Raw genomic sequence first — 72,089 nt, 5'->3', positions numbered from 1 at the left:
CGGCAGAGTGCCATACTGCAACGACCAGATCTCTGGGGCGCTGCACTTACATTAATGGTGTCCCTCAGGGTTCACATAAAATGATATTACACTATAAATAGTGAGTGTAAAAAACAACATACATTATCAAATCCCATCAGTGAAAATACCATCAAATGATTATTAGGAATACCAGTATGATAAGATGTATAGATATGCCATAATGTTTCACAAAAATAGCATGGGCCATATAGTGCAGACATACTGTAAGTGAAAATAATAAAGTCTGTCCTAGGAAAACAAGGCATAAATAATCAAAAAAATTGACAGCCCCGCGAGGAAGTCCTTGCGAAACACGCGTCGGGGCTGCTGCTTGTCTGCGCATTCACACAGATTACCATGGGTGAGGCATTTTTTGACTATTTATGCCATGTTAACTACATGTCTGTATACGATTTTCGTCCATTCCCTGCCCAGGAGCTGTGGTATGATCAGACCATGTTCCCGCACAGTCAGAAGCAGCCATTGCACAGTACACAGCAGGGGCACATTCATAAGATTATCTCACAGGAACATTCTATTTAAACACATCCAATTGTAGAAATTATCATCATTCCAAGACAGATTGATTAAAATTTACTTTTGTGCGTTTGCAAACCCCTTTAACTTAACCATTTGCGTCAGGAAAGGCTTTATAAATAGAATTTAAGTTAACTTTATAAAAAGCAAGAGTCCTGGTTTCTATCGGTCATTTCTCAAGTCTGGACACATCACTACAATGTACACTTTTTAGATGACATCATACATTTTTAGTTGGTAGAATAAAAGGTTTTTAATTATTCTTTAATTACAATCTGCAGAATGCTGCAAAGTGAAAAAATGTGAACGGTAATTTATATTTTACCAGAAAACGCTGGCAACTTAAAAGTTCGATGACAGCATTATTTTGTCAATTATATTTACCAAGTTCCTGACTTACAGGAAGAAAAACTTTCCAGATTTACTCTAACAAAACCTTTTACTTAGAGCCTTATTATAGCTTTGGGGGGAAATGAGCTGTGTGGGTGGATCGCATGTAAATTTGACAAGCAAAACATGCAAAACACCTTGTTAAAAGCACTTCAGTCTTACAACAGCCAAAAAGACTCTACCTTTGCTGACACCTATCAACAATGAATGCAATAAGCCAATACACAATGCTCCAATTACAAAATCAAGCTTGTCTAAGTTTAACACAAGATGTTGTTATAGGGACCTGAGTGGTATGGTGAGAATCTCAGCATAAGCAATCTTTTGACATTCTAATACTATAAAGGAAAATCGCAGTCCAGCTACATGCCAGGCTAATTTAATTCTGTTTTCACTGTATGTATTTACGAATAATATTGTACTTGTTGTCCCATGAACTAAATACATTTTATTCACTAGATTTTGGAATAAAAAAATAAGTTCCACAATTGGATGTGTAAAAAAATGTTCCTGTGCTGAGATAATCTTATAAATGTGCCCCTTCTATATACTGTGTAATGGTTGTGTCTGATGATGCAGGTGCATGGTCTGATCATACCACAACTCCTGGGCGCAAAAGAAAGAATACAAAAATTACAACATGGGATCACAGTTTATTCTTTTTGTGAGTTAAAATACTTCACCTCTTGTTTTTAAGCCATGCCAGAAAGAATCATCTGCGATCAGGTGGTGTAATATCTGTACACTCTTTTGCATCCTCCCCTGCCCAGGAGCTGTGGTATGTTCAGACCATGTTCTTGTAGGTAAAGTCTATAATGACTGCAATCATACCAGAGGATTTGCTTCGAGTGAATATTTTATTTAAAGGTGATGAGCGACAGGCAATATTGACGTTTCGGCCACAATGTGGCCTTGATCACAATGTCGCTGAAAAAAAATGAAAAAAAATAAATTATAATGTGCAATATATACAGTGAATCATATTTACATATTTACAAAGGAAATTTAAAACAAGCCAGCTAGAAAAATGAATAAGTACGGTTATTGACTAACTATAGTTGGATAGAGGACAACGTATCATTGGTGTAGGGACAACAATCAGAGGCTGAGTAACCATGAAGTTGTGGTAGTCTAATGTAGTGAGATGGAAAGATACAAACTATAAGAACTATAGAGATGAAAGAAGTCCACATACTGTTCTAGTGGTGCACCAATGAATCATATTTGTGCATCCCCTTTGGGATGAGATATAGTGGTAGGTATATAGAGTATCGTAAACCCCTGGCCTGTAGATGGTTTTATTTATAATAGATAATGAAAGGTATGGTGAAATAGGCAAATAGGCATAACATGCAAAACAGAAAAAGAATTGTGGCAAATTGACAGGGGTGGGATGTGAGGTAATGGCATATAGGGTAAAGCAATCTATATAGTCTGCACAGTGATGGGAAGGAAAGGGATTAATAACTTAGTTAAATCTAAGGCAAGGGGGGCAAAGTTTACCACAATGGATGTGCTGGAGTTGCACAATAGATATGCTCTGTGGTATTGTGACTAAGAGGGAAAAAAAGGGGAATATAACGATGCCTGCATAGATGTGCATAAAAAAGAAAATCCATATTTATCACGTTTAAATAAGGGTAATGTAGTAACCGCAGTGCTGTTACTGATATGTGCTATTCAAACTGTAGGGCAAAAGTAATGGTAAGTATTGTGGTGGTCTATAGGCTGGTGCTTATCTATATCAAAGAAAGGCTTACATCCAGATGTCCGGCGGTGTCAAAGAATCCGTGGCTGGAACAGCCAACGTTGGTGGTTGAGTGGGAGGGCTGGCACGTCTGCGCCCAAAGGAGGAGCAGGTACAATGGCCGGTGTACCCTTCTGTATGTAACGCTGGCCGGTCAGGTGAATGGAAGTGACGGACACTGCCAGCGTATGCGCAGAAGGGAAAGCACTTGCTGATGCTGCGTGTCCTAGTCAAGCGATGTTTACATGTTGCCATGGGGACGTGTACTGTATAATGTAGTGCATTGATACAACTTAGGAGGTGAGGCATAATGGGCACAAAAGTACAGGTACATTCCCATGTTTAAACTGCATGAGTGTTACGCCGCTATTTCATACTTACCTGTCCGGCCGGTGCGCTCCTGATGCTCCTTCCTGCTCTCCTTCTTCTGGCTTCTCCAGCGTTCATCCCTTCGGTGTTCTGCGCATGCACAGATGCGCTCCTCTTGTCACTGAGCCTTTTGGGAGGTCGTGACCAGGTGGCTCCGCCTCCAGTATGGCGGCGCCCATCGGATACTTCTTCCCAGCATCTGCCCTGCTTCGACGCCTTTGCATCTATTGCAATGGATGGCTTATTGCCAACATCTTCTTAGGTTCTTTGGCTCCGGTCTCTGCATCCTTTGCTGTGACTCTTACTTGTCACTGCTTGCCGTTCCTGCCAGTTCTATGTTCCTGCTGTACCTACCAGTCCTGTGATCTTGTCGTTCCTTTCAGTCCTGCGTTTCCTGCCGTGCCTACCAGTCCTGTGTTCCTGCCAGTCCTGTGTTTCCTGCCGTGCCTACCAGTCCTGTGTTCCTGCCATTCCTGCTGTTCCTGCCAGTCCTGAGTTTCCTGCCGTACCTACCAGTCCTGTGTTCCTGCTGTACCTACCAGTCCTGTGTTCCTGCTCTTCCTGCCAGTCCTGTGTTTCCGGTCATGCTTACCAGTCCTGTGCTCCTGCCAGTCCTGTATTTCCTGCCGTACCTACCAGTCCTGTGTTCCTGCAGTACCTACCAGTCCTGTGTTCCAGTCGTACCTCGTCTAACATGTGTTTTCATCTTACCGGTCAGTACTTTGTCTTTGCTGCCTCTGTCCATCTTGTGCCTCCTCCATTTTGGTCTCCTCTGTAGCTCCGACCTCCCTCCATCTTCTGTTCTCCCTTTGTCCTATCCTCAGTCGTCTCTTTGGCTCCTGCAGTTGTGGCTTCACCCTCCTTGGGCCTGTCCCTAACGCTCCCTGTACAGGGGGTGGCACCATCGGGTCCGCTCGCTCTTGGGGGCTCTGAAGCCGTGACCCAGAGGGTCCACTTCTCTAGTCCTCATAATGAGTTGCTCCAATGTAATCAAAGGTAACGATGTGATCCACCCAAGAACGGGTAAATCCTATCCTATTAAGGACTACTACACTTGTGAGTCCAATTTTGTCATTTACATCATTAAATGTCTCTGTGGCCTACTTTATGTGGGCAATACAACCCAGGCCATTAGGGACCGCATCTCCAGTCATAAATCAACCATCAGATGTGAGAAAATATGGTTACCCCTACCGGCTCATTTCAAGGAGGCCAAACACAATGTGGCCCAACTCAGGTTTCAGGTAATAGAAAAGGTCCCAAGACGAAGAAGGGGTGGTAACCATATCCAACTGTTGAAACAGCGGGAAACATACTGGATTTACACCCTTGACACACTTCACCCTAAAGGTCTCAATCGTGATATGGATTGGTTAACATAATAAACCTTTTTTCTCCTAGATCAATTGAGCTTATGCACACGTAGTCTCGACCCATATCGTGTCTGAGATGGTAAGATTCATTACAACCCCCTTCTCCATTTTTCTTTTCTTTTCCTTCTTTTTTGTCTCTTCTCCTCCTCTTTTATGTTTTTTTACACAGTTTGGACTCCTACGATGATTTTCATTTGATTTATTTATTGATTGATCTATTGATTTATTTATTGATCCATATTTATTATTTTTACTGGAACCATTTACATGGTATACATCTTCTCAACTTCATTTATTATTTATATGATTCTCGTTTATTTGTTCATTCATACCTTTTTTATTTATTCATTTCAGTTATATGTACGATCCCCATATTTTACATACTGTATCACTGGATCCATTTTATTTTCGTGTATTTACCCATCTTCATTTGTATGGTGTACATATATTTATTCATCCACACTATTTATTTATTTTTTAATCATTTGTTATATTATTTTCATGTTTCCTATATTGTTTTACCATATTTATGTAGCTATGTGTATTCATCCATATCCTCTTATGATTTAATGACCTATCCATATTATTTATTTATTTACTTTAAATCATCTACATACATGATTTCCATATATTTGTACTAGTTTTCCGGTTCACTTCCGATCTCCTTGTTATTCACTATACATTCTTAATATGCATAATACTTTCTTCCATCCTTTCTACCTTATTTATATGCATATGGATACAGGATTTAATAGCCCACAATGCGGCACTTTATTCCCTTTTTTCCATCATCTCACTCCTCAGTTGTATCAATGCACTACATTATGCACGAACCCATGGCAACATGTAAACATCACTTGGCTAGGACACGCAGCATCAGCAAGCGCTTTCCCTTCTGCGCATGCGCCGGCAGTGTCCATCACTTCCGGTCACCTGACCGGCCAGCGCTACATACAGCAGGGTACACCGGCCATTGTACCTTTGCCTCCTTTGATCGCAGACATGCCAGCCCTCCTACTCAACCACCAACATTGGCTGTTCCAGCCACGGATTCTCTGACACCGCCGCACGTCTGGATGTAAGCCTTTTTTCGATATAGATAAGCACCAGCCTATAGACCACCACAATACTTACCATTACTTTTGCCCTACAGTTTGAATAGCGTATATCATTAACAGGACTGCGGTTACTACATTACCCTTATTTAAACGTGGTAAATATGGATTTCCTTTTTATGCACATCTATGCAGACATCGTTATATTCCCCTTTTTTCCCTCTTAGTCACACTACCACAGAGCATATCTATTGTGCAACTCCAGCACATCCATTGTGGTAAACTTTGCCCCCCTTGCCTTAGATTTAACTAAATTATTAATCCCTTTTCTTCCTATCACTGTACAGACTACACAGATTGCTTTACCCTATATGCCATTACGTCACATCCCACCAATGTCAATTTGCCACAATTCTTTTCCAGTTTTGCATATTATGCCTATTTCACCATACCATTCAATATCCATTATAAATAAAACCATCTACAGGCCAGGGATTTACAATACTCTATTATTTCTAACAGGACATACCTACCACTATATCTCTTCCCAAATGGGATGCACGAATGCGATTCATTGGTGCACCACTAGAACGGTATGTCGACCTCTTTCATCTCTATAGTTCTTATAGTTTGTATCTTTCCATCTCACTATGTTAGACTACCACAACTTCATGGTTACTCAGCCTCTGAATGTTGTCCCTACACCAATGATACGTTTTCCTCTATCCAACTATAGTTAGTCAATAACCCTACTTATTCGTTTTTCTGACATGTTTTCAATTTCCTTTGTAGATAAGTAAATATGATGCAGTGTATATATTGTACATTATATTTTTTTTTTCATTTTTTTCAGCAATATTGTGATCAAGGCCACATTGTGGCCGAAACGTCAATATTGCCTGTCGCTCATCACCTTTAAATAAAATATTCACTTGAAGCAAATCCACTGGTATAAGTGCAGTGATTATAGACTTTACTTATAAGGAGGATATTTGATTCCATTCACTAGCACCATACATCCGAGTATTTGTCATGTGCTAGCCATTTGTTTCTTCTGCATGTTCTTGTAAGGTCATACAACCCATACAGGAGACCCCCGAGGTTGTCATTGCTGATATGCTATGAGCACCACCCATGGACGACATTCAAAGCAGGTGATCAATTCTGCTACACATAGCTGGACTGAAGCCTTGATTTGTGTATCACAAGCGATCAGAAGATCACAGCTTCAAGTCTCCTAAGGACACTATTGAAGCTAGTAAAGTGTAAAAAAATGTTTTTAAAATATTAAAAAATACAAAAGTTCAAATCACACCCCTTTTGCCCCATTCAAAATAAAGCAATAAAAATATAAAATACACATATTTGGTATCCCTGAGTTCAGAATCACCCAATCTATCAAAATATAAAAAGAATTAATCCTATCGGTAAACGGAGTAATGAGAAAAAAAAATTTAAACTTCAGAATTACATTTTGTAGGTCATCGCAACATTGCAATAAAATGCAAAGGCAGGCGATCAAAAGATCGCATCCACCCCAAAATGGTATTGATAAAAAAGTCAGCTTCGCATGCAAAAAATGAGCCCCAAATCCTGAAAAATGGAAATGCTAATGGTCTTGGAAAATAGCGCCATTTTTTTGTAGACACTTAAATAGAAAATAATATTTAGTATTGATTATTTGAGCTATGGATAAATGTACAGGAATGGTGGATTATAGGAAAGAAGAGGAGGAGGAAGGGTTAACAGCTCAGGTAATAGAACCAAGGTATAAGGCAGGATTGGGAATAAACCTATAGATCGCACTACATTAACCATTAAATTAACCGAGGATTATCATGTGTTGTTTGAGAAAGTCAGTGCCTACTTAAGGATTCTTGCAAAATCATCAATGTTGATTCCTTAGATAAACTGTAAGGTTGAAGAAATAGCAGGCGGGCAGCTACACTGCAAGTTAAATAGACTGTAGAAGGTTGGAGTCTGTCCCGGCCGGTGACAAGTGCTCATGCACAAAATCCAGTGGTTCCTGTGTGTAGGCTTCGGTACTTGCAGGACCTGTGTGATGTCTTCAGTCACGTGACACTTGCGGTGTGATAATTAATATAAACCCGCTAGATATAGAAGGCATTCAATAATAAATTATTGCATGGTGTTAATACTCAGCAGCTGCTGGGTGGGTATGCAGGCTGCCTATGTTACAGAAAGTAACTATAGTCAAATAGTTTGCTGCGACCTCAAAAAATAATAAAGCTTGGTATGTTCAAATATTGGCAAAAATTCTCTAGAGCCTCACTTAAGTTTTGCCTGTTGTGCAATTGACAATACACAGTGCCAAGTCTTGGATGTGCATTGTTGCTCTTTGATACTTGTGTTTGTGATATGCTAATCTTGAAACTTTGTTAGCTACAAATTCTTTTCTATAATAAAAAATGAACACTGAACAGTATGCATGCATCATTGGGCATGAATAATAAAATAACATAGTACTCAGGAAAAAACTGTTCAAAGTTCCACCTTAGCATTCACAAGAATCCATTTCCCTTCATTTACACTTCAAACAGAGGCTCATGGGACGTCATTAATTCTACATTTCAAATTCTGGATATTTTTGCCAGCAAAACCCATGCTGAACATAAGTGAATTTCTAAAAGGTTTCTATTAGCGCACAATTACAGGGTTAGATGTTTTAATAGGGGTTACATGAACAATAGCTGCTTTTGGGAAAAAAATCTATTAGAAAATTAGAATATTTAGATATTGGTGAATTAACCTTTCACTTTTTTACAGATGCATTATGAAGACCTAAACACAAGTTTAGCTAGGTGCTGTAATTTGGATAATTATAATATATCCAACACCCTACCTAATGACATATTTGATCCAAGAAATAACTTTTTGATACACATATAACAAAAGTGTAAGTTCTACATTATAGCAGATAATTTTTAATAGTATCAAGAATAAAATTGTCATAAACAGCCCACTTCAAGGCTGCAAGAATAAGCTCATAACTGCCATAAAATATCTATTTTTTCCAGAATTCAGTTAACAAAATATTGTCCAAGGCAATAAAAATTATTTAGTCGCATTCATATTATGTTAGTTGGCTACTTACTGTTAAATGAACATTGCTGTGAAACTAATTTGATTTTTTGATAGAATGGAGCATAAGGGAGAGAAGCAGCTTGAACCTCTGCCCCTCACCCCAAAATTATATGTTCAGTTTATAATACCGGTATCTTCTTGGATGGAAGAAGGTCTTTTGCAGTCCCTATGACACCACTACCAGGGTATAACTAATGCCAATGTAAAGAATTAACACCGTAACATCCAATGACGGATATATCCAACATTGGATGCCTTCCCTTGCTTAGAGCAGGCTCCAGCTTTGAGCCCACATCTTTTGTAACCCATGACAGCTGATCTGATTAGCTGACATGTGTGTTATGATCTGGTGGTTAGAACAAATAGTGGACCTGGTAGTTAGAGCACCAGAAAAGACCTGATAGCACATGAATACAGGACAAGCTCTGGGAAGTGGAACCTCTGCTGACCGCAATCCCTAATCCTATCACGTACACTAGAAATAGCCGTGGAGCGCTCCTAACATGACCTAGGCACCTCGTCACAGCCTCAGAACTAGCTAGCCCTAGAGAAAGGAAAAATAAGCCTATCTTGCCTCAGAGAAAATTCCCCAAAGGAAAAGGCAGCCCCCCACATATATTGACTGTGAGTAAGATGAAATCACAAACACAGAGATGAAATAGATTTAGCAAAGAGAGGCCCGACTTACTAAACAGACAGAAGATAGGAAAGGTCACTTTGCAGTCAGCAAAAAACCCTACAAAAAGCCACGCAGAGAGTGCAGGGAAAAATACCTTCCGCACCGACTAACGGAGCGGAGGCGCCCCTCTGCGTCCCAGAGCTTCCAGCAAGCAAGGCAAAATTCACATAAGCATGCTGGACAGAAAAAATAGCAAACAAGAAAAAAGCAAAGCAAAACTTAGCTTCTGCTGGAGGAAACAGGTAACCAGGAAGATCCAGGAGCGAACTAGACCAATGCTACAACATTGACAGCTGGCATCAGACAAGGATCCAAGTGGAGTTAAATAGAGCAGCCCACTAACGAATTAGCCTCGTCACCTGTAGAAGGAAACTCAGAAACACCCACAGGCATCAGAGAAAGTTCAAGGACAGAACCAGCCGAAGTACCATTCATGACCACAGGAGGGAGCCCGAAAACAGAATTCACAACAGTACCCCCCCTTGAGGAGGGGTCACCGAACCCTCACGAGAGCCCCCAGGCCGACCAGGATGAGCCAAATGAAAGGCACGAACCAGATCGGCCGCATGAACATCAGAGGCAAAAACCCAGGAATTATCCTCCTGAGCATAACCCTTCCACTTGAACAAGTACTGGAGTTTCCATCTCGAAATACGAGAATCCAAAATCTTCTCCACCACATCCTCCAACTCCCCCTCAACCAACACCGGAGCAGGAGGGTCAACGGATGGAACCACAGGCGCCACATATCTCAGCAACAACTACCTATAGAACACATTATGGATGGCAAAAGAATCTGGAAGGGCCAAACAAAATGACGCAGGATTGATAACCTCAGAAATTTTATACGGACCAATGAAACGAGGCTTAAACTTAGGAGAGGAAACCTTCATAGGAACATAACGAGACGACAACCAAACTAAATCCCCAACACGAAGTCGGGGACCCACACAGCGCTGGCGGTTAGCGAAATGTTGAGCCTTCTCCTGGGACAATGTCAAATTGTCCACCACATGAGTCCAAATCTGATGCAACCTATTCACCACAGTATCTACACCAGGACAGTCCGAAGACTCAACCTGCCCTGAAGAGAAACGAGGATGGAAACCAGAATTGCAGAAAAACGGCGAAACCAAAGTAGCCGAGCTGGCCCGATTATTAAGGGCAAACTCAGCCAACGGCAAAAAGGACACCCAATCATCCTGATCAGCAGAAACAAAGCATCTCAGATATGTTTCCAACGTCTGATTAGTTCGTTCGGTTTGGCCATTTGTCTGAGGATGGAAAGCCGAGGAAAAAGACAGATCAATGCCCATCCTAGCACAAAAGGATCGCCAAAACCTCGAAACAAACTGAGAACCTCTGTCCGAAACTATGTTCTCCGGAATGCCATGTAAACGAACCACATGCTGGAAAAACAATGGCACCAAATCAGAGGAGGAAGGCAATTTAGACATGGGTACCAAATGGACCATCTTAGAAAAGCGATCACAAACCACCCAAATGACCGACATCTTTTGAGAGACGGGGAGATCCGAGATAAAATCCATAGAAATATGCGTCCATTGCCTCTTCGGGACTGGCAAGGGCAAAAGCAACCCACTAGCACGAGAACAGCAGGACTTAGCCCGAGCACAAGTCCCACAGGACTGCACAAAAGAACGCACATCCCGTGACAAAGAAGGCCACCAAAAGGATGTAGCCACCAAATCTTTGGTACCAAAGATTCCAGGATGCCCAGCCAACACCGAACAATGAAGCTCAGAGATAACTCTGCTAGTCCATTTATCAGGGACAAACAGTTTCTCTGCTGGGCAACGGTCAGGTCTATCAGCCTGAAATTTTTGCAGCACCCGCCGCAAATCAGGGGAGATGGCAGACAAAATTATCCCCTCTTTGAGAATACCTGCCGGCTCAGAAACACCCGGAGAGTCAGGCACAAAACTCCTTGACAGGGCATCAGCCTTCACATTCTTAGAGCCCGGAAGGTACGAAACCACAAAATCAAAACGGGAGAAAAATAATGCCCATCGAGCCTGTCTCGGATTCAACCGTTTGGCAGACTCAAGATAAGTCAAATTTTTGTGATCTGTCAAGACCTCCACGCGATGCTTGGCTCCTTCCAGCCAATGACGCCACTCCTCGAATGCCCACTTCATGGCCAACAATTCTCGATTACCAACATCATAATTGCGCTCAGCAGGCGAAAACTTTCTAGAAAAGAAAGCACATGGCTTCATTCCCGAGCCATCAGAACTTCTTTGCGACAAAACAGCCCCTGCTCCAATCTCAGAGGCATCAACCTCAACCTGAAACGGGAGCGAAACATCTGGCTGGCACAACACAGGGGCAGAAGAAAAACGACGCTTCAATTCCTGAAAAGCATCCACGGCCGCAGAAGACCAATTGACCACATCAGCACCCTTCTTGGTCAAATCAGTCAATGGTTTAGCAACACTAGAAAAATTAGCGATGAAGCGACAATAAAAATTAGCAAAGCCCAGGAACTTTTGCAGGCTCTTCACAGATGTCGGCTGAGTCCAATCATGAATGGCCTGGGCTTTAACAGGGTCCATCTCGACAGTAGAAGGGGAAAAAATGAACCACAAAAATGAAACCTTCTGAACTCCAAAGAGACACTTTGACCCCTTCACAAACAAGGATTTAGCACGAAGGACCTGGAACACCATTCTGACCTGCTTCACATGAGACTCCCAATCATCCGAAAAGACCAAAATATCATCCAAATACACAATCAGGAATTTATCCAGGTACTCTCGGAAGATGTCATGCATAAAGGACTGAAATACCGATGGAGCATTGGAAAGCCCGAATGGCATCACCAGGTACTCAAAATGGCCCTCGGGCGTATTAAATGCTGTTTTCCATTCATCGCCCCGTTTAATACGCACAAGATTATACGCCCCTCGAAGGTCTATCTTGGTAAACCAACTAGCCCCTTTAATACGAGCAAACAAGTCAGACAGCAACGGCAAAGGATACTGAAATTTGACAGTAATTTTATTAAGAAGGCAGTAATCAATACAAGGTCTCAAAGAACCATCCTTCTTGGCCACAAAAAAGAACCCTGCTCCCAACGGTGATGACGATGGGCGAATATGGCCTTTCTCCAAGGATTCCTTTATATAACTCCGCATAGCGGCGTGCTCTGGCACAGATAAATTGAACAATCGGCCCTTAGGAAACTTACTACCAGGAATCAAATTAATTGCACAATCGCAATCCCTATGAGGAGGTAGGGCACTGGCTTTGGGCTCATCAAATACATCCTGATAATCCGACAAAAACTCTGGAAACCTCAGAAGGAGTAGAAGACGAAATTGACAAAAATGGAACATCACCATGTACCCCCTGGCAACCCCAGCTGGACACAGACATAGATTTCCAGTCCAATACTGGATTATGGACCTGTAGCCATGGTAACCCAAAAACGACCACATCATGCAGATTATGTAACACCAAAAAACGGATATCCTCCTGATGTGCAGGAGCCATGCACATGGTCAATTGGGTCCAGTACTGAGGCTTATTCTTGGCCAAAGGCGTAGCATCAATTCCTCTCAATGGAATAGGATGCTGCAAGGGCTCCAAGAAAAAACCACAGCGCCTAGCATACTCCAAGTCCATCAAATTCAGGGCAGCGCCTGAATCCACAAATGCCATAACAGAGTAGGAAGACAAAGAACAAATCAGAGTAACGGACAATAGAAATTTTGACTGTACCGTACCAATGGTGGCAGACCTAGCGAACCGCTTAGTGCGCTTAGGACAATCGGAGATAGCATGAGTGGAATCACCACAGTAAAAACACAGCCCATTCCAACGTCTCTGTTCCTGCCGTTCAGCTCTGGTCAAAGTCCTATCACACTGCATAGGCTCAGGCCCATGCTCAGATAGTACCGCCAAATGGTGCACAGTTTTACGCTCACGCAAGCGCCGATCGATCTGAATAGCCAAAGACATAGACTCATTCAGACCAGCAGGCATAGGAAATCCCACCATGACATCTTTAAGGGCTTCAGAGAGACCCTTTCTGAAGATTGCTGCCAGGGCACATTCATTCCACTGAGTGAGCACAGACCACTTTCTAAACTTCTGACAATACATCTCTGCTTCATCCTGACTCTGACACAGAGCCAGCAAGATTTTCTCTGCCTGATCCACTGAATTAGGTTCGTCATAAAGCAATCCGAGCGCCAGGAAAAACGCATCAACATCACGCAATGCCGGATCTCCTGGCGCAAGGGAAAATGCCCAGTCTTGAGGGTCACCACGTAACAAAGAAATAATGATCCTTACTTGTTGAGCAGGATCACCTGAGGAGCGAGGTTTCAAAGCTAGAAACAATTTACAATTATTTTTGAAATTCAAAAACTTAGATCTATCACCAAAAAATAAATCAGGAATTGGAATCTTAGGCTCTGACATTGGATTCTGAACCACAAAATCTTGGATGTTTTGAACCCTTGTATTGAGATTATCCATCCAAGAGGACAGACCTTGAATGTCCATGTCCACACCTGTGTTCTGAACCACCCAGAGGTAAAGGGGAAAAATGAGACAGAACACGCTGCAAAGAAAAAAAAATGGTCTCAGAGCTTCACTTATCCCTCTATTGAGATGCATCAATACTTTTGGCCAGCTGTACTGTTATGATCTGGTGGTTAGAACAAATAGTGGACCTGGTAGTTAGAGCACCAGAAAAGACCTGATAGCACATGAAGCTCTGGGAAGTGGAACCTCTGCTGACCGCAATCCCTAATCCTATCACGTACACTAGAAATAGCCGTGAAGCGCTCCTAACATGACCTAGGCGCCTCGTCACAGCCTCAGAACTAGCTAGCCCTAGAGAAAGGAAAAATAAGCCTATCTTGCCTCAGAGAAAATTCCCCAAAGGAAAAGGCAGCCCCCCACATATATTGACTGTGAGTAAGATGAAATCACAAACACAGAGATGAAATAGATTTAGCAAAGAGAGGCCCGACTTACTAAACAGACAGAAGATAGGAAAGGTCACTTTGCAGTCAGCAAAAAACCCTACAAAAAGCCACACAGAGAGTGCAGGGAAAAATACCTTCCGCACCGACTAATGGAGCGGAGGCGCCCTTCTGCGTCCCAGAGCTTCCAGCAAGCAAGGCAAAATTCACATAAGCATGCTGGACAGAAAAAATAGCAAACAAGAAAAAAGCAAAGCAAAACTTAGCTTCTGCTGGAGGAAACAGGTAACCAGGAAGATCCAGGAGCGAACTAGACCATTGCTACAACATTGACAGCTGGCATCAGACAAGGATCCAAGTGGAGTTAAATAGAGCAGCCCACTAACGAATTAGCCTCGTCACCTGTAGAAGGAAACTCAGAAACACCCACAGGCATCAGAGAAAGTCCATGGACAGAACCAGCCGAAGTACCATTCATGACCACAGGAGGGAGCCCGAAAACAGAATTCACAACACATGTGCCCTTAACAGTCACGGGTGGAATAACGATCCACCCATGGCTGTTAATATGTTAGATGCTGCTGACAAACTCTGACAGCGGCTTTTTACATGCACGCACAGGAAGCGCATCATTAACCCTGCCCATCAGCACCTGTGCCACATGACCATGGGCCACCAATGTGTTGGCATGGCAACCAGGGGTCTGCAGGAGTTTATAAAAATATTGAAAAAATTAAAAAATATAAACGTTCACATTATCCCATCCGCCCCATTCAAAATAAAACAATTAAAAAAATTTAAAATACACATATTTGGTATCACCGCATTCAAAATCGCCCGATCTATCAATATATAAAAATAATTAATCCAATTGGTAAACGGCTTTGTGAGAAAAAAAAATCAAAACACCAGAATAACATTTTTTTAGTTGCTGTAACATTGCAATAAAATACAATAACAGACGATCAAAAGATCTTATCTACACCAAAATGGTATAACTAAAAACCTCAGATTGGCATGCAAAAAATAAGCCCTCGCTACGGGTTTTGAAAAATGTTGCCTTTTTTTTTACAAATTTGGGAGGTTTTTTTTCACCACTTAAATGAAAAAGAACCTTCACATATTTGGTATGGACAAACTCATAATGACCTGGATAATCATAATAGCAGGTCAGTTTTGGCATTTACTGGACATGGCTAAAAAAAATCCCCAAAACAATTGTGGAATTGCACTTTTTTTGCAATTTCACTGAACTTTCAATTTGTTTCCCGTTTTCCAGTACAAGATATGGTAAAATCAATGGTGCTGTTCAAAAGTACAACTCATCCCACAACAAACAAACCTTCACATGGCCATATTGATGAAAAATAACAAACTTATGGCTCTGGGAAGAGGGGCAGCAAAAGATGGAAACGCAAAAATGGAAATACCCCTGGTCCTTAAGGGGTTAATCCTACAGAGGGGATGTTGCATGGCATAACAATACAAGGGGAAAAATGCCAGAAATACAGTAGCTGTGGACTAGGTACTGTATAACAGCAGGAAGTCTTACTGATAATGTTTTAGTTTTATACTAATTTCTGATGATGCAAAAGCATAACAGATTTTCTACATTGCATTCCTTTGTGGAAAATAGAATCTACGAACATGCTGTTAAATATATCTGCAGTGTAAATTGATAGGTGCTGCTAATTTGAGATCTGCAGTAAGTACACTTTTGCCTTGGATGTAGCTGCACACTTCACCTTTTGCGATGCAAGGAATGAAAATACAGTGGCATGTGAATATTTGGGCACCTAAGATCAAAATTACTATTATTATGAACCGTTAAGCAAGTCAAAGATGAAATGATCTCTAAAAGGGCTAAAGTTAAAGATTACACATTTCTTTTGTATTTTAGGAAAGATATATATTTTTTCATCTTTTACATTTTAAAAATGTAAAAAAGAAACTAAACAGATGCAAAGTTTCAGCTCCCTGCATGGTTAGTACCTAGTAGCACCCCTTTTTGAAAGTATCATAGCTTGTAAACACTTTTTGCAGAAAGCCAAGAGCCTTTCGATTCTTGTTTGAAGGATTTTCATCCATTTTTCCTTGGAAAGTTCTTCCAGTTTTGTGAGATTCCTTGGTCTTCACTGCTTTTTGGGGTGTACCCATAGATTTTCAATGATGTTCAGATCAGGGGACTGTGAGAGCCATTATAAAACCTTCAGTTTGTGCCTTTTGAGGTAGTCTATTGTGGTTTTTTGACGTGAAATTAGGATCGTTATCCATTTGTAGAAGTCATCCTCTTTTCAACTTCACCTATTTTGCAGATAGAGTTAGCATTATGTTTGCATTAAGAAATTGTTGAAATGTTCCTCATGTCATTGGCTGAAACACAACTCCAAACCATGATTCATCCAGCCCCATGCTTAATGGTTGAAAAGATGTTCTTTTCATGAAATTCTGTGTCCTTTTATCTCCACACATACCTTTGATAATTGTGACCAGAGAGTTCTATTTTAACTTTATCCGTTAACAGGACTTGTTTCCAAAATGCATCAGGCTTGTTTAGATGTTTTTTACAAACTTCTGATGCTGACTTTTTGGGTAAGGATGCAAGAGACGTTTTCCACTGATAACTCTTCAACAAAAGCCATATTTGTGCAGGTGTCTCTGAACACTAGAATAATGTAACAGAACTCAAGAGTGTGTTAAATCTTTCTGGAGTTATTTTGCAGCCAAGTGGGGGTTCTAATTTGCCTCTCTAGAAATCCTACTAGCAACTTTCACTGAAATTTGCTTGGTCTTCCAGACCTTATTTTAACCTCAAACTTGAAAACGCTTTGCTACTTTCTTATAGCCTTCTCTTGATTTATGTGCCTCCACCATTTTCATTTTTAGAGTGCCAAGCAGCTGCTTACAAGAATCAATGGCTGCTGCTTTTTGGTACAAGGTTAGAGGAGGCTAGATTTTTATAAAGTTAGGAAATTTAAATCCCCTGGTCTTTTCTTTCAATGATATTGAACTAGCCATAACCCTAACAGATTACTTAAGCTCTGAAAGCTTTGTCAACGTTATTTCATAGAATCATAAGATCATAGAATGTTAGAATTGGAAAGGACCTCAAGGGTCATCGTGTCCAACCCCCTACTCAAAGCAGGACTCACTAAACCATCTCATTCAGATGTCTGTCAAGCCTGTGTTTGAAGACTTCCATTGAAGGTGAACCCACCACCTCTCGAGGCAGCCTGTTCCACTCATTGATCGCCCTCATTGTCAAAAAGTTTTTTCTAATATCTAATCTTTATCTTTCAGTTTCAATCCATTGCTTCTAGTGTTTCCATGTGTAAATGAGAATAATGATGATCCCTCTACACTGTGACAGCCCTTCAGCTATTAAGTCTCCTCTTAACCTTCTTTTTTGCAAGCTAAACATTCCCAGATCCTTTAACAGTTTATCGTAGGACATACTTTGCCATCCTGGCAGCTCTTCTCTAAACTAGCTCCAGTTTTTCAATGTCTTTTTTAAAATGTGGTGCCCAAAAGTGGACACATTATTCCAGATGAGGCCTTACCAAGGAGTAGTAGAGTAGAATTATTACTTCACGTGATCTAGACTCTATGCGCCTCTTAATGCATCCTAGAACTGTGTTTGCCTTTTTTGCTGCTGCATCACACAGTTGACTCATGTGCAGTCTGTGATCTTTTAGTATACCCAAGTCTTTTTCACACATGCTGTTGCTTAGTACTATTTCTCCCATTCTATAGTGGTCATTTTTGTTTTTCTTGCTCAGATGTAAAATCTTGCATTTCTCCCTGTTAAATACCATTCTATTAGTAGCTGCCCATTGTTCAAGCTTATCTATATCCTTCTGAATCCTTCTCTGTCTTCTTTAGTGTTAGCTATCCCTCCTAGCTTGCATAGTCTGAAAATTTGGTTAGTTTACCTTCAGTTCCTTATCTAGATAATTTATAAAAATGTTGAACAACACTGGGGCCAGAACAGAGCATTGTGGTACCCTGCTTGAAACACTTTTCCTATTGGATGTACAACCATTTATTACCAACCTTTGAGTACCACATTTCCCTGATCCACCCACTCAGTGATTCCATCACAGAAGGAAATTAGATTACTCTGGCATGACTTCTTTATTACAAACCCATGCTGACTCTGGTTAATTACTGTATTCTTATGCAGCCCGGGGGGGGGGGGCTTTGCTCTCCCCCGTGGCTACGATCGCTCTTGTGACCTCTTTCTCACCACCCCCCAGATCTGATTGGAGCTAGCATCCATGTGACGCTTTCCTTAAAAGTAGATGTTGAGGGGCGGAGTGAAATATGGCTACCCTCAGTCTGCAGCCTGATCTTTTCCATGGGAGCTGCAGAGCGATGTCCTTTCTGCTGCCACCGCCTGATTGCCACCTGATTGCCGCCTGACCGCTAGGGTTGAGCGAAACGGGTCGGCCATTTTCAGAAGTCGCCGACTTTTGGCAAAGTTGGGCTTCATGAAACCCGACCCGACCCCTGTGTGGGGTCGGCCATGAGGTCGGCGATCTTCTGAATCTGGTATCGGAATTCCGATACCGAGTTCTGATATGTTTGCAATATCGGAAATCGGTATCGGAATCCATATTTAAGTGTAAAATAAAGAATTAAAATAAAAAATATTGCTATACTCACCCTCTGACGCGCCCTGGTACTAACCGGCAGCCTTCCTTCCTTAGAATCAGCGCGTGAAGGGCCTTAGATGACGTCGCGGCTTGTGATTGGTCGCGTGACCGCCCATGTGACCGCTCGCTCGACCAATCACAAGCCGCGACGTCACCGAAGGTCCTTCAAGCGCTGATTCTTAGGAAGGAAGGCTGCCGGAAAGAAGCAGGGTGCGTCCAAGGGTGAGTATATACCTAATAGGAATATACTCACCCTCGGACGCGCCCTGCTTCTTTCCGGCAGCCTTCCTTCCTAAGAATCAGCGCTTGAAGGACCTTCGGTGACGTCGCGGCTTGTGATTGGTCGCGCGAGCGGTCACATGGGCGGTTGCGCGACCAATCACAAGTAGTGTTGAGCGATACCTTCCGATATCGTAAAGTATCGGTATCGGATAGGATCGGCCGATATTCAAAAAATATCGGATATCGCCGATACCGATACCCGATCCCAATGCAAGTCAATGGGACCAAAATATCGGAATTAAAATAAACCCTTTCTTTCCTTGTAGGTTCATTCTACATGAAGGAAAACAACTAAGAATAATGCAGGATGTATTTGGGGAGGTGGCGGAGACATTAAAGTCATAGAGGTTTAGCCCAATCAAATAGAATAGCATGTTTTTTTTTTTTTTTTAAAGACGTTCGGAGTGACAAAGATATTGACTATGTAAATTTTTTTTTTATTTTGTCAGATATTGATGTTTCACTATTCCACGCCCTTCCCCTTCTTTTTTTTTACTTTTCCCACACTTTCATCTTCATCATCATCAGCATCTTTGACATCAACTTCTTCTTCACCTTATTTATCTTCTTCTTCATCCTTTACCTTTTTTTTTTTTAATACATTCTTCATATTCATTTTATTTAACTATTATTATTCTTCCTATTCTACATATTCATTTTATTCAACTGTTATTATTCTTCCTATTCTACTTCTTCATCATATTCTCATTTGTGACAGGCATTCCCGTAGTTGTTATCTATAAAAGTTGGAAGATTACACCTTCCGTTCTGCCAGGCACAAAAGTTACATTTGTCCGCGTTCAGTTTGGCCTGCAGCATCAGGCTTTATCCAGGGGCACCACGAGGAGGAACGGACTCACCCCCATACACTGCTTAGTCTTCTTCTGCATATAATTTAGATAATATCTTTTGCTCTGATATTAAGTGTTATGCTTAATGTTCTTCTGCTCTTTGTTCTGCAGCCTCTTGTTCTTCTGCTTCTCGGTCTTCCATGTCGTCGTCTCCAGTGTCGTCGTCTCCGCCGTCGTCGTCTCCGCCGTCGTCGTCTCGGCCGTCGTCGTCTCCGCCGCCGTCGTCGTCGTCATCGGGGTGGTCTTCCGGGTCGTCGACGTTAGGGTCTTCAACTTGGAAATGTAGCAGAAGGTACAAGAAGGCTGAGAAAATGCCAAGAACCAGCTGATGGAACTGGAACTCGGATGGCTACCCGAAGGTTCAAGAGCCTATGGAACTACCGAGGACCAGCTGACGTTACTGGAACCCGGTTACTAAGCAGGAGGTACCCGTGCTAAAAAGCACTACCAAGGACCGCCTGACGTTGGCGGAACTCGGATACCCAGAAGGAGGCACCTAAGCCAAAGGCTCTGTCCGGAACCAGCTGACGGTACTGGAACCAGGATGGGGAGCAGAAGGTACAAGAGCATAAGACACTGCCGAGAACCAGCTGACGGTACTGGAACCCGGATGGGTAGCCGAAGGTCCAAGAGCCAATGGAACTACCGAGGACCAGCTGACGTTACTGGAACCCGGTTACTAAGCAGGAGGTACCCGTGCCTGAAAGCACTACCAAGGACCACCTGACGTTGGTGGAACTTGGATACCCAGAAGGAGGCACCTAAGCCAAAGGCTCTGCCCGGAACCAGCTGACGGTACTGGAACCAGGATGGGGAGCAGAAGGTACAAGAGCAAAAGACACTGCCGAGAACCAGCTGACGGTGCTGGAACCAGGTGGTGGACCCGAAGGCCTACAGGAGAGGAGAGAACAGCTAGGCCGCGAGGCAGCCGCAGTTACAGAACCCCAACAGTCCTACAGGGGGAGCTGGGCCTACTGGCACTACAGAACCAGCCTTGACTACCAATTCATGCAGCCCACATAGGAAGCTCCTAAACTGGAGGCACCCTGGAGTTGGCTAACCCGACCGCAACACGACGGGGCAAGCATAGGCGTCTCAGTGAGTTTGACAGTACCCGGAAACAGCTGACGGTGCTGGAACCAGGCTGGGCACGAGGGAGTACCCGTGACAAAAACACTGCCGAGAACCAGCTGGCGGTGCTGGAACCCAGATGCGTTGCCCCAGTGTGCAAGAGCCAATGGCACGACCGAGGACCAGCTGACGGTGCTGGAACCCGGTTACTAAGCTGTAGGTGCCTGCGCTTAAAAGCACTACCAAGGACCGCCTGATGTTGGCGGAACTCGGATACCCAGGAGGAGGCACCTAAGCCAAAGGCTCGGCCCGGAACCAGCTGACGGTGCTGGAACCAGGTGGTGGACCCGAAGGGCCACAGGAGAGGAGAGAACAGCTAGGCCGCGAGGCAGCCGCAGTTACCGAACCCCAACAGTCCTACAGGGGGAGCTGGACCTACTGGCACTACAGAACCAGCCTTTACTACCAATTCATGCAGCCCACATAGGAAGCTCCTAAACTGGAGGCACCCTGGAGTTGGCTAACTCGACCGCAACACGACGGGGCAAGCATAGGCGTCTCAGCGAGCTTGACACAACCCGGAAACAGCTGACGGTGCTGAAACCAGGTTTGGCACGAGGGAGTACCTGTGACAAAAACACTGCCGAGAACCAGCTGGTGGTGCTGGAACCCAGATGCGTTGCCTATTAAAGATTGTCTTCCTAGAGCCCAACTAGCGGTGCTGGAGCAAAGGGTAAGCAGGGGGAGCAGAGTGTAGGCCGAAGCCTGCACTGGAGGCAGCTTTGTGTCTGCGTTGCGTTTGCATGACACTTTGCCGGCTACACAGTGGGGGAACAGCTGGCGTTGCTGAACCCCACTAACACAATGGCGGGTGTTTTTCTCTGTGCAGCTAGCACTTGCGGGCAAAAACTAGCGATGTTAGAGCCCATGGTGAAGCAGGAGGAGGAGGAGAGGAGCAGAGTGTAGGCCGAAGCCTAGTTGAACCAATTTCAAAGGAAACCTTTAACACCCCCTCAGGTGTTACAAAGTACAAGAGACACACCTTGTGCAGTATTAATGCTGCACAAGTGAAAGGTTGCTCTATTAATTTGTCTACTTGCACACGCTGAATGAAAGACGTACACAATTTATACCATTCTACAGTCAAACTGTAGTGGATGCGTGACTTGGCTTTTTAAGGAGACGCAGCACAGGTGTCCCAAATAACGCCTTGGTGCTTGGCGCAGCTTCCTGAGCGTTGTTATTTGCTGTACAGGAGTCTGCGCTCTTGTGTTATCCCTTGGCAATGCCCTGTTAGCGCTGCCCGTCTTATGACCTCATTTCATGTTGGCCGGTGCGGTTAACGATGGCCATAAATCCCAGACCCACAGTGCCTTTTCATAAAGTCACACTGCGGTGCTGGGATTCGTGGCCTTGAGCAGTAAATATTTTGGCCGATCACACACGTCCTTACACCTGCTTCAGACTGGGCTGCCTCTGCTGATCCCTTCTCGCATGCCGCGGCCATGAGGCTGCACAGTCTGAAGAAGGCGGAAGGAGATGAGTGACGACAGGCGAACATATGCACTGCTCGTGCCAATAAACCACACCCTCGCTGACAAAATAAATAAGAAACCGAGGGGCGTTGTTTGGAGCAGGGCGGAAGCAAAGGCGCAGCCAGCTAACCAATGATGTCAGAAGACGGGAAGCGCTACCAAGGGTGGTGCTGCGTATCATTAGAAAGGAAAGTCACACCTCAGGGACAGTGGAATGGTCTCAATGAGACACATTTTGTACGTGTTGAGTTCCACGTGGGCAAGTAGAAAAAGTCAGCCACCTTGTACAAATGCAGCAGTACTGCTGTACTAGGTGGCTGTTATACATAGAAACACCTGGGGGTGGGGGGCAGGCTTCCTTCAATTTCAGTTCATGTGCCTGCGTGGCTTTTGCAGGTCACGTTGCCGGCTACACAGCAGGGGAACAGCTGGCGTTGCTGAACCCCACTAAAACATTGGCTGGTGTTTTTCTCTGTGCAGCTAGCACTTCCGGGCCCAAACTAGCGGTGTTTGAGCCCAGGGGCAGCAGCAGGAGGAGAGGAGCAGAGTGTAGGCCGAAGCCTGCACTGGTGGCAGCTTTTGGTCGGTTGTGCCAGCGTGGCTTGTGCTGGACACGATGCCGGCTACACAGCAGGGGAACAGCTGGCGGTGCTGAACCCCACTAACACATTGGCTGGTGTTGTTCTCTGTGCAGCTAGCACTTCAGGGCAAAAACTAGCGGTGTTAGAGCCCAGGGTCAGCAGGAGGAGGAGAGGAGCAGAGTGTAGGCCGAAGCCTAGTTGAACCAATTTCAAAGGTAACCTTTAACCCCCCCTCAGGTGTTGCAAGGTACAAGAGCCACACCTTGAACAGCATTAATGCTGCACAAGTCAAAGGTTGCTCTCTTAATTTTGCGTGACTTTTCTTTTGAAGAAGACGCAGCACAGGTGTCAAAATTTACACCTAGGTGCTGGGTGCAGATTCCTTACTGTTGTTATTTGCAGTACAGGAGACTGCGCTCTTGTGTTATCCCTTGGCAATACCCTGTTAGTGCAGGCTGTCTTATGACCTCATTTCATGTTGGCCAGTGCGGTTAACGATGGCCATAAATCCCAGAACCACAGTGCCTTTTCATAAAGTCACACTGCGATGCTGGGATTCGTGGCCTTGTGCAGTAAATATGTTCGCCGCTCACACATGTCCTTACACCTGCTTCAGACTGGGCGGCCTCAGCTGATCCCTTATCGCCTGCCACGGCCATGAGGCCGCACAGTCTGAAGAAGGCGGAAGGAGGGGAGTGAAGACAGGCGAAGATATGCACTGCTCGTGCCCATCAATCACACCCTCGCTGTCATAATATATGAGACAACGAGGGGCATTGTGTCGGGCAGGGCGGACGCACAGGCACAGCCAGCCAACCAATGATGTCAGAAGACGGGCAGCGCTAACAATGGGGGTGATGCGTGTCATTAAAAAGGAAAGTCACACCTCAGGGACAGTTGAATGGTCTCAATGAGACACATTTAGTACGTGTTTAATTAAACGTGGGCAAGGAGAAAAAGTCAGCCACCTTGTACAAATGCAGCAGTACTGCTGTACAAGGTGGCTATTATACATAGAAACACCTGGGGGTGGGGGGCAGGCTCCCTTCAATTTCAGTTCATGTGCCTGCGTGGCGTATGCAGGTCACGTTGCCGGCTACACAGCAGGGGAACAGCTGGCGTTGCTGAACCCCACTAACACATTGGCTGGTGTTGTTCTCTGTGCAGCTAGCACTTCCGGGCAAAAACTGGCGGTGTTTGAGCCCAGGGTCAGCAGGAGGAGAAGAGGAGCAGAGTGTAGGCCGAAGCCTGCACTGGTGGCAGCTTTTGGTCAGTTGTGCCAGCGTGGCTTGTGCTGGACACGATGCCGGCTACACAGCAGGGGAACAGCTGGCGTTGCTGAACCCCACTAACACATTGGCTGGTGTTGTTCTCTGTGCAGCTAGCACTTCCGGGCAAAAAACTAGCGGTGTTTGAGCCCAGGGGCAGCAGGAGGAGGAGAGGAGCAGAGTGTAGGCCGAAGCCTAGTTGAAGCAATTTCAAAAGTTACCTTTAACCCCCCCTCAGGTGTTGCAAGGTACAAGAGCCACACCTTGTGCAGCAGTAATGCTGCACAAGTAAAAGGTTGTTCTATTAATTTTGCTCCTTACACACGCTGAATAAAACACGTACACTATTTAGCCCATTATACTGTCAAACAGTAGTGGAGGCGTGACTTGTCTTTTTAAGGAGACGCAGCACAGGTGTCAAAATTTACACCTAGGTGCTGGGTGCAGATTACTGAGCGTTGTTATTTGCTGTACAGGAAGGAGATGAGTTAAGACAGGCGAAGATATGCATTGCTCGTACCCATCAATCACACCTATGCAGTCAAAATAAGTAAGACAACGAGGAGCATTGTTTCAGGCAGGGCGGACGCACAGGCGCAGCCAGCCAACCAATGATGTCAGAAGACGGGAAGCGCTTCCAAGGGTGGTGCTGCGTATCATTAGAAAGGAAAGTCACACCTCAGGGACAGTGGAATGGTCTCAATGAGACACATTTTGTGCGTGTTGAGTTCCACGTGGGCAAGTAGAAAAAGTCAGCCACCTTGTACAAATGCAGCATTACTGCTGTACAAGGTGGCTGTTATACATAGAAACACCTGGGGGTGGGGGGCAGGCTCCCTTCAATTTCAGTTCATGTGCCTGCGTGGCGTTTGCAGGTCACGTTGCCGGCTACACAGCAGGGGAACAGCTGGCGGTGCTGAACCCCACTAACACATTGGCTGGTGTTCTTCTCTGTGCAGCTAGCATGTCTGGGCAAAAACTGGCGGTGTTTGAGCCCAGGGTCAGCAGGAGGAGGAGAGTAGCAGAGTGTAGGCCGAAGCCTGCACTGGTGGCAGGTTTTGGTCAGTTTTGCCAGCGTGGCTTGTGCTGGACACGATGCAGGCTACACAGCAGGGGAACAGCTGGCGGTGCTGAACCCCACTAACACAATGGCGGGTGTTTTTATCTGTGCAGCTAGCACTTCCGGGCAAAAACTAGCGGTGTTAGAGCCCAGGGTCAGCAGGAGGAGGAGAGGAGCAGAGTGTAGGCCGAAGCCTAGTTGAACCAATTTTAAAGGTAACCTTTAACCCCCCCTCAGGTGTAGCAAGGTACAAGAGCCACACCTTGTGCAGCATTAATGCTGCACAAGTAAAAGGTTGCTCTATTAATTTTGCTCCTTGCACACGCTGATTAAAACACGTACACTATTTAGCCCATTATACTGTCAAACAGTAGTGGAGGCGTGACTTGTCTTTTTAAGGAGACGCAGCACAGGTGTCCAAAATAACACCTTGGTGCATGGGCGCAGCTTCCTGAGCGTTATTTGCTGTACATGAGACTGCGCTATTGTTATCCCTTGGCCATGCGCTGTGAGCGCTTCCTGTCTTCTGACCTCATTTCATGTCGGCCGTTGCGGTTAGCGATGGACATGAATCCCAGACCCACAGTGTGTTTTCAAAAAAACACACTGCGTGGCTGGGATTCGTGGCCTTGTGCAGTAAATATGTTTGCCGCTCACACATGTCCTTACACCTGCTTCAGACTGGGCGGCCTCATCTGATCCCTTATCGCATGCCGCGGCCATGAGGCCACCCAGGCTGAAGAAGGCGGAAGGAGATGAGTGAACACAGGCAAACATATGCACTGCACATGCCCATCAATCACACCCTCGCTGTCCAACAAAATAAGACACCGAGGGGCGTTGTTTCGAGCAGGGCAGACGCACAGGCGCAGCCAGCTAACCAATGATGTCAAAAGACGGGAAGCGCTACCAAGGGTGGTGCTGCGTATCATTAGAAAGGAAAGTCACACCTCAGGGACAGTGGAATGGTCTCAATGAGACACATTTAGTACGTGTTTAATTAAACGTGGGCAAGGAGAAAAAGTCAGCCACCTTGTACAAATGCAGCAGTACTGCTGTACAAGGTGGCTGTTATACATAGAAACACCTGGGGGGGTGGGGGCTGGTTCCCTTTAATTTCAGTTCAGGTGCCTGCATGGCGTTTGCAGGACACGTTGCCAGCTACACAGCAGGGGAACAGCTGGCGGTGCTGAACCCCACTGACACATTGACTGGTGTTTTTCTCTGTGCAGCTAGCACGTCCGGGCAAAAACTGGCGGTGTTAGAGCCCAGGGTCAGCAGGAGGAGGCGAGGAGCAAAGCGTAGGCCGAAGCCTGCACTGGTGGCAGCTTTTGGTCTGTTGTGCCAGCGTGGCTTGTGATGGACACATTGCCGGCTACACAGCAGGGGAACAGCTGGCGGTGCTGAACCCCACTAACACATTGGCTGGTGTTGTTCTCTGTGCAGCTAGCACTTCCGGGCAAAAACTATCGGTGTTTGAGCCCAGGGGCAGCAGGAGGAGGAGAGGAGCAGAGTGTAGGCCGAAGCCTGCTCTGGTGGCAGCTTTTGGTCTGTTGTGCCAGCGTGGCTTGTGCTGGACACGATGCCGGCTACACAGCAGGGGAACAGCTGGCGGTGCTGAACCCCACAAACACATTGGCTGGTGTTTTTCTCTGTGCATCTAGCACTTTCAAGCTGCAACTGGCGGTGTTATAGCCCAGGGTCAGCAGGAGGAGGAGAGGAGCCGAGTGTAGGCCGAAGCCTAGTTGAACCAATTTCAAAAGTTACCTCAGGTGTTGCAAGGTACAAGAGCCAAGTCAAAGGTTGCTCTATTAATTTTGCTCCTTGCACACGCTGAATAAAACACGTACACTATTTAGCCCATTATACTGTCAAACAGTAGTGGAGGAGTGACTTGTCTTTTTAAGGAGACGCAGCACAGGTGTCAAAATTTACACCTAGGTGCTGGGCGCTGATTCCTGAGCGTTGTTATTTGCTGTACAGGAAACTGCACTATTTTGATCCCTTGGCCATGCGCTGTGAGCGCTGCCTGTCTTCTGACCTCATTTCATGTTGGCCGGTGCGGTTAGCAATGGCCATGAATCCCAGGCCCGCAGTGGGTTTTCAACAAATCACACTGCGTGGCTGGTATTCGTGGCCTTGTGCAGTAAATATGTTTGCCGCTCACACATGTCCTTACACCTGCTTCAGACTGGGCGGCCTCAGCTGATCCCTTATCGCCTACCACGGCCATGAGGCCGCCCAGTATGAAGAAGGCGGAAGGAGATGAGTTAAGACAGGCGAACATATGCACTGCACATGCCCATCAATCACACCCTTGCTGTCCAAAAAAATAAGACGAGGGGCGTTGTTTCGAGCAGGGCAGACGCACAGGCGCAGCCAGCTAACCAATGATGTCAAAAGACGGGAAGCGCTACCAAGGGTGGTGCTGCGTATCATTAGAAAGGAAAGTCACACCTCAGGGACAGTGGAATGGTCTCAATGAGACACATTTAGTACGTATTTAATTAAACGTGGGCAAGGAGAAAAAATCAGCCACCTTGTACAAATGCAGCAGTACTGCTGTACTAGGTGGCTGTTATACATAGAAAGACCTGGGGGGGTGGGGCAAGGTTCCCTTTAATTTCAGTTCAGGTGCCTGCATGGCGTTTGCAGGTCACGTTGCCAGCTACACAGCAGGGGAACAGCTGGCGTTGCTGAACCCCACTAACACATTGGTGGGTGGTTTTCTCTGTGCAGCTAGCACTTCCAGGCTACAACTGGTGGTGTTATAGCCCAGGGTCAGCAGGAGGAGGAGAGGAGCAAAGTGTAGGCCGAAGCCTGCACTGGTGGCAGCTTTTGGTCTGTTGTGCCAGCGTGGCTTGTGCTGGACACGATGCCGGCTACACAGAAGGGGAACAGCTGGCGGTGCTGAACCCCACTAACACATTGGTGGGTGGTTTTCTCTGTGCAGCTAGCACTTCCAGGCTACAACTGGTGGTGTTATAGCCCAGGGTCAGCAGGAGGAGGAGAGGAGCAAAGTGTAGGCCGAAGCCTGCACTGGTGGCAGCTTTTGGTCTGTTGTGCCAGCGTGGCTTGTGCTGGACACGATGCCGGCTACACAGCAGGGGAACAGCTGGCGTTGCTGAACCCCAGTAACACATTGGCTGGTGTTGTTCTCTGTGCAGCTAGCACTTCTGGGCAAAAACTATTGGTGTTTGAGCCCAGGGGCAGCAGGAGGAGGAGAGGAGCAGAGTGTAGGCCGAAGCCTGCACTGATGGCAGCTTTTGGTCTGTAGTGCCAGCGTGGCTTGTGCTGGACACGATGCCGGCTACACAGAAGGGGAACAGCTGGCGGTGCTGAACACCACTGACACAATGGTGGGTGTTTTTCTCTGTGCAGCCAGCACTTCCGGGCCCCAACTGGCGTAGTTAGAGCCCAGGGTCTGCAGGAGGAGCAGAGTGTAGGCGGAAGCCTACTTGAACCAATTTCAAAGGTAACCTTTAACCCACCCTCAGGTGTTACAATGTTGAAGAGCCACACCTTGTGCAGCAGTAAAGCTCCACAAGTTAAAGGTTGCTCTTTAAGTTTTGCTCATTGCACACGCAGAATGAAAGACGTACACAATTTAGCCCATTGAACAGTAGTTCAGTTCTGTATTGGAGGCGTGACTTGTCTTTTTAAGGAGACGCAGCACAGGTGCACATAAATAACGCCTTGGTGCTGGGCGCAGCCTCCTGAGCATTGTTATTTGCTGTACAGGAGTCTGCGCTATTGTGATCCCTTGGCCATGCGCTGTGAGCGCTACCTGTCTTCTCACCTCATTTCATGTTGGCCAGTGCGGTTAGCAATGGCCATGAATCCCAGACCCGCAGTGTGTTTTCAACAAATCACACTGCGTGGCTGGGATTCGTGGCCTTGTGCAGTAAATATGTTTGCCGCTCACACATGTCCTTACACCTGCTTCAGACTGGGCGGCCTCATCTGATCCCTTATCGCATGCCGCGGCCATGAGGCCACCCAGGCTGAAGAAGGCGGAAGGAGATGAGTTAAGACAGGCGAACATATGCACTGCACATGCCCATCAATCACACCCTCGCAGCCAAAATATATGAGACAACGAGGGGGGTTGTGTCGGGCAGGGAGGACGCCCAGGCACAGGAAGCCAACCAATGATGTCAGAAGATGGGCAGCGCTCCCAAGGGGGGTGGTGCGTGTCATTAGAAAGGAAAGTCACACTTCAGGGACAGTGGAATGGTCTCAATGAGACACATTTTGTACGTGTTGAGTTCCACATTGGCAAGGAGAAAAAGTCAGCCACCTTGTACAAATGCAGCATTACTGCTGTACAAAGTAGCTGTTATACATAGAAACACCTTGGGGTGGGTGACAGGGTCCCTTTAATTTCAGTTCATGTGCCTGCGTGGCGTTTGCGGGTCACATTGCCAGCTACACAGCAGGGGAACAGCTGGCGTTGCTGAACCCCACTAACACATTGGCTGGTGTTTTTCTCTGTGCAGCTAGCACTTCCGGGCCAAAACTAGCGGTGTTTGAGCCCAGGGGCAGCAGCAGGAGGAGAGGAGCAGAGTGTAGGCCGAAGCCTGCACTGGTGGCAGCTTTTGTTCTGATGTGCCAGCGTGGCTTGTGCTGGACACGTTGCCGACTACACAGCAGGGGAACAGCTGGCAGTGCTGAACCCCACTGACACATCAGCTAGTGTTTTTTCTGTGTAGACAACACTTCCAGGTGGCAACTGACAGTGTTGAAACCCAGGGAATCAAAGAGGAGCAGAGTGTAGGCCGAAGCCTGCAGTGGAGCAAGTTGAAAGGGAACCTTTAACCCCCCCCCCCAGGCATTTGTTGCTGAAAGAGCCATCTTGTACAGCAGTAATACTGCACATGGAAAATGGTGGCTCCGAAAATTATGCTCCTTGCAAACGCTGAAGTACACACTCATATAATGTGTCCCCTCACACCGTCAAACCGTCCCGGAAGTGGGACTTTCCTTTGTAATGTGACACAGCACAGCCGTCATTCCAACCCCCTTGGTGCCGTGCGCCACCTCCTCAACGTTGTTTGGTTCTGTCACGGAGCCCGCGCTGTAATGTTATCCCTTGGCCATGCACAGTTAGCGGTGCCCGTCTTCTGACATCATTTAGGTGTCAGGCTGGCAGTGCCTGTGCGTCCAAGCTGCCCGAGATCCAACCTCGCAGTGTCATCTAATGTAATCCCACTGTGGGCCAGGGATCCATGGGCATGCGCAGTGCATATCATCGCCTCTCACTCACCTCCTTCCTGCTTCTTCAGACTGTGCGGCGTCATGGCCGTGGCATGCTATTAGGGATCAGCTGACGCCGCCTAGTCTGAAGAAGCGTGAAGAAGGGGAGTGAGAGGCTAGTATATGCACTGCGCAAGGCCATGGATACCAGGCCCACTGTGGGATCACATTAGACGACACTGCGAGGTGGGATTTCGGGCAACGTGGACGCACAGGCGCAGCCAGGACGACAACAAATGATGTCAGAGGACGGGCAGCGCAAACTGTGCATGGCCAAGGGATAACATAACAGCGCAGGGTCCATGACGGAATCAAACAACGCTGAGGAGGCAGCGCATGGTGTCAAGGGGGTAGCAATGACGGCTGTGCTGCGTCACATTACAAAGAAAAGTCCCACCTCCGGGACGGTTGGACGGTGTGAGGGGACACATTACATGAGTGTGTAGTTCAGCGTTTGCAAGGAGCATAATTTCAAGAGCGACCTTTTCCTTGTGCAGTATTAGTGCTGCACAAGGTGGCTCTTTCAGTAACAAACGCCTAGGGGGGGGGGGACAGGTCCCCTTACATTTTAGTTGTGCCAGCGTGGTGGTCGCATGACACATTGCCGGATACACAGCTGGGGATCAGCTGACGTTACTGAACCCCAATAACAGAGGAGCGACTGTTGACTGTGCAGACAGCACTTCCAGGCACCAACTGGCGGTGTTAGAGCCCAGGGACAGCAGGAGGAGCAGATTGGAGGTATTGCCGCACACACAGCTGGGGATCAGCTGACGTTACTGAACCCCAATAACAGAGGAACGACTGTTGACTGTGCAGACAGCACTTCCAGGCACCAACTGGCGGTGTTAGAGCCCAGGGACAGCAGGAGGAGCAGATTGGAGGTATTGCCGCACACACAGCTGGGGATCAGCTGACGTTACTGAACCCCAATAACAGAGGAGCGACTGTTGACTGTGCAGACAGCACTTCCAGGCACCAACTGGCGGTGTTAGAGCCCAGGGACAGCAGGAGGAGCAGAGGAACAGAGTGTAGGCCGAAGCCTGATTGGAGCAAGTTGAAAGGGAACCTTTAACCCCCCCCCCAAGACGTTTGTAGCTGAAAGAGCCATCTTGTGCAGCACTAAGGATGCAAAAGGAAAAGGTTGCTCTTTTAATTATGCTCCTTGCAAACACAGAAGTAAACACTAAAAATGTGTCCCCTTATACCGTTAAACCGTCCCGGAGGTGTGAATTTCCTTCGTAATGGGACACAGCACAGCTGTCATTCCTATCCCCTTGGTGCCGTGCGCTGCCTCCTCAGCGTTGTTTTAAGCTGTCACGGAGCCTGCGCTGTTCTGTTATCCCTTGGCCATGCCCAATTAGCGCTGCCTGTCTTCTGACATAATTTGGTGTCAGGCTGTCAGTGCCTGTGCGTCCACGCTGCTCCAGATCCCACCTCGCAGTGTCGTCTAACGTAATCCCACTGCGGGCCTTGGATCCATGGGCATGCACAGTGCATATCCTCGACTCTCACTCCCCTCCTTCCCTCTTGTTCAGACTGTGCGGTGTCACGGCCGTGGCATGCTATTAGGGATCAGCTGACGGCGCACAGTCTAAAGAAGGCGGAAGGAGATGAGCGAGAGCCCGAGGGGAAGATATGCACTGCGCATGCCCATGGATCCCAGGCCCGCAGTGTGATTCAATCAGAAGACACTGCGAGGCGGGATCTCGGGCAGCGCGGCCGCACAGGCGCAGCCAGCCTGACACCAAATTATGTCAGAAGACAGGCAGCGCAAATAGGGCATGGCCAAGGGATAACAGAACAGCGCAGGCTCCGTGACAGCTTTAAACAACGCTGAGGAGGCAGCACATGGCACCAAGGGGGTAGGAAAGACGGCTGTGCTGCGTCACATTACGAAGGAAAGTCCCAGCTCCGGGACGGTATAACGGTATCAGTGAACACATTTTATAAGTGTTAAGTTCTGCGTGTGCAAGGAGCTAAACTAAAAGAGCTACCTTTTCCTTGTGCAGCATTACTGCTGCACAAGATGGCTCTTTCAGTAACAAACGACGGGGGGGGGGGGACAGGTTCCCTTACATTTAGGTTGTTGCACCAGCGTGGCGGTCGCAGGACACATTGCCGGCTACACAGCTGGGGAATAGCTGACATTACTGAAACCCAATAACACTGGGTCGTATGTTTTTACTGTGCAGCCTGCACTTCTGAGCCGCAACTGGCGGTGTTGGAGCCCAGGAATAGCAGTTCAGGTGGTAGAAAGATGAACACAGCAGGAGACCTGGATGACACCCAATTACTTAATCAGGCAGAGGAGTGGCAAATTCCTGCGAGATCCAGGCCTGGTTCATTTTCAGGAAAGTAAGCCGGTCAACGTTATCGGAGGATAGTCGCATGCGACGGTCTGTTAGTACACCACCTGCGGCACTAAAGACACGTTCCGATAAGACACTAGCCGCAGGGCAAGCCAGCACCTCCAATGCATACTGGCTTAGCTCTGGCCATGTATCCAGCTTAGAGACCCAAAACTTGAACGGGGAAGAGCCGTCTGGGAGTACAGTAAGAGGGCAAGCCATGTAGTTTGTCACCATCTGATGGAACCGTTGCCTCCTGCTGACTGGAGCCGCCGGTGATGGTGTAGACATTTGGGGCGGGCACACAAAAGTGTGCCGGAGTTGTGCCATACTGGGCTTGCCTTGGGCAGTGGCACTGCTTCTGCTCCCTCTTTGGGCAGAGCCTCCCCCACTGCCTCGACGCACTGAGCTGCTTTGTAAAGCACTAGCAGCACTCCTCTCAGTTGGACTGGAGAAGATGATGGAATTCACCAGTGTGTCGTGGTACTCCCGCAATTTACGCTCCCGGGTCAACGCTGGGATGAGGTTTTGGACGTTGTCCCGGTAGCGAAGATCGAGGAGGGTGAACACCCAATAATCAGGAATGTTGAGAATGTGATCGATGCGGCGGTCGTTTCTCAGGCACTGCAGCATGAAATCCACCATGTGCTGCAGACTGCCAACTGGCCCAGAAACGCTGTCCCCTGCTTGAGACATGATCTCTGCCCGCTCGTCATCACCCTACCCTCGCTGTACACACTGACCACTGGACAATTGTGTCGCTCCCTCCTCTGGACGGAGCTCTTCCTCCTCCATTGACTCCTCCTCATCCTCCTCACAAAGTGGCCCCTGTGTACCCCTTTGTGAGGAACCACGTGGCGCTGACTCTCCAGAAGCTGATGGAAAAGGTGACTCCTGATCCTCCACCTCTTCCACAACATCATCCCTTAACCCTTGCAAAGTTTGCTGAAGCAGGCAGATAAGGGGGACAGTCATGCTGACTAGTGCATCATCTGCACTTGCCATCCGCGTGGAATAATCAAAAGGACGCAAAACCTGGCAGACGTCCTTCATAGTGGCCCACTCTGTGGTTGTGAAGTCTGATCGGCGCTGACTGCGACTTTTTTGCGCCTGATGCAGCTGGTACTCCATAACTGCTTGCTGCTGCTCACACAACCGCTCCAACATATGTAACGTGGAATTCCACCGGGTAGGTAGGTCACATATGATGCGGTGTTCCGGAAGGCGGAATCGGCGCTGCAGAGCAGCAATGCGGGATCTTGCCAAGCTGGAACGCCGCAAGTGAGCACACTCTAGGCGGACCTTGTGCAGCAGGGCATCAAGATCTGGATAGTCCCTCAGAAAACTCTGCACAACCAAATTGAGCACATGTGCCAGACATGGGATGTGAGTGAGGTTGCCAAGGGCCAAAGCTGCCACCAGATTTCGGCCATTGTCACACACTACCATGCCTGGCTGGAGATTCGCTGGCAGTAACCACACATCGCTATCCTGCTTGATGGCATTCCAGAGCTCCTGCGCTGTGTGGCTTCTATTCCCCAATGAAACTAGTTTCAAGACGGCCTGCTGACGTTTGGCCACGGCTGTGCTCATGTCGGTCATAGGTAAACGTTCACGGGTCCATGTGGAGGTGGACTGTGACGGCTCCTGCAGAGATAATTCTGAGGAACTTGTGTAAGAGGAGGAGTCAATGCGTACAGACTGGATTCCTGCAATCCTTGGAGTGGGCAGGACACGTCCTGAGCCACTCGCACGATTTGTACCTGGCTCAACAACATTAACCCAATGGGCAGTGAGGGAAACGTATCGCCCCTGTCCATGCTGACTGGTCCACGCATCGGTGGTAAGGTGGACCTTGCTACTGACGGCGTTCAGTAGCGCATGTTTTATGTTTCCCTCAACATGCCTGTGCAGGGCAGGGACAGCTTGCCTGCTGAAGTAAAAGCGGCTGGGCACCTTGTACTGTGGGACTGCCAATGCCATCAAGTCACGGAAGCTGTCAGTCTCCACCACCCTGAATGAGAGCATTTTCAGGGACAACAGTTTGGCAATGCCTGCATTCAGAGCCTGTGCTCGGAAGTGGTTGGCCGAGAATGCCCGCCTTTTCTCCCATGCCTGTACTACCGATGGCTGTAGAGTAGACTGGGAGTGTGAGGATGACTGGGAAGGTGGTGCTGTGGGCGGAATTACACAAGGTCTCTGGACAACAGTGCCAGAGGTTCTTCCATGGCGATCCTGGGAGGAAGCCAAACCAGCTGTGCGTGAGCTGGAGGAAGAGGCAACACGAGCTGAAGAGGTGGTAGCTGCCGCTGTTGGTTGGCCTACATCTTCAGTGTGTTTCTGTAACTCCACCGCGTGCCTGGTCCGCACATGTTTCCACATATTTGTGGTATTGAGGTTGCTGACATTTTTCCCTCTTTTTACTTTCTGATGACACAGCTTGCATTTGACAAAACAAATGTCATCTGCAACTGTGTCAAAAAAGGACCAGGCACTGCAAGTCTTGGGAGCGCCCTTTTTGGCTTTGGAAAGAGACAGGCTCCTAACGGGTGCCAAAGTGGAGGCTACAGGCTCCGCAGTCTTCCCCCTCCCTCTCCCTGTTTGGCCCGTAAGGGGAATCTCTTCCTCAGAGCTGCTCCCACCACCTTCCTGTTCCTTACGCCACGATGGGTCAACGACCTCATCATCTCCACTACCCTCTGCCACCAACTGCTCCTCCTGGGTAGTCTCGGCAGCACAGAACGCACCAGAAAGCGGCACCTGAGTTTCATCATCAGATGCGTACTGCGCTGTGGTCACCGGAGGCACTGGCCCACCCGCCTCTTCAGAGTCAGAGAGACAAAGCTGTTGGACATCACTGCACACTGCCTCTTCTTCCATTTCTCCAATGCTGCTTGGCTGGCCCCCTGTTTCCAAGCCAAGAGATTCAGAGAACAGAAGTAGAGACGGCTCCTGTCCTGGGCTCTCTGACTGCCTGGCCAATTTGGCAGGTGGTGAAGAGACAGATGGCTGCTCTCCAGTGCTCTGTGCCTGAGAGGATGTGGCACTAACTGAAGTCGATGCCGAGGCGTTAGCTGCCATCCACCCGACAACGGCTTCAATTTGGTCTTCACGCAGCAGCGGTGCACGGCGCTCTCCGACAAAGCTGCGCATGAAGGACTGTTCCCTGCTGAAACTGAGTGACGACGAGTCACCGGTGCCCGCAGCAGGCACAGAATCACCACGTCCTCTCCCTGCTCCTCTCCCTGCTCCGCGCCCACGCCCACGTGCCTTACTCCCTGTCCTCTTCATCTTGGTTGACAGATAAAGATAAGCAGAAAAGTACTAAGGCCTTAGTGTGCTTATTCCTGAAATGCTCCTCCTAACAGGTGTAAGAAACACTAATGTTGTAAAGTGTGGACTAAACTTTATTATTTTCAAATGTGGCCTACACAAGTGTTAAGTTGTGTTTGGTAAACTTTCCTTTTTTTTTTTTTCTGCAGATCGGACTACAGAGCAAGTTTAACTCACACGGGGACCGTGCAGACAGCCGTAAACGGCGCTGCAAAGCCCAAAAACCCTCCTCTAGGTTATCCTGTGTAGTGTTTTTCCACTATTTAGCTGGAGACGGGTGGAAAGACACTAATAGGAAATTTTTTTTTTTAATTTTAAACAGGCTGCACTATTTGAAAAAAAGGAAATTTTTTTTCACGGTATGAGGCAGTAACGCACCTTGAGCTGAATCCAACCGGCTATGGCTGCACACAGACTACAGGGCGAGCTGCGCTCACACAGAGACCGTGCAGACAGCCGTAAACGGCGCTGCAAGGCCCAAAAAAAACCCTCTAGGTTACCCTATGTAGTGTTTTTCCACAATTTAGCTGGAGACGGGTGGAAAAACACTAATAGGAAATTTTTTTTTAAAATTTTAAACAGGCTGCACTATTTGAAAAAAAGGAAATTTTTTTTCAAGGTATGAGGCAGTAACGCACCCTGAGCTGAATCCAACCGGCTATGGCTGCACACAGACTACAGGGCGAGCTGCGCTCACACAGAGACCGTGCAGACAGCCGTAAATGGCGCTGCAAGGCCCAAAAAAACCCCTCTAGGTTATCCTATGTAGTGTTTTTCCACAATTTAGCTGGAGACGGGTGGAAAAACACTAATAGGAATTTTTTTTTTAAATTTTAAACAGGCTGCACTATTTGAAAAAAAAGGAAAATTTTTTTCAAGGTATGAGGCAGTAACGAACCCTGAGCTGAATCCAACCGGCTATGGCTGCACACAGACTACAGGGCGAGCTGCGCTCACACGGAGACCGTGCAGACAGCCGTAAACGGCGCTGCAAGGCCCAAAAACCCCCCTCTAGGATATCCTATGTAGTGTTTTTCCACAATTTAGCTGGAGACGGGTGGAAAAACACTAATAGGAAATTTGAGAAAAAATGTGCAGCAGGCTGCACTATGAGCAAAAAAGGACAACTGTGTGAGGCAGTGTGAACCCCCCCTGAGCTGAATACAACCGGGTATATGGCTGCACACAGACTACAGAGTGAGCTGCACACACACACACACACAGAGACCTTGCAGAACGCTGTTAAAACAGCGCTGCAAGGCAAGAGCAAGGTGAACAGTGAAGAACACACAGCGTTTTGCTAAATTAGCCTTGGGAAAGGAAAATAAAGCAATTAGCTATCTCAACTGGCCCTCAGTTAGAACACAGCGTCCTGTCCCTAACTGAAATCACAGCAGAGTGAGCGCAAAATGGCGGCAGCATTTTTTATAGTGCAGAGTGACATCATTTCAGCAGCCAATCACAGCCTTGCCAGTAGTTACATGCCCACCATGCTAAACAGGATGTGCCCACACTTCCAATCATTCCTCATTGGCTGCTGCGTTCAGTTTGAATTCTGGGAACTTCCGATTCCGGTATCCGATACGCGGGAAGTATCGGAATTCGGTATCGGAATTCCGATACCGCAAATATCGGCCGATACCCGATACTTGCGGTATCGGAATGCTCAACACTAATCACAAGCCGCGACGTCATCTAAGGCCCTTCACGCGCTGATTCTAAGGAAGGAAGGCTGCCGGTTAGTACCAGGGTGCGTCAGAGGGTGAGTATAGCAATATTTTTTATTTTAATTCTTTATTTTACACTTAAATATGGATCCCAGGGCCTGAAGGAGAGTTTCCTCTCCTTCAGACCCTGGGAACCATTGAAAACCCAATGCACTGCATTGGGTTTCGTGTTTCGGCCGACCCCGACCCCGACTTTTTTATAGGATCGGCCGATTTCACTCGACCCGACTTTTGAAAAAGTTGGGTTTCGTGAAACCCGATCCTATAAAAGTAAAAGTTGCTCAACCCTACTTACCGCCACCGCCACCGCCTGCCATCCTCTACTCCCCTCTGCTGCACTCAACTCCACACCATCTGATTCTACCCCCTGACCTCTGCTCCCTCCCCCCTGCTCCAGTGATCACCCCCTGCTTCCCTGATCACCCCCTGCTGCTGCCAGCTCCATCTCCATGCTGTATCTCCTCTGCCCCATCCTGCCCCCTCGCACATGAGAGCCTCCCTTCCCCTGCTGATCACCCCCTGGCCCCACTGATTATGCCCTGCCCCATGGATCTTCCTCCTGCCCTCTGATCTCCCCCCTGCCCTGCAGATCTCTCCCTGCCCCATTGATCACCCCTCTGCCCTGCTGATCGCCTCCTTGCCCTGCTGATCTCCCTCCAGTCCCACTGATCTCTCCCCTGCCCCGCTGATCACCCCCCTGCCCCAGTAATCACCTCCTCCTGCCCCAATTTTCCCATTAGAGTTAGAATTGGGCTAAAGTGAGTTGGGCTAAAGTTAGGGTTAGGGCTAAAATTAGGGTTTGGGTTAGGGGTAGGGGTAGGGTTAGGGATGGGATTAGGGTTAGGGGTGTGTTACGGTTAGGTTTGTTGTTAGGGTTGGGATTAGGGTTAGGAGTGTGTTGGGGTTAGGGTTGGAGTTAGAATTAGGGGGTTTCCACTGTTTAGGCACATCAGGGGCTCTGCAAACGTAACATGATGCCCGCAGACCATTCCTTCAAAGTCTGCATTTTACATCACTACTTCCCTTCTGAGACCCTCGTGTGCCCAAACAGTGGTTCCCCCCACATATGGGGTACCAGCGTACTCCAGACAAACTGGACAACAACTTTTGAGGTCCAACTTCTCATCTTACCCTTGTGAAAATAAAAAATTGAGGGCTAAAAAATAATTTTTGAGGAAAAAAAGATATTTTATTTTTATGGCTCCGTGTTATAAACTTCTGTGAAGCACTTGGGGGTTCAAAGTGCTCACTACTCATCTAGATTAGTTCCTTGGGAGGTCTAGTTTTCAAAATGGGGTCACTTGTGGGGAGCTCCAATGTTTAGGCACACAGGGGCTCTCCAAACGCAACATGGTGTCCGCTAGTGATTGGATCTAATTTTCCATTCAAAAAGTCAAATGGCACTCCTTCCCTTCCGAGCCCTGCTTTGCGCCCAAACAGTTGTTTACTCCCATATATGAGGTATCTGTGTACTCAGGAGAAATTGCCCAGCAAATTGTAGGATCCATTTTATCCTATTGCCCAGGTAAAAATGAAAAAATTGAGGCTAAAAATAATTTTTTGTGTGCAAAAAAGTACTTTTTCATTTTTACGATTCAATTTGTGAAGCACCTGGGGGCTCAACATGCTCACTATGCATCTAGATAAGTTCCTTGGGAGTCTAGTTTCCAAAATGGGGTCACTTTTGTGGGAGCTCCAATGTTTCGGCACATGGGGCTCTCCAAATGCGACATGGTGTCCGCTGACAATTGGAGCTAATTTTCCATTCAAAAAGTCAAATGGCCCTTCTTCCATTCCAAGCCTTGCCGTGCACCCAAACCGTAGTTTACCCCCACATATGAGGTTTCAGCGTACTCATTACAAATTGTACAACTACTTTTGGGGTCCACTTTATCCTTTTACCCTTGAGAAAATAAAAAATTGTTGCTAAAAATCATTTTTGTGACTAAAAAGTTAAATGTTCATTGTTTCCTTCCATTTTGCTTCAACTGCTGTGAAATACTTAAAGGGTTAATAAATTCTTTAATGTGGTTTTGATCAGCTTGAGGGGTGCAGTTTTTAGAATGGTGTCACTTTTGGGAATTTTCAGCCATATAGAACCCTCAAACTGACTTCAAATGTGAGGTGGTCTCAAAATGCACTAATTTTAAAATTTGGCACCTGCCCTTTTATAAATGTAATGTAACCTTTAGTCACTCTTCAAATGTGAGGTGTTCCCTAAAGAAAAGCTTTTGTAAATTTTGTTGTAAAAATGAGAAACTTTTAACCCTTATAACTTCTTAACCAAAAAAAATTGTTTCCAAATTTGTGCTGATGTAAAGTAGATATGTGGGAAATGTTAATTATTAACTACTTTGTGTCTGGTTTAACAGAATAAAATAAAAAATTAGAAAATTGCGAAATTTTCTCCAAATTTCAGATTTTTCCCCAAATAAATTTACCACTAACTTGAAGCTCTATATGTCACGAGAAAACAGTCGCTAGGATCCGTTAAAGCATTCCTGAGTTATTACTTCATAAAAGGATACTGGTCAGAATTGCAAAAAATGGCCAGGTCAAAATAGGCTGGGTCATGATGGGGTTAACTTTAGGCATTTTAGATATCATTTAATCTTCAAATTGCTTAACTGTTCATAATAGCAGCAATTTTGACCAGGGGTACCCAACTTTACATGCCACTGTATATGGCTCAACCTTTCCTTCTTTGTAAGGAACTCCACAGCATCAAATGATGCAGGAGATCAAATGATGCAGGAGATATCAATGCTTCTTCTCCACTGTGGGAGTTGATCTGCAGTGGAGATGCTACTTGGGAACATAGCTTTCTGGAGTAGAAAATCAAAAACAGATTGTCTCAAAATGCACTAATTTTAAAATTTGGCACCTGCCCTTTTATAAATGTAATGTAATCTTTAGTCACTCTTGTTTAATATCATCCAGACGGCTCATAAATAAGGATGAGCAAACGTGCTCGGTGAAATTCGGTTATCACTCAAGTATCATGGTGCTTGGATATGCTCATTACTCGGCAAGCAATGGGCAGTGTTCAATGTAAAATTTGAATTCCTGCTCTGCACTTTTGGCACCTGTTACGCAGCCAATAAGAAAGCTGGAACTACTGGTAAGTCTCTGTAATACTGTAGCAATCTTAGTTGTGGCATTACTGTGATTGGCTGGCCATCTGACATCATCAGATAATATAAAAGGGCAGGCGCCGCCCGGCTAGGCACACTGACATCATTGCACAGTTCTGTGACACTTCATATTGGAGGGAGAAAGTGCTTGCCTAGGCTTGTGTGCACAGTATAACAAATCAGAAGCCTGTAATGTTGATACTGGTGGTCAAGCTGAGCCATCATACTAACAGCCCTTCTAAGGGCTAATTGAATGCTTTTCTGCTTGTATCATGTACAATCTGCATTTAGCCTAGGGAGGGAGAGAGAGTCGTAGGAGCAGGGAGAGTGACATAATCCAGTCTGCAGACAGGGATTAGGTCTATGCAGTCTGTTAGCAAATATAATTCTGCAGCTTTTTATGGTGGCTGAAAAAATTGAATATACTTTGATCCGTCAAGTATTATGTGCTTTATTGTCCTTTTTTGTGTTATATAGCACACCCAAAAATAATTGAATCTGTCACGCCCGCACATACTTACCCGGCTTCTCCCATCCCTCGGCGCGCTCACGATCCTGTCCCGCGCCGCTCTGCCTCCTCCTTCGCCGGCTCTCGGCGTCTGGTCTCTTCGCGCATGCGCGGTCGCGTCTCCCCCGTCGCTGAGCCTTCTGGGAGGTCGCGACCCGGTGGCTCCGCCCCAACATGGCGGCGCCCATCGGGTATTTCTTCCCGGCGTCTTCCTAGGTAAGACGCCTTTGCTTTGTAGGTGCACTGTCTACCGTCAGTGTCCCTATGCCCTAGGCTCCCCTGTACCAGTGTCTTTTCTCAGCCCAGTCCTTGCTTTGTCTCTGTATCCTGCCAGTCCGTGTTCCTGTTGTATCCTGCCAGTCCGTGTTCCTGCTGTATCCTGCCAGTCCGTGTTCCTGCTGTATTCTGCCAGTCCGTGTTCCTGCTGTATCCTGCCTGTCCGTGTTCCTGCTGTATTCTGCCAGTCCGTGTTCCTGCTGTATCCTGCCAGTCCGTGTTCCTGCTGTGTCTTGCCAGCCCGTGTTCCTGCTGTATCCTGCCTGTCCGTGTTCCTGCTGTATCCCGCCAGTCCGTGTTCCTGTTGTATCCTGCCGGTCCGTGTTCCTGCTGAGTCCTGCCGTTCCGTGTTCCAGACATTATTTCAGTTAAGTCTTGTTTTCCTATTATTCCCTGCCATCCTTTTAGCCTGTGGTTTCCTTCTTTATTTTGGGTCGTCCCTTTGGCTCTAGCTGTTGTGTCTCCATTCCCCCGAGGTCCTGCTCCTAACACTCCCTGTATAGGGGGTGATTCCATCTGGTCCGCTAGACCCCGGGGGCTCTAGAGTCACGACCCAGAGGGTCCACTCTCGGATTTCTGTCCGAATACTTACAGGAAGCAAAGGCCATGGACCCCGCTGGGGCCTCTGCTACGCAAAAAGAGCTACTCTTTTTGCGGGAGAATCAGTCCCGTATGATGTCCTTTATGAAGGCTATGGATTCTCGTTTGTCCACGCTCCAGTCCTCCGATCCTGGCAATGCCGCTCTACTCGTTGGCTTACAGCAAGAGTTGGCTCAGCAGCGTGACACCCAGGCCCATATACTTAGTTATATGTCTTCTATTGACGATCGGCTGCTTTCCATCCAGACAGCCGCTTCTACGTTTGCTCCTGCTTCCCACCCTCCACCCCGCTTGGCTAAACCGCCTCGGTACAATGGGGATCCTAAGTCCTGCCGAGGATTTCTAAACCAATGCCGTCTTCACTTTGAGCTTCTGCCCCAGCATTACCCGACGGATCGGTCCAAAGTTGCGTTTTTGATTTCCCATCTAGAGGGTGACGCTTTGGCATGGGTTAATCCACTCTGGGAGCGAGACGATCCCCTAGTCTCCCGGTTGTCTGAATTTTTGGAGACTTTCCGTCTTGTCTTTGACGAACCTGGACGACTGGCCTCTACAACTGAAGCCCTATTCTCTCTCCATCAGGGATCGTTATCCGTAGGCCAGTACGCTATTCAGTTCCGCACCCTCTCCTCTGACTTGGGCTGGAACAATGAGGCGTTGGTGGGTGCTTTCTGGCGGGGTCTCTCTGGGCGCATAAAGGATGAGTTAGCTGGTCGGGACACCCCTACGGTTTTGGAGGAATTAATTTCCTTAGCGACCCGTATTGACCTTCGGTTCCAAGAACGCGCTCGCGAGCGGAGGTCTCTTCGTCCTTCTTCTGCCACCCGTAAGCCACTCAGTCCACAGCCTAGAACCTCCTCTCAGGTGTCCGCACCGGAACCTATGCAAGTGGACCGTCTTAAAATGTCCGAACAACGTCGTAAAGAGAGGCGCACTCAGGGGTTATGTTTTTACTGCGGAAGTGCTGCTCATTTATTGCGCTCTTGCCCTGAACGGCCGGAAAACTCCTCCGCCTAGGTCAGGTAAGAGAGGCCTCCCTAGGTGTGTGTGATTCCTCTCAACCCCTTACTTTGTCCGTTCTTTTGCATATTGTGGGCAAGGGCGTTTCTCTGGATGCGTATGTGGATTCGGGCGCTGCAGGGAATTTTATTAGGTTGGAAGAGGTTTTGAAATTCTCCGTTCCAGTCAGAACCTTAGAGGCTCCTGTGATTCTAGCATCTGTGGATGGTAAACCTTTACAGGAGACCATTACTCAAGTGACACTTGAGGTGGAACTTCAGGTTGGGGCTCTGCACAAGGAGAGAATTGCATTTTATGTTTTAGCGGGTCTGTCTCATCCTATGCTCTTAGGTCTTCCTTGGTTACGGAGCCACGAGCCCATTTTAGATTGGCGCAATGGTAATATCTTGCGCTGGGGTGAGCTTTGTCGGGAACGTTGTCTGCTGCCGGTGCGTCCTGTGGGATATTCCTCTAATTCTTCTCCTTCTTCTTCCTTTCCTGCCTTACCCTGTGTCTACAGCGCTTATTCTGATGTCTTCAACAAGAAGGAGGCTGAGGGTCTTCCGCCTCACCGGCTCTATGATTGTCCCATAGATCTCGTGCCTGGAACTAACCCGCCCAGGGGCAGAATCTATCCTCTCTCTCCTGCTGAGACTCAAGCTATGTCTGAGTACATTCAAGAAAATCTTGCTAAAGGTTTCATCCGCAAGTCTTCTTCTCCGGCCGGAGCAGGGTTTTTTTTCGTGAAGAAGAAAGACGGTTCCCTCCGTCCCTGCATTGATTATCGAGGCCTAAACAACATCACGGTGAAGAACAAATATCCTCTGCCACTCATTCCGGAACTCTTCGACCGTCTTCGGGGTGCGCAAATCTTTACCAAATTAGATCTACGTGGCGCATACAATCTGGTTCGTATTCGTGCAGGCGATGAGTGGAAGACCGCCTTCAATACTCGTGACGGTCACTACGAATACTTGGTTATGCCGTTTGGTCTCTGCAACGCCCCCGCGGTTTTCCAGGAATTTGTGAATGATGTATTTCGGGATCTTCTCTACTCCTCAGTCGTGGTTTACCTTGACGACATCCTCATCTTCTCTCCGGATCTCTCCACTCACAGGCGAGATGTCCGCCGAGTCCTGCAAAGGCTAAGAGAGAATCATCTGTTCGCTAAGATTGAAAAGTGCGTCTTTGAACAGTCCTCTCTTCCCTTCCTTGGGTATATTGTCTCAAGATCTGGCTTAGAGATGGATCCAGAGAAGGTTTCTGCTGTCCTGAATTGGCCTCGTCCTCTTGGAACAAAAGCAATCCAACGTTTTCTTGGCTTTGCCAACTATTATAGACAATTTATTCCTCATTTTTCTTCCATGACCAAGCCTATCTCTGCCCTAGTTCGCAAGGGAGTCAATTCCAGCCTTTGGACCCCTGAGGCTGAAGAGTCTTTTTTGCCCCTTAAACAAAGTTTCGCTACGGCCCCTGTGCTTCATCGTCCTGATGCTAATAGACCGTTTGTCCTTGAGGTCGACGCATCTTCTATTGGAGCTGGAGCAGTACTTTTGCAAAGATCTTCGTCCGGACGTTTGGTGACCTGTGGTTTCTTTTCTAAAACTTTTTCCGCTCCTGAGCGTAACTACTCTATAGGGGATAAGGAGCTATTGGCTATCAAGCTAGCCTTGGAAGAATGGCGTTATCTTCTTGAAGGGTCTCTTCATCCATTCATCATTTACACTGACCACAAGAATCTGGCCTATATTCAGTCTGCCCAAAGACTAAATCCACGACAAGCCAGATGGTCTTTATTCTTCGGACGATTTGAGTTTGAACTTCATTTCCGACCTGGAAATAAGAATGTCAAAGCAGATGCTCTTTCGAGATCCTTTCAACCTCAGGACATGGAGGATTCTCCGGCTCACATCATTGATCCTGCGAGGATCGTCACTCTTGCTCCTCTAAGAGTGATTCCTACTCCTCCTGGCAAGACTCTTGTGGCTAATCAAGACAAGGAGAGAGTTTTACGTTGGGGTCACTCCTCCAAAATTGCAGGACATGTAGGAGTCAAGAAGACACTGTCTCTTATCTCTCGGCACTACTGGTGGCCATCTCTCCGTCAAGACGTCACCAAATTCATCGCTTCTTGTCCTTCTTGTGCTAAAAATAAAGTCCCTAGGCAGCTTCCCTCCGGTCTCCTGCATCCTCTGCCTGTGCCTTCCGTTCCATGGAGTCATATCGCTATGGACTTCATCACTGATCTACCTTCTTCCTTGAATTGCTCTGTCATCTTGGTTGTTGTAGATCGGTTCTCTAAAATGGCTCACTTCATCGCTTTGGCTGGTCTGCCTTCCGCTCCTGAGTTGGCAAAGATCTTTTTACACCAAGTCTTCCGTCTTCATGGTTTTCCACATCATATTGTCTCAGACCGTGGAGTACAATTTACCTCACATTTTTGGAGAGCTCTCTGCAGTCTATTTAAGGTTAACTTGGACTTCTCTTCCGCCTATCACCCTCAGTCCAACGGACAAGTGGAGCGAGTTAATCAAGTTCTGACTACATATCTGCGACACTTCACCAATGCTCACCAAGATGACTGGGTCTCTCTTCTCCCTTGGGCTGAATTCTCTTACAACAATCTTCCCAGCGAGTCTTCCTCCAAATCTCCCTTTTTCGTAGTCTATGGTCAACATCCGAACATTCCTCTTCCTGTTTCTCTTTCCTCGGGGGTACCGGCAGCGGATTTCTTGTCCCGGGAATTCTCTACGATTTGGAATGAGACCAAAGTGGCTCTTGAGAAAGCTAGCCTTAATATGAAAAGGTTTGCTGACAAGAAGCGTTTGGATGCTCCGCCATATTCTCCGGGTGATAAAGTTTGGCTCTCCTCTCGCTATATCAAGCTTAAAATTCCCTCTTACAAACTGGGTCCTCGCTACATTGGTCCTTTTCCTATCTTGAGTCGCATTAATGATGTCTCTTATAAGTTGAAGCTACCTGCCTCTTTGCGCATCCCCAATGCCTTCCATGTGTCTCTTCTTAAACCCGCAGTCTTTAATTGTTTTCACTCCGCTACCTCTTCCTCTCCTCAGCTCTGTACTTCTGATGGAATCTTTAATGTTAAAGATATTCTTGCCAAAAAAGTAGTTAGGGGTAAAACTTATTTTTTGATTGATTGGGAGGGATTTGGTCCTGAGGAGAGTTCCTGGGAGCCCCGAGAGAACATCAACGCTCCCCTTATCATGAAAAGATTCCTTTCTAGCCTTAAAAGGAGGGGGACTAAGGAGGGGGGTACTGTCACGCCCGCACATACTTACCCGGCTTCTCCCATCCCTCGGCGCGCTCACGATCCTGTCCCGCGCCGCTCTGCCTCCTCCTTCGCCGGCTCTCGGCGTCTGGTCTCTTCGCGCATGCGCGGTCGCGTCTCCCCCGTCGCTGAGCCTTCTGGGAGGTCGCGACCCGGTGGCTCCGCCCCAACATGGCGGCGCCCATCGGGTATTTCTTCCCGGCGTCTTCCTAGGTAAGACGCCTTTGCTTTGTAGGTGCACTGTCTGCCGTCAGTGTCCCTATGCCCTAGGCTCCCCTGTACCAGTGTCTTTTCTCAGCCCAGTCCTTGCTTTGTCTCTGTATCCTGCCAGTCCGTGTTCCTGTTGTATCCTGCCAGTCCGTGTTCCTGCTGTATCCTGCCAGTCCGTGTTCCTGCTGTATTCTGCCAGTCCGTGTTCCTGCTGTATCCTGCCTGTCCGTGTTCCTGCTGTATCCTGCCAGTCCGTGTTCCTGCTGTGTCCTGCCAGCCCGTGTTCCTGCTGTATCCTGCCTGTCCGTGTTCCTGCTGTATCCCGCCAGTCCGTGTTCCTGTTGTATCCTGCCGGTCCGTGTTCCTGCTGAGTCCTGCCGTTCCGTGTTCCAGACATTCTTTCAGTTAAGTCTTGTTTTCCTATTATTCCCTGCCATCCTTTTAGCCTGTGGTTTCCTTCTTTATTTTGGGTCGTCCCTTTGGCTCTAGCTGTTGTGTCTCCATTCCCCCGAGGTCCTGCTCCTAACACTCCCTGTATAGGGGGTGATTCCATCTGGTCCGCTCGACCCCGGGGGCTCTAGAGTCACGACCCAGAGGGTCCACTCTCGGATTTCTGTCCGAATACTTACAGAATCATTTTCCTGGGCTACATTTCTCAGACATACACTGTTAGGGCTAGCGGAACGCACCTTACTCTATCTTTCTAATTATTTGGTGCGTTCCGCTAGCCCTAACAGTGTATGGCTGATAAATGTAGCCCAGGAAAATGATTCAATGATTTTTGGGTCCACCGTGCAGAGATGGAACCTGCTGCTAAGTAATGACGGACTATATGGCGGTATAATATGGATTCACACACGGGTTAACTTCACCTAGTATGAAGAAAGCGAACCCTGCTGCGTCACAGGGCCGCTGTACCGCACAAAGAGTGCAAGCAAGGAGTCACAGAACTCTACCCCTAGACTCGGGATTAGAGAACAACTAGACCTCTAGCGCTCGACACCGCAACTGGGGTGTCAGCGTAATCGAAATAATAATTTAGATGCACAGGAGTGCGTGCGGTGCCGCTCTGGCGGACACCAGTAACCACCCAGGCTTGGGTAAGGAAAGCACTGTGAAAGCGCACGGCGCCGCACTGGCGGTCACAGCAATTTGACGCAGGTTTGTGTGTCACATGCTGACAGCTAAGTCAGGCGCTAGATAGCAATCATCCACCTTACGCGAACAGTCTTACACAAGGGAGGGGATAATTAATGAGCGACTTTCACACATCAACACACTCACGTTTACAAGTGTACACTAGCGGCACTGCTACAAGAACTTCCAGATGGACCAATAGGAGCCACAACAGGACCTGAGCATGTGACCCCTGACCTCCAATGGGAGGTCATCCTGTGGGCATGCTCAGTAGGGGAAAAGCAGGACTTAGTCCCAGAAAGACCTGCTTGCTGCTGAACATTGCTGGCTACAAGGAAAGAGCCTGGAAAGACAGTAGTAACCAGTGGTCCAGTATTAGCCTGAGCCAGATGCTGGGACCGACGTCTCCGCTGAGCAAACTCATCTGTGGCTGGAGAAGAATGGGAGACCGCAGGGGACATGGTTCAAGATTCCTCCTGTGCCGAGGCGGGAACTCGACACCTATCATACACTATGCTGTACTGTGGAGTACATTTCTGTGATCTCTAAAACTGAGAAAAAGCTTTTAAAAATTTTATAGGCTTCCATTTTTTAACCAGTGTTACATGGTCTGTGAGCATTTCTGCGATTTCTAAAATTGAGAAAAAGCTTTTAAAAAGTTTGAAGGTTTCCTTTTTTCAGTGATACAGTGTTATGTGGTCTGTGAATATTTATGTGATCTCTTAAACTGATAAAAAGTTTAAAAAAATGTTGTAGGCTTCCATTTCTCAGCAATACAGTGTTATGTGCTCTGTTAACATTTCTGTGATCTCTGAAACTGATAAAAAAAACTTTAAAACATTTTGCTGGCTTCCATTTCTCAAAGTGTTAGGTGGTCTGTAAATATATCTGTGATCTCTAAAACTGAGAGAAAATATTGAAATATTTTTGTGGTTGCTGCCATTTTGAGAAAGATTTTTTTTTCAGAATCAATGTAAATGACTAAATAAAACAATTTAATGCACATTATACATGCGCTCATGCTGCAGCACAGGCGCCACCACCAGCACCTGCCTGCTGAAGGTGTTTTTTAATACATATAATAATCAGTATGTAAAATAGGAGGCAGGTCACTAAGAGATCAGTGACCTGTCATAAGCAATCAGTACCTAAGTAGAGCATCGCATGAAGACAGGCCACCGCAAACCACAATCATATCAATAACTCAAAACTGAAAATAAAGATTAAACAGCAACCACAATATGGATTTCATCAACCAACATATCATTTTAATCAGAATAACGGCGCCAACCTGACGCTGTCTGTAGGTTACTCAGCACAAACCTGCTGACAGGTCCCCATTAAGGTAGACAGACTGTAGTCATAAAATAGAATGCAAACTCCAAGAGAAAAGGCATGTCTCCTGTTACGTATAATACTATTATAGAAATGAGTGTAGAGTTTTTACACACAGTATTGATGTGAATACTTTTCTGCCCAATGATGACAGAAGTATTCTGGGAGTGATACCTTTATTGGTTAACCAGAAAATAATATGTTTGCAAGCTTTCAGAGCACAGAGGCTCCTTCTTCAGGCAAGATTACAGATAGATTAATAAGAAAAAAGCACAATATTTAAAGAACAGTACAGCAGTACATTTGTTAGGGGGTGGGAAGTGTGAGGAGTCCATACATAAGCCAAGATAATCAAATTAGGCATTTTCTTACAAATGGAGAGGTAATGGGAACAATGTTCTTAAGGCCCCTTCACATTAAGCAACGCTGCAGCGATACCGACAACGATCCGGATCGCTGCAGCGTCGCTGTTTGGTCGCTGGAGAGCTGTCACACAGACCGCTCTCCAGCGACCAACGATGCCGGTAACCAGGGTAAACATCGTGTATCTAAGCGCAGGGCCGCGCTTAGTAACCCGATGTTTACCCTGGTTACCATCCTAAAAGTAAAAAAAACAAACAGTACATACTTACCTACCGCTGTCTGTCCCCGGCACTCTGCTTCTCTGCACTCCTCCTGTACTGGCTGTGAGCACAGTGGCCGGAAAGCAGAGCGGTGACGTCACCGCTCTGCTTTCCGGCTGACCGACGCTCACAGCCAGACCAGAGAAGCAGAGCACAGCGCCGGGGACAGACAGTGGTAGGTAACTATGTACTGTTTGTTTTTTTACTTTTAGGATGGTAACCAGGGTAAACATCGGGTTACTAAGCGCGGCCCTGCGCTTAGTTACCCGATGTTTACCCTGGTTACCAGTGAAGACATCGCTGGATCGGTGTCACACACGCCGATCCAGCGATGTCCGCGGGAGATCCAGCGACGAAATAAAGTTCTGGACTTTCTTCAGCGACCAACGATCTCCCAGCAGGGGCCTGATCGTTGGTCGCTGTCACACATAACGATTTCATTAACGATATCGTTGCTACATCACAAAATGCAACGATATCGTTAACAATATCGTTATGTGTGAAGGTACCTTTAGTTATATGAAGTACATCAGGTGGAGGTGTGAATTGTATCCATGTAGTGACTCATAAATCCAGGTGTTAAATTGAGTCCTAGTGTCAACGAATTAAACATATTCATTAGTTTGTATCCCCAAATTTTTCTTTCCCTGTGGTCCTTAAAATTACCTTTTAGTATTAAGACTTTTAAATCTGTCATACTGTGTCCAGGTCAAGAGAAATGTTCCCACAGGTGTGTCCATTTCATTCCTGATTGTGTGTCTGTGTAGGTTCATCCTAGTTTGTAGTCTTTGCATAGTTTCCCCTGTATAAATACTTCCAGGGCACCTCGTACATTGTATCATGTACACCACGTTGGAGGATGTACAAGAAAAGGAGCTCATGACCTTGTAGTCCTGATTTGTGTTTGGTACATGGACTATATCTGTTGATAATATGTGGCTACACGTTTTGCATTTTTTATTGTTACAGGGGAATGTGCCAGTCACTGATGGTGATGAGTGGACACTTCTGACAAGCAGATTCCTTAAGTTAGGGGGCTGTTTATAGGAGAGAAGTGTTAGTTCTGGGAATATGTCTTTCAATTTGTGATCTCTATGGAATATGGGTTGGAGATCAGCACCAATCTTCCTTAGGATGCTCATGTGGGGGTTGTATGTGACCACAAGAGGTACCCTGTTGTTATCCTCTCTCAGTTTGTAATCCAGGAGGCTGTTTCTTGGGATCCTTGTAGCCCTGTGGATCTGCTCATCTATTACCAGTGCATGGTATCCTTGTTGTAGAAATGTGTTCCTCAGTGATCGCAGCTGTAGATCCCTGTCTTTGATGTCTGAACAGATCCGAATATATCTCAGAGTTTGACTGTAGATGATGGATTTTTTTGTGTGTCCTGGATGAAAGCTGTTCCATCTAAGATAAGCCGGACGTCCGGTGGGCTTGTGGTAAATGGATGTCTGTATGACATTGTCCTTGATGCATATGGTCATGTGTTGTGAGTTCTGTTTTTGGGCTCCCTCTGGTGGTTACTGATGGTACTGGGTGATTTGTGTTCTGCTGTCTCTGGTGTCCACCTGTTCTATTAGGATTTGGGAGTTTCCTATTTAACCGGGCTTTCTTGTCATTTCCCCGCCGGCTATCAAGGTTATCAGAGTGTTTTGTTACCTCAGCTTCTGGCTTCAGTAATCTTCAGGACAAGCTAAGTTTTTGATTTTCTTGTTCCACGTTTTGATTTATTTTTGTCTTGTCCAGCTTGCATATAATTGTTTCTTTGCTGCTGGTTGCTCTAGCGGGCTGTAATTGCTCCTCATGTTCCATGAGTTGGAACATGAGTTCAAGTAATTACAGGATGGTTTTTTGAAGGGTTTTTTGCTGACCGCGCAGTTTACTTTTGTATCCTCTGCTATCTAGTTTTAGCGGGCCTCATTTTGCTGAATCTGATTTCATACTGTGTATGTGCCTTCCTCTCATTTCACCGTCATTATATGTGGGGGGCTGCTATTTCTGTGGGGTATTTCTCTGGAGGCAAGAGAGGTCTGTGTTTCTTCTAATAGGGGAAGTTAGATCTTCGGCTGGTGCGAGACGTCTAGGATCAACGTAGGCACGTTCCCCGGCTATTGTTATTTGTGTGTTCAGGTTTAGGGTCGCGGTCAGCTCAGGTTCCATCACCCTAGAGCTCGTTGGTGCTTGTCCTTTTGTGATTCCCTGCCATTGGAATCATGACAGTATAGCCGGCCAAAAATGTTTGGGCTGAAGTAGGAGGAAAAGTAGTCTGAGGAAGTTTTTTTTTTTTTTTCTCCTCTTAATCCTTGAATGGCTCTGACCTTAGCTGTTTATCATGGACGTCCAGAGTTTAGCTTCCAGCTTGAATAATCTTGCTGCTAAGGTTCAAAATATACAAGATTTTGTTGTACATGCTCCTATGTCTGAACCTAGAATTCCTTTTCCAGAGTTCTTTGCTGGAGATAGATCTAGTTTTCTGAATTTTAGGAACAATTGCAAGCTGTTCCTTTCTTTGAAATCTCGCTCTTCTGGAGACCCTGCTCAGCAGGTTAAGATTATTATATCTTTCCTGCGGGGTGACCCTCAAAATTGGGCATTTGCATTGGCACCAGGGGATCCTGCGTTGCTTAATGTGGATGCGTTTTTTCTGGCATTGGGTTTGCTCTATGAGGAACCTAACCAAGAGATTCAGGCTGAAAAAGCTTTATTAGCTCTCTCTCAGGGGCAAGATGAAGCAGAAATATATTGTCAAAAATTTCGGAAATGGTCAGTGCTTACTCAGTGGAATGAGTGCGCCCTGGCTGCAAAGTTCAGAGATGGCCTTTCTGAGGCCATTAAAGATGTTATGGTGGGGTTCCCTGCGCCTACGGGTCTGAATGAGTCTATGACTATGGCTATTCAGATTGATCGGCGTTTACGGGAGCGCAAACCTGTGCACCATTTGGCGGTGTCTTCTGAACAGGCACTTGAGACAATGCAATGTGATAGAGTTCAGTCTAGAAGTGAACGGCAAAACTATAGGCGGAAAAATGGGTTGTGCTTTTATTGTGGTGATTCAGCTCATGTTATATCAGCATGCTCTAAACGCACAAAAAAGGTTGATAAGTCTGTTGCCATTAGTACTTTACAGTCTAAGTTCATTCTGTCTGTGACTCTGATTTGTTCATTATCAGCCATTTCCGTCGATGCCTATGTGGATTCAGGCGCTGCCCTGAGTCTTATGGATTGGTCATTTGCCAACCGCTGTGGGTTTAGTCTTGAGCCTCTGGAAGTCCCTATTCCTTTGAAGGGAATTGACTCTACACCTTTAGCTATGAATAAACCTCAGTACTGGACACAAGTGACCATGCGTATGACTCCCGTTCATCAGGAGGTGATTCGCTTCCTGGTGTTGTATAATTTACATAATGTTCTAGTACTTGGTCTGCCATGGTTACAAACTCATAATCCAGTCCTTGACTGGAAAACAATGTCTGTGTTAACCTGGGGATGTCAGGGGGTTCATGATGATGCACCTCCGATTTCTATCGCTTCATCTACTCCTTCTGAGGTTCCTGTATTTTTGTCGGATTATCGGGATGTTTTTGAGGAGCCTAAGCTCAGTTCGCTTCCTCCTCACAGGGATTGCGATTGTGCTATAGATTTAATTCCTGGTAGTAAATTTCCTAAAGGTCGTTTGTTCAATCTGTCAGTGCCAGAGCATACTGCTATGCGGGATTATGTTAAGGAGTCCTTGGAAAAGGGACATATCCGTCCATCTTCGTCCCCTTTGGGAGCAGGTTTTTTTTTCGTGGCCAAGAAAGATGGGTCCTTGAGACCTTGTATAGATTATCGTCTTTTGAATAAGATTACCGTAAAATATCAGTATCCTTTGCCTTTGTTGACTGATTTGTTTGCTCGCATTAAGGGGGCTAAATGGTTCACTAAGATTGATCTCCGGGGTGCGTATAATCTTATACGAATAAAGCAAGGTGATGAGTGGAAAACCGCATTTAATACGCCTGAGGGCCATTTTGAGTATTTGGTAATGCCTTTCGGACTTTCTAATGCTCCTTCAGTCTTCCAGTCCTTTATGCACGATATTTTCCGTGAATATCTGGATAAATTTATGATTGTGTATTTGGATGATATTTTGGTTTTTTCTGATGACTGGGAGTCTCATGTTCAGCAGGTCAGGAAGGTGTTTCAGGTCCTGCGGGCTAATTCCTTGTTTGTAAAGGGCTCAAAGTGTCTCTTTGGAGTCCAGAAGATTTCTTTCTTGGGGTATATTTTTTCCCCTTCTACTATTGAGATGGATCCCGTCAAGGTTCGGGCTATTTGTGACTGGACGCAGCCTGCATCCCTTAAGAGTTTGCAGAAGTTCTTGGGCTTTGCTAATTTCTATCGTCGTTTTATAACTAATTTTTCTAGTGTTGTTAAGCCTTTGACGGATTTGACTAAGAAGGGTGCTGATGTTGCCGATTGGTCTCCTGCGGCTGTGGAGGCCTTTCAGGAACTTAAACGACGGTTTTCTTCTGCTCCTGTGTTGCGTCAGCCTGATGTTTCGCTTCCTTTCCAAGTTGAGGTTGATGCTTCCGAGATTGGAGCGGGGGCGGTTTTGTCACAGAGAAGCTCCGATTGCTCGGTGATGAAGCCATGTGCATTCTTTTCCAGAAAATTTTTGCCCGCTGAGCGGAATTATGATGTGGGTAATAGGGAACTTTTGGCCATGAAGTGGGCATTTGAGGAGTGGCATCATTGGCTGGAGGGTGCTAGACATCGTGTGGTGGTCTTGACTGATCACAAAAATCTGATTTACCTTGAGTCTGCCAGGCATCTGAATCCTAGACAAGCTCGTTGGTCACTGTTTTTCTCTCGTTTCAATTTTGTGGTTTCATACCTGCCAGGTTCAAAGAATGTGAAGGCGGATGCTCTTTCTAGGAGTTTTGTGCCTGACTCCCCTGGAAATTCTGAGCCCACTGGTATCCTTAGGGATGGGGTGATTTTGTCGGCCGTCTTCCCAGACTTGCGACGTGCTTTGCAGGAGTTTCAGGCGGGTAAACCTGATCGTTGTCCGCCTGAGAGACTGTTTGTTCCGGATAGCTGGACCAGTAGAGTCATCTCTGAGGTCCATTCTTCTGCGTTGGCAGGTCATCCTGGAATATTTGGTACTAGAGACTTGGTGGCCAGGTCTTTTTGGTGGCCTTCCTTGTCTAGGGATGTGCGTTCTTTTGTGCAGTCTTGTGAGGTTTGTGCTCGGGCTAAGCCTTGCTGTTCTCGGGCCAGTGGATTGTTGTCACCTTTGCCTATCCCGAAGAGGCCTTGGACGCACATTTCCATGGACTTTATTTCGGATCTCCCTGTCTCTCAAAAAATGTCCGTCATCTGGGTTGTGTGTGACCGCTTTTCTAAAATGGTTCATCCTGTACCCTTGCCTAAGTTGCCTTCCTCCTCTGAGTTGGTCCCTCTGTTTTTCCAGAACGTGGTTCGTTTGCATGGGATTCCGGAGAACATTGTTTCTGACAGGGGATCCCAGTTTGTGTCTAGATTTTGGCGGACGTTCTGTGCTAAGATGGGCATTGATTTGTCCTTTTTGTCTGCATTCCACCCTCAGACGAATGGCCAGACGGAGTGAACTAATCAGACCTTGGAAACTTATTTGAGGTGTTTTGTTTCTGCTGATCAGGATGACTGGGTTACCTTTTTGCCGCTGGCCGAGTTTACCCTTAATAATCGGGCTAGTTCTGCTACCTTGGTTTCTCCTTTCTTTTGTAATTCGGGGTTTCATCCTCGTTTTTCCTCTGGTCAGGTGGAGCCTTCTGATTGTCCTGGAGTGGACATGGTGGTGGATAGGTTGCATCAGATTTGGAGTCATGTGGTGGACAATTTGAAGTTGTCCCAGGAGAAGGCTCAGCAGTTTGCTAATCGCCGTCGCCGCGTGGGTCCTCGACTTCGTGTTGGGGACTTGGTGTGGTTGTCTTCTCGTTTTGTTCCTATGAAGGTCTCTTCTCCTAAGTTCAAGCCTCGGTTCATCGGTCCTTATAGGATCTTGGAAATTCTTAACCCTGTGTCGTTTCGTTTGGATCTCCCGGCATCGTTTGCTATTCATAATGTGTTCCATCGGTCGTTGTTGCGGAGGTATGAGGTACCTGTTGTTCCTTCGCCTGAGCCTCCTCCTCCGGTGCTGGTGGAGAGAGAATTGGAGTATGTTGTGGAGAAGATCTTGGATTCTCGTGTTTCCAGACGGAAACTCCAGTATTTGGTCAAGTGGAAGGGTTATGGTCAGGAGGATAATTCTTGGGTGGTTGCCTCTGATGTTCATGCTGTTGATTTGGTCCGCGCTTTTCATAGGGCTCATCCTGGTCGCCCTGGTGGTTCTCGTGAGGGTTCGGTGACCCCTCCTCAAGGGGGGGGTACTGTTGTGAGTTCTGTTTTTGGGCTCCCTCTGGTGGTTACTGATGGTACTGGGTGATTTGTGTTCTGCTGTCTCTGGTGTCCACCTGTTCTATTAGGATTTGGGAGTTTCCTATTTAACCGGGCTTTCTTGTCATTTCCCCGCCGGCTATCAAGGTTATCAGAGTGTTTTGTTACCTCAGCTTCTGGCTTCAGTAATCTTCAGGACAAGCTAAGTTTTTGATTTTCTTGTTCCACGTTTTGATTTATTTTTGTCTTGTCCAGCTTGCATATAATTGTTTCTTTGCTGCTGGTTGCTCTAGCGGGCTGTAATTGCTCCTCATGTTCCATGAGTTGGATCATGAGTTCAAGTAATTACAGGATGGTTTTTTGAAGGGTTTTTTGCTGACCGCGCAGTTTACTTTTGTATCCTCTGCTATCTAGTTTTAGCGGGCCTCATTTTGCTGAATCTGATTTCATACTGTGTATATGCCTTCCTCTCATTTCACCGTCATTATATGTGGGGGGCTGCTATTTTTGTGGGGTATTTCTCTGGAGGCAAGAGAGGTCTGTGTTTCTTCTAATAGGGGAAGTTAGATCTTCGGCTGGTGCGAGACGTCTAGGATCAATGTAGGCACGTTCCCCGGCTATTGTTATTTGTGTGTTCAGGTTTAGGGTCGCGGTCAGCTCAGGTTCCATCACCCTAGAGCTCGTTGGTGCTTGTCCTTTTGTGATTCCCTGCCATTGGAATCATGACAGTCATGTCCAGAAACACCAAGGTTACTTACTGGTAGCCGGTTTTTCCGGAGCCCATGACAGCACACCTGAGTGAGGGATCCGCCCAGTCGGGACAGGAAACCTACTGAAATAAAAGGGCGGTACCTCTCCCTCGCTTCAGTTGGTTTTCAGAGCATGAGAGGCCCCCTTGGTTAGTTCACATGGTAATCTACCACCACATTATAACAATAATAAAAACACCCAACTAAAAGTGCACAACAAAGGGTGAAAAAAGAGAGGGAATATACAGGTGCTGTCCTGGGCTCCGGAAAAAACGGCTACCAGTAAGTAACCTTGGTGTTTTCCCGTCTCCCATGACAGCACACCTGAGAGATTTTTGGAGAAATAAACACCTTAGGGAGGGACCACCGCTTGCAGCACCCTTCTACCAAAGGTAAGGTCAGTTGAGGAGGATAGATCTAGTCGATAGTGTCTAAAGAAGGTAGACGGTGAGGACCAGGTAGCGGCCTTACAAATTTGATCAATCGATACCTCTGCTTTTTCTGCCCAGGAAATAGCCACAGCTCTGGTGGAGTGAGCCTTGATGCCTTCAGGAATCGGGGCACCACGAGAAGCATAGGATAAGGAAATGGCCTCCCTAATCCACCTAGCAATAGTACCCTTGGATACCCCATAATCTTTCCTGCTACCCTGGAAAGCTACAAATAAGGACTGATCTTTCCTCCACTGACTAGTCAAAGATAAGTATTGCAAAATAGCTCTTCTTACATGCAGTGTATGAAATCCCCTTGATTTTTGGGATTATTACAAAAAGAGGGTAATACAATCTCCTGGCTTCTATGGAATTTAAGAACTACTTTCGGCAGGTATGCCGGGTCTGGTCTGAGTACTACTCTGTCATCAAATATTTGTGTGTAGGGAGGGGAGATAGACAGGGCTTGCAAGTCACTGACCCTACGGGCTGATGTCAACGCTACCAGAAGTACAGTCTTAAGAGTAAGCATCTTTATTGATGACTCCTGGAAAGGCTCGAATGGATCACTAGTCAGAGCCTCTAACACCAAATTTAAATCCCATGGAGGAACCCTCTGAATTATTACTGGTCTAGACCCACTACAGGATTTTATAAAGCGGGATACCCATCTGTTGGAGGCCAGATTACAATTATATAAGGCTCCTAAAGCCGACACCTGTACCTTGAGCGTATTAGTTGCCAACCCCAGTTGTAAACCCGCCTGTAAAAATTCTAGAATAGTACCTACAGGCGCCTTATCCCCCAGAGGTTGCCCTGAAAAATCTAGAAACTTTTTCCATGTTCTACCATATATCCTCGATGTTACTGGCTTTCTACTTTTCAACAAGGTGGAGACTAACCCTGGTGAAAACCCCTGCCTACTCAGTAATGCCCTCTCAAATTCCAGGCTGCAAGATAGAAGCCCTTCACTTGAGAGTGGCATATTGGACCCTGAGTAAGCAGGTCCGGAATTTCTGGCAGAATCCATGGATCAGTCACTGACATTTGTCTCAGGAGGGAAAACCAAGGTCTTTTTGGCCAAAATGGAGCAATCAAAATTACTCTTGCCTGCTCCATTCTGGTCTTCCTTACCACTGTCGGAATCATTGCTATCGGTGGAAATACATTCGCGAGACTGAAATTCCATTGTATTTGGAGAGCATCTACCGCGAAGGGTTTCTCTCTTGGGTCTAAAGAACAGAAATTCTCTACTTTCCTGTTGTTTAGGGTGGCAAATAAATCTATCACAGGTAAGCCCCAAGCCTGCACTATCTGTTGAAACACCCGGGAATTCAAAGACCACTCTCCTTGTTTCAGTATTTGGCGACTTAGGTAGTCTGCTTTCGTATTGTCGACTCCCTTTATGTGGAGAGCCGAGAGGGATTGTAGGTGGCGCTCCGCTAAATGTAAGAGGATGGACGCTGACTTCATCAGGGAAGGGGATCTCGTTCCCCCTTGGTGGTTGATATATGCGACTACTGCGTGATTGTCTGACATGACCCTGGTATGGTGACCCTGAAAGATGGGAAGAAAATGTTTTATAGATCTCTCACGGCCCACCATTTTAGGGAATCTGTTACCTCTAACGAAAGGCGAAGCTTCCCCTCTAAACGCCCTTTTAACGACCTCTGTGCTGACAGGACCTCCCACTGTAACTGTCTTAGATGGAGCTGTGCCCATCTTACTGCAGGAATACAGGACGTCAGAGAACCCAACAGGGACATTGCCTTTCTTAACGTCATTATGGGGTGATGGATTGCTGATTTCACCAGATTTTGAATTTTGATCAGCTTGTTTTCTGGTAGGAGACAAAGTTGGCGTGTGGAGTCCAGAAATAAACCCAGAAAGGACTGGACTAGCTCCGGCGTCAATCTCGACTTGGCGAGATTTATTTTCCACCCCAACTGCTCTAGCGTTGACATGACTTCTTTTATTTGTGCCAGACAATGTGCTGCTGAGTTCCCTATTACAAGGAAGTCGTCCAGGTACGGAACTATAACTACGTTCTGAGAGCGGAGGAAGGACATGACATCTGACATTAGCTTTATAAAGATTCTCGGCGCTATTGACAGGCCGAACGGGAGGGCAGTGTATTGATAGTGCCTGAGACAACCTTGGACATAAACTGCTACTCTTAGGAATTTTTGGTAGTCCCGATGGATTGGGACGTGGTAGTAGGTGTCCTTTAAGTCTATGGCTGCCATGAAGCAACCTGGGAACAAGAGTTTTATCGCCGTATTCACAGACTCCATTTTGAAGGAGCAGTTTACTACTGACCTGTTTAGATTTTTTAACTTGACGATGGTTCTTAGCGACCCGTCTGGCTTTTTTATCAAAAAAAGAGGGGAATAAAAACCTTTTCCCTGCTCTTCTCCCGGGACTTCTACCAGAACTCGTTTTGATACCAGTTCCAATACCTCTGCTTCCAAGGCGAGCTGTTCCTCCGGGGTTTTTCTTTGGGGCGTTAACACAAAAGTCTGTCGTGGCAGATAAACAAAATTTATTTTTAGGCCATCTTTGATGACCTTCAGAGTCCAAGGACTGGGGGAGATCTTTACCCAAGCTGGGAAAAAAGATGAAAGCCTTCCCCCTACTTCTGGCCTGGCATCATTGGGAGGGCTTCCTCGCCGATGTTGAGGGACCCTTGAACATATATCCAGATCCTCTCCTGTCTCTGGTGTCCCAGCTCCTTCTATCTCCCGGGGGGCGACCCCCTACTAAATTTTCCCCTCCGAAAATAGGGCCGTCTAAAGTCTACCGGAAAGCGAGGGAATCCCTTTTTTCTATCCCCTGCTTTCTCCAAAATATCTTCTAACTTTTGTCCAAAAAGGAAATGGCCATCACATGGTAAAGAACAAAGTCTGTTTTTTGAAGGCAAGTCACCCGGGCATCCCTTTAACCAAAGAGCACGTCTAGCCGCATTAGATAGATTCGCAGCTCTGGCTGCCAGCCTCACAGAGTCTGCTGATGAGTCTGCTATAATGGCTCCTTTAGCCATAGTTACATTGGTTAGAATGTCTTCTCTCGACACTTTAGAATTTAGCTGGTCTTCTCTCTGTTGTAACCAGACTATAAGGGAGCGTGCAACACAAGTTCCGGCGATTGCCGGTTTTAAGCCCCCTGCAGTTGCCTCCCAGGTATGTTTTAGGAACCCGTCCGCTTTTTTATCTAGAGGGTCTCTTAATACACCAGAGTCTTCAAAGGGAAGAGAAGATTTTTTAGAGGACCTGGCAACTGAACCATCAATTTTTGGAACTTTATCCCATATTTCCGAATCCTTCTCCTCAAAGGGATAACGTCTCTTAGAAGCTGAGGGCAGATTACCCGATTTTTCCGGCTTCCTCCACTCTCTTTCTATAAGTGCTTTTACCTTGGAATTTACAGGGAAAGTATGCTTTCTTTTTTCCTCTAAACCCCCAAACATAATGTCCTCCAAGGACTTGGCCGCTTTTTCATCTTTAAGTCCCATCGAAGCTCTAACGGCTTTAATTAATTTATCCGTGTTCTCAGTCAGAAAACACGGACGGCCTCCCTCATTGCTATCTGAAGAGGAGTCGGGGGATAAAGAGGAAGAGTGGAAGGGAGATAACTGTTCTTCCTGATATTCCTCATCAGACGGAGAGACATCAGAATCTAAAATAAGTTCAGGGTTCTTACTACCCTTTCTTTTAAGTGCCGATTTAACTGAGCCTTCCACTTCGGCTCTAATCATGGCTCTAAGACTAGAGGCAAAGTCAGGGGTCTCCTCCTGGACAGTCTTTTGGATACAATCCGCACAAAGACTTTTCTGCCACTGGGCTGTCAACGGATCTCTACAGAGGGCACATTCCTTGTTCTTAGTCTTGGTGCTAGCCTTCCTCGGCGCCTGCCAAGCAAACAGAAAATGTAGCCCATTACCACCAGGGTGACATTCACGAAGATCACTCACCACCCGCTGACCATGAAGGGTACTGGATTTTGAGGCTGAATAGGAGCATGGACCACATCCCTCCTAGACGTTGAGGAGTCCTGAGATCTCCGAGGGCGATTGCTACTCCTTCCACTGGAGCGTCCGCTCCCTTTAACATGTTGGTGGGCAGGTGAATCACCTGTCCTGGGCTCATGCTGCTGCTGCTGCTGTAAAGGCTGCTGCTGCTGCTGCTCCATAGTATTCTCCATTTCTGGAGACCTTAACGAAGTGAGCGGCGTTTCTACATCTTTACACCCTTAAATAGGGTGAACCGCCATGCCCACCACCTCTTCCGGTCCCTGAAATAGCTTCTCCCCCTCCCGTAGACCCACAGGGAAGCCTGGAACGATGCCGGTGATCGGAGCAATGGGCGCCACCATCTTGGATCCGGCGCGTGGCTCTGACGTCAGGCAGGCACGCCCCTACCCAGCGTGCCTTGCGCGCAGCGCCAGCCATGCGCCCGGAAGTGACTGCTCACAGAGGGGGAGAGCGGCGTGGGAGATACAGAAGGGCCCCAGGACCACGAACCATGGCTGACCCGACGCCCGCACGTGCGCCAGAGCCCAGAGGATCTGCGGACGGTCCTTCCAGCTTCCTGAAGGCCGGCATACAGGCGCCCTGCCTGTTCTTCCAGTACCGGGACAGGAGCGGGTAAGTGGAACTTCAATCAACAATACCGCCGTGATGTTCAGCACAAGGGTTCCCATCAGGACAGGAAACCCAACTGAAGCGAGGAAGAGGTACTGCCCTTTTATTTCAGTAGGTTTCCTGTCCCGACTGGGCGGATCCCTCTCTCAGGTGTGCTGTCATGGGAGACGGGAAAAATGTATTTGGGTCTTTGAAACGTTGAGGGAGAGCTTGATGGTTGGGTGGAACTTGTTGAAGTTATTGTGGAAGGTGAGTAGATCATCTTTTGAGCCTGTCCATATTATTAGCAGATCATCAATGTAGCGGAAGTATGCAAAAGGTTTAACAGAGCAAGATGACAAAAAATTCTTCCTCTAGTTTCGCCATAAATAAGTTAGCATATTGTGGGGACATTTTGCTTCCCATGGCGCTGCCCATACACTGTTGGTATAAATTGTTCCCAAAAGAAAAATAGTTGTGATGGAGCACAAACCTGATAAATTGCAGTGTTGGTTCTGTTGCTAGATTGTTCTTTTGAAGGAAATATTTACATGCTGCAATTCCATCCTCATGAGGAATGTTGGAATAGAGAGACTCTACATCCATAGTGGCTAGTAGAGTGTCCTCTGGAAGTGGGCCCAGCTTTGCCAATTTGCAAAGAATATCCATGGTGTCCTGGATATAGCTGGGTATGCGCCTCACCAAGGGTTTCAGAATGTTCTCCACCCAACCTGAGATATTCTCAGTTAAAGTCCCAATACCAGAGATGATAGGCCTCCCAGGATTACCTTCTTTATATATTTTAGGCAACATGTAGAAGGTACCGGTTCGGGGGTTGTCTGGTATTAGTTTCAGCAGTGAGGATGAAGTGGAATCAAATCCATTGATGATATGTGTTAGTTCCTCTGTGTATTTTTTGTTCAGATCTCCCTCACAGACACAGGTGCAGAAGAGTTGAAAAAATTGTTTTACGCATATTACTCACACAGACACAGTTGCAGAGAAAAAACAAATTTATTTATGTACTAATATTACAAGAAGAAAAAAAAAGTTTTTTACCCACACTAATTTACTAGACATGCGTGCACAGTTTATATATTTGTTTTTATGCACAGTACTAACAGTACTATCACAGACATGGATGCAGAGTTAAAAAAAAGGTTTTAGGCACTCTATTCCCAGAGACAGGGGTGCACAGTTTACACAGAAAAGCTCTTTGAAAAACTGAGCACACACAAAACCCAGTACTGTTCTGTTCCTTACTCCAGGTGTATCCTTTCACAATGCTAAGCAAAGCAGAATGATGGCGGCACTTGTGATGCGGCATTTGTACAGCCCAAGTCAAGTGGTGTGCTGGCCAATCACAACCATACCAATACTTTACATGGTTGTGATGGTTTTGGAAGTGCCCACAGCCTAAAAGCTTGTTGATTGGCTGCATTGTATCCTTTCAACAAACTTTATATGGCATCCAAACCCAAACAGTAAACTGGACTTCCGGTAAAAAGTCTGTGTTTGGGGTTCAGTACAGGACACTAGTTGTCTGGTACAAACCCCAAACTTTACCATTCGCACATTCCTTTTCATGAGTATTTTAGATATGTTTGTAGAGCATTTCCACACTGGAAAGGCACTAAAAATGCATATGCTATTTTACCTATGAATATTTTGCAACTAATGCATTTCTATGGAGAAAACTCACAACTAAAACTCTGGTAAGTTTCTGCAGCATAAAACAGAAAAGCGGGCATGAGATTTCTATTAATCTCTTTCATTTAGCTGGAATGCAGTAAAAATATGCAGTGTCAAAAACTCTCCAAAAACCTATTGTGGCAAATTAGCCTAATAGTCGCCATTTGTTGCAGTTTTTATATATGTATTATATTAAAGGGAACCTGTCACCTGAATTTGGCGGGAACGGTTTTCGGTGATATGGGTGGAGTTTTCAGGTGTTTGATTCACCCTTTCCTTACCCGCTGGCTGCATGCTGGCCGCAATATTGGATTGAAGTTCATTCTCTGTCCTCCGTAGTACACGCCTGCGCAAGGCAAGATTGAAAACCGGTCCCGCCAAATTCAGGTGACAGGTTCCCTTTAAAGGGAACCTGTCACCTGAATTTGGCGGGACTGGTTTTGGGTCATATGGGCGGAGTTTGCGGGTGTTTGATTCACCCTTTCCTTACCCGCTGGCTGCATGCTGGCTGCAATATTGGATTGAAGTCCATTCTCTGTCCTCCATAGTACACGCCTGCACAAGGCAAGATTGCTTTGCGCAGGCGTGTACTATGGAGGACAGAGAATGAACTTCAATCCAATATTGCAGCCAGCATGCAGCCAGCGGGTAAGGAAAGGGTGAATCAAACACCTGAAAACTCCGCCCATATGACCCAAAACCAGTCCCGCCAAATTCAGGTGACAGAGTCCCTTTAAGCAGTAGAAATCCAGCTGTCAATCAGATTGACCTCGGAAGTCCTGCCCTTTTACAGAGCGGACCGGAAAAGAAGCCTGCGGCTCTGTAGAAGTGACGTCAGCAGTGGCTTCTGAATCTCCGGCAGGAGCGTCTGTGACCGATCTTTGCTGGGTAAGAACGGCGCCGTGCACAACAGGCAGGTAAGTAGCAACTACCTGCCTGCTAGTGCTTAGGTACATTTTTTATTTTTTGTAAAGTTCCAGATATACCCTTTAACTTATTATGCAGTAATGCATTCTGCAATTTGCTAACCTGTATGAATCGCCTAAATTTATTTAAAGAATACCTATATCCAAGAAGAGTATAAAATAATGGACACTTAGGCAAGTCCTTTAGTTTTTTAGAAATCTCAGGCTGGTGTATTTTTTTCTGTTCTCAAAGATTGAATCCTGGAAAGTGCAAATTGGAGCTAGGACTGCTCTAAGAAGACCATGCTTCAACCAAGCATGTATTTTTTTTTGCCTTTTCCATGCTTCTTGAATGCTCATTTAGATGCCAGGGCCCTATAATCAGTAGGAGCATTGTGACACTACTTTTTTAGTCGCAATGGGTATATTCTCCTTTTTTCATGAGTTTCTGCAGATGTTCAAGGGCTTTTAGCAAGTATTCTCCTCAGTGATTTTTAGCAGAACTCCTCTGTTGCCATTGCTTGCTCAGGCTTCTGTTGCAGCCACAAAGAGACCAGTAGGGAAACTCCAATTCAGAGAAAAGAAGGGTTCCCTAAGTTTCTCCAAAAGCTGTATTTTCACACTTTTGCCTTGAGATAATGAAGACTTTATTATTAAAATTATAATATAAGAAAGGCTGAAATTAGTATTTGAAAAAACGTCTTGTATAATAGAAAAGTGATTTGTATTCCAACTAAAGTTGTGAAGTCTTAGGATACAGTTAGGTCCATATATATTTGGACAGAAACAACATTTTTCTCATTTTGGTTATAGACATTACCACAATGAATTTTAAACAAAACAATTCAGATGCAGTTGAAGTTCAGACTTTCAGCTTTCATTTGAGGGTATCCACCTTAAAATAGGATGAAGGGTTTAGGAGTTTCAGCCCCTTAACATGTGCCACCCTGTTTTTAAAGGGACCAAAAGTAATTGGACAATTGAATCCAAAGCTATTTCATGGAAAGGTGTGGGCAATCCCTTCGTTATGTCATTCTCAATTAAGCAGACAAAGGCCTGTAGTTGATTTGAGGTGTGGTGCTTGCATTTGAAAGATTTTGCTGTGAAGTAAACATGCGGTCAAAGGAGCTCTCCATGCAGGTGAAACAAGCCATCCTTAAGCTGCGAAAACAGAAAAAACCCATCCGAGAAACTGCTACAATATTAGGAGTGACAAAATCTACAATTTGGTACATCCTGAGAAAGAAAGCACTGGTGAACTCATCAATGCAAAAAGACCTGGGCGCCCACGGAAGACAACAGTGGTGGATGATCGCAGAATAATCTCCAGGGTCAAGAGAAACCCCTTCACAACAGCCAACCAAATGAACAACACTCTCCAGGAGGTAGGCGTATCAATATTCTAATCTACCATAAAGAGAAGACTGCATGAAAGTAAATACAGAGGGTTCACTGCACGGTGCAAGCCACTCACAAGATTCAGGAATAAAAATGCTAGACTGGACTATGCTAAAAACCATCTAAAAAAGCCAGCAAAGTTCTGGAAGAACTTTCTTTAGACAGATGAAACCAAGATCAACCTCTGCCAGAATGATGGAAAGAGAAATGTATGGCAAAGGCGTGGTACAGCTCATGATCCAAAGCATACCACATCATCTGTAAAACACGGCGGAGGCAGTGTGATGACTTGGGCATGCATGACTGCCAGTGGCACTGGGTCACTAGTGTTTATTGATGATGTGACACAGGACAGAAGCAGCCAAATGAATTCTGAGGTATTCAGAGACATACTGTGTGCACAGATCCAGCCAAATGCAGCCAAACTGATTGGTCCTCATTTCATACTACAGATGGACAATGACCCAAAACATAAAGCCAAAGCAACCCATGAGTTTATTAACCCTGCTGTTCTGTTGGTCAAAAATGACCGACTTTGAACTTCAATATTCTTTAAAATATTCAAGATGCGGCTCTGAAACCCGTGGCTGACCGACCCATCCTCATTTAAGTCAATCAACCACAAGTTTCAGAACCGCATCTTGAACACCCCAAAAAATACCAAAGTTCAAAATAGGTCTCCCCAGACCGAACAGAACAGCAGGGTTAAAGCAAAGAAGTGGAATATTCTTGAATGGCCAAGTCAGTCACCTGATCTCAACCCAATTGCGCATGCATTTCACTTGTTAAAGACTACACTTCAGGCAGAAAGGCCCCAAAACAAACAACAACTGAAAACCACTGCAGTGAAGGCCTGGGCAGAGCATCAAAAAGGAGGAAACACGGCGTCTGGTGATGTCCATGAGTTCAAGACTTCAGGCAGTCATTGCCAACAAAGAGTTTTCAACCAAGTACTAAAAATGAACGTTTTATTTTAAATTATTGAATCTGTCCAATTACTTTTGGTCCCTTTAAAAACAGGGTGGCACATGTTAAGGAGCTGAAACTCCTAAACCCTTCATCCAATTTTAATGTGGATACCCTTAAATGAAAGCTGAAAGTCTGAACTTCAACTGCATCTGAATTGTTTTGTTTAAAATTCATTGTGGTAATGTCTATAAACAAAATTAGAAAAATGTTGTCTCTGTCCAAATATATATGGACCTAACTGTATATACACCATGTAAATATTTTCAGGAGTCATTAACTCAGAAGAGTGGCAAAATTAGTACTGATTTTAAATACAGGTCCTTCTCAAAAAATTAGCATATAGTGTTAAATTTCATTATTTACCATAATGTAATGATTACAATTAAACTTTCATATATTATAGATTCATTATCCACCAACTGAAATTTGTCAGGTCTTTTATTGTTTTAATACTGATGATTTTGGCATACAACTCCTGATAACCCAAAAAACCTGTCTCAATAAATTAGCATATCAAGAAAAGGTTCTCTAAACGACCTATTACCCTAATCTTCTGAATCAACTAATTAACTCTAAACACATGCAAAAGATACCTGAGGCTTTTATAAACTCCCTGCCTGGTACATTACTCAAAACCCCCATCATGGGTAAGACTAGCGACCTGACAGATGTCAAGAAGGCCATCATTGACACCCTCAAGCAAGAGGGTAAGACCCAGAAAGAAATTTCTCAACAAATAGGCTGTTCCCAGAGTGCTGTATCAAGGCACCTCAATGGTAAGTCTGTTGGAAGGAAACAATGTGGCAGAAAACGCTGTACAACGAGAAGAGGAGACCGGACCCTGAGGAAGATTGTGGAGAAGGACCGATTCCAGACCTTGGGGAACCTGAGGAAGCAGTGGACTGAGTCTGGTGTGGAAACATCCAGAGCCACCGTGCACAGGCGTGTGCAGGAAATGGGCTACAGGTGCCGCATTCCCAAGGTAAAGCCACTTTTGAACCATAAACAGCGGCAGAGGCGCCTGACCTGGGCTACAGAGAAGCAGCACTGGACTGTTGCTAAGTGGTCCCAAGTACTTTTTTCTGATGAAAGCAAATTTTGCATGTCATTCGGAAATCAAGGTGCCAGAGTCTGGAGGAAGACTGGGGAGAAGGAAATGCCAAAATGCCTGAAGTCCAGTGTCAAGTACCCACAGTCAGTGATGGTGTGGGGTGCCATGTCAGCTGCTGGTGTTGGTCCACTGTGTTTCATCAAGGGCAGGGTCAATGCAGCTAGCTATCAGGAGATTTTGGAGCACTTCATGCTTCCATCGGCTGAAATGCTTTATGGAGATGAAGATTTCATTTTTCAGCACGACCTGGCACCTGCTCACAGTGCCAAAACCACTGGTAAATGGTTTACTGACCATGGTATTACTGTGCTCAATTGGCCTGCCAACTCTCCTGACCTGAACCCCATAGAGAATCTGTGGGATATTGTGAAGAGAAAGTTGAGAGACGCAAGACCCAACACTCTGGATGAGCTTAAGGCCGCTATTGAAGCATCCTGGGCCTCCATAACATCTCAGCAGTGTCACAGGCTGATTGCCTCCATGCCACGCCGCATTGAAGCAGTCATTTCTGCCAAAGGATTCCCGACCAAGTATTGAGTGCATAACTGAACATTATTATTTGTTGTTTTTTTTGTTTGTTATTAAAAAACACTTTTATTTGATTGGATGGGTGAAATATGCTAATTTATTGAGACAGGTTTTTTGGGTTATCAGGAGTTGTATGCCAAAATCATCAGTATTAAAACAATAAAAGACCTGACAAATTTCAGTTGGTGGATAATGAATCTATAATATATGAAAGTTTAATTGTAATCATTACATTATGGTAAATAATGAAATTTAACACTATATGCTAATTTTTTGAGAAGGACCTGTACAATTATTTAATTGTCATGCACAATGCTTAATAACAGTTCATGGCAGAGTGACAAGATCTCATCAAGTACTAATTCCATGATAGCACCAACATGTGTGTTATTAGCTGTGTTATTAGCTGCACATCCTAATTATCATAAATTAACAGTTACTAATTTGTGAGATTTTGATAAATGGGTCTTATACTCTGTTAACTGCTTTTGACAAGATGAAAGATGGATTCTCTCTGCAAGGAGCAGAAGGGATTACTGAGAAGGAAAATCCTAAGAGCAAGGGCAATTATAGTAATAAGTATCCATGAAGTAAACAGCAAGCGGATCATTCAAGCAAAGCCTGCAAACTAATGAAAAGATTTAGAAGCCAAACATGCTGTAAATCAGAAACCAAATGATATTGTTTATTAGAGGATGAGTCCTGGTACATGCAGAAAGTAGTGGACTGAGTAGCTGATGATAAATGGGACTAAGCATGCTTGCACAAATGCTGCTGTTTGGATTCAAAGGCAGTTTAATGTATTTCATTTATAAGCTGGGCAATTACCAGTGCTTACAATTTGTACCTGAAAGACTACAAACATAGAAATTCTTGTGGAATAGGGCTCTCTTTAATTTCCCATAAAGAGCTCTACAGTCATAGCCAAAAGTGTTTGCACCCTTGAAATTGTACCAAAAGTTGCCTATTTCTCCCCAAAAATGATTGAAAATGCACATTTTGCTATATACATGTCTATTTCCTTTGTGTGTAGTGGAACAACACAAGAACAGAGAAGAAAGGCAAATTGGATAACATTCCACACAAAATCCTGAAAATGGGCTCAACAAAATTGTTGCCACCTACAACTTAATATTTGATTGCACATACTTTGGAATAAATAACTGCAATCAATCGCTTCCTATAACCACCAACAAGCTTCTTACACATCTCATCTGGAATTTTGGACAACTGTTCTTTTGCAACCTGCTCCAGGTCTCTAATATTTTAAGGGTGCCTTCTCTGAACAGCAATTTTAAGCTTTCTCCAAACGTGTTCAATGGGAATTGCATTTGGACACTTTAGAACTCTCCAGTGCTTTGTGGCCATCCATTTCTGGGTGTTTCTTGAAGTATGTTTGGGGTCATTGTTCAGTTGGAAGATCCCTAGAACACAAACTCAACTTTCTGGCACTGGCCACTACATTGCGACCCAAAATTGTTTGGATTTCTTCAGATTTCATGATGCCTTGCACACAGTCACGGCAACCAGTGCCAGAGGAAGGAAAATAATCCCAAAACATCTTTGAACTTCCACCATATTTGACTGTAGGAATTGTGTTCTTCACTCTGTAGGCCTCATTCCATTTTTGGTAAAGAGTAGAATATTATGCTTCATGAAAAAGATCAATCTTGGTCTCATCTGTCCACAAGGTGCTTTCCCAGTAGGATTTTAACTTACTCACATACATTTTGACTCTATTCTCACCATACAGTTGAGTGCCAAGTTCATTTTATTTATATACTGTAACATCTCTGACAGCATCACTGCATGGCTTCCGATCTCCCCTCTTACTCACCATTTCGGGCCATGCTGTGAGTTCTGTCCTCTGCCTACTCCATGCTCTGGGCTGTATGCTTAGGGCAGCGGACCCAGCACTTCCTATTTCATATAGTGACTGTGTGCACCTTCCTAAGTTGTCACCTGCCAAAAGGCATCAGGTATTTAAGGCATTCCCACACCTAGGGCGATGCCTGAGCAATGTATTTTTTCAATTAGTGTCTTGCTGCTGAGTTGCCAGGTCCTGACTTGCTGTGTCTCTTGTTTCAGCCACCCAGGGGGCTTCTTACCCTGGCCTGTACCTGTGTCCTGTGTCTCTCATTTCTGCCTTCTCAGGGGGCTGCATACCCTGGTCTGAATCCATGTTCCTGTACCTTATCCCATACCTGACCCTGTCTGAACTAAGTCCTATACCTGTGTCTGTTTGTATCCCTGTCTGTAGCCTTTCCTATCCTGCTGTGTGTTTCCTTGTGTTCACTCCTTCGGCTTTTTGCCCCGCCTCCTGTGGCTCTGCTCTTTGCTCCGCCTCCTGTAATTCTGCTCTATGCTCTGCCTCCTATGGTTCTTCTCTTTGCTCCACCTCCTGTGGTTCTGCTATTTGCTCCGCCTCCTGTCGTTCTGCTCTGCTTTGCCTCCTGTGGCTCTCTTCTTTGCTCTGCCTCCTGCGGCTCTGCTCTTTGCTCCACATCCTGCAGTTCTGCTCTTTGCTCTGCCTCCTGCGGTTCTGCTCTGCTCCACCTCTTGCAGTTCTGCTTTGCTCTGCCTCCTGTGGTTCTGCGCTGCTCTGCCTCCTGTGGTTCTGGTCTACTCCTGTCTTGCCTCCTGCGGCTCTGTCCTGCTCTCCACATCATGCGGGTTTGCTCTGCTCCAGCTCAGCTCCCTGTGTGTCCTTATCCCTTCAGTCTGTACTGGTTCCTACCTGCTCCCTTATTCTACTCATTACAGCATGTGTTCCCATGTCTCCTGAAACAGTTCTTGTCCCTCCAGTCTGAACTGATTCCGATCTGTTCCCTACTCGTACCTGCCTATGTTCCTGTCCTACCTGAACCAGTTTCAGTCCCTCTAGCCATGCCTGCCTGCTTAGAGTACCAGCTGTGCCCACCTGCCTGCCTAGAGTCTCAGCCGTGCCCACCTTTCTGCCAAGAGTGCCAGTCAT

The sequence above is a fragment of the Ranitomeya imitator genome, chromosome 1, assembly GCF_032444005.1.
Source record: "Ranitomeya imitator isolate aRanImi1 chromosome 1, aRanImi1.pri, whole genome shotgun sequence".
NCBI classification, from domain to species: domain Eukaryota; kingdom Metazoa; phylum Chordata; class Amphibia; order Anura; family Dendrobatidae; genus Ranitomeya; species Ranitomeya imitator.
Note: the sequence above shows the minus strand (reverse complement) of the source record.